Below are 72,089 nucleotides of genomic sequence, written 5' to 3' on the forward strand. Positions count from 1 at the left end.
ACATTTGGTTATTATAGTGATTCAGATTGTAACACAATGTTGACTGCTGTATCCCTATTTTTAGACATGTTTACCTAGTATGTCTATTTGTTTTGTTCACATATCTTTGTCAATATAATGGAATTGTATGCGACTGTCATACAAGTGAGAGGATTCACTAGCTATAAACCAGGTTTAATCAACCATTATCTTCATAATCTTTCAAGGCAGTTGTTATCCGTTCGTAAAATGTGTATTGAGCTTTTGATTTTGCAATACAAATTAGGGACTTTCCGTTTTGAATTTTCCACAGAGTTTAGTGCCTTTGTGCTGTTATTTTTGTTGATACAATGATTATTAATTCTATATATTTATTATTCACCGAGGCCAACGGTCGTGTCTATATATCATATCTCTGATTGTATCAACTGATATCCTCTCGTTTTTTTTATACTTCATATATCATCTGATTTGACAGTTGCTTACTTTTATAAGTTAAAATGTTCATTACCATTTATTAAATGAATCAATATAAAAAAAAACATGACGTCATTGACTTTGCTTCGTATAAACTATAGTTAGGCAAACGTTAGGTGTTCAAAAGCTTTATTAATCTTTTGTTTATACCTTTGCCAGTCTTTAAAGTAGATACAAAGATACAAAATATAATATTTGTTTTAAAAAGAACTCGATTTTTCGATCCTCTTCCAATGCTTATAGAATCAACTAAGTGTGGTATTGTTTTTTAATTTCTGTATAGGCCACAGAGTAAGCTGCAACTGAAAAATATTTGTCCTTTAGTTTACGGATAGATGTGTCATATTCGCACACATACCACATCCTTTAAATTTTATATGCATATCCATTTATCATTTTGAACAATAAAATACATTAATTTGATTTACATAGTTTACTTCAAAAGAGTACTTCTGAGTTCTTTAAGTAAATTTGAACCCATAAAACCGGCGGGCCCGGTGTTAAATACACAATGTCAGTGCTGAACCTCAAACAGTTGAATGTCTTTTAAAACACCCGAAGATCGTACTGGGTTTGGCAATGCCAACTTTTCAGAAATGATTATTATGTAAAAAAAAGAAATACGAATAATTATTGCGTAATGGATATTCCTGGGGAAATTAGGTTTAACTGATACGTATTTGGTATGCATATATAATACGTATATATTTATCAGTGAACGCTTGTCAGGTCTTCACAATAGGTACTTTGTGAGAAATTGCCATGAATTATATACATTTAAAGAAAGAAATATATATTGGTTACATCAAATACAGGAACATTTTCAAAATAATTTAAGGTTTATACATTCAGAATTAAAGTCCTTTGTTGTATTTATCAGAATATAATTTTATTCTTGAAAAGTTTCATGCATACGTATGAACCTTCACTATTTAAAAATTGGCACTGAAGCGTTAACAACTTCGTGGTATACATTTATCTTTTATTATTACCTTTAGAAATCTGTCTACAGAACAATTTCCAATCATTCTAGGAACAAATTGTGTTAGAATTTATGAAAAAAGAATAAATATCAGATAGGTTTAGCTCTCATGAACAATTGTTATTTGAAATATTGTTCCATAAGGACATATTTCATGTGGAACAGTATGGTTTCGAACTCTAAAATAAATGAAACATAGTCAGTTACCGTGTTTTGGTTGAGAAAAATGAGGTTCATGTGTTCATGAATAGGAGTTTCGTAAATAAGAATTGAAAACTTTGAAAACAAACTCGTCAAAAATTGGTAGTTTTTGGAGACCTTTCATGAAAAGATTTACAAGGATTTTGTATCGTTCTGATTGAAACCAATAAATTAATTGAATATTTTTACCAGAAAATGCGTTAAAATATTATCTAAAAAGATCAATTACACGCGTTTAAAAATATATTAACGAACAAAAAAAGTAAAATCACAAAAAAAAAAAAATCCGAGAAAAATCCAAAAGTAAAGTCCCTAAACAAAATGACAAAATCAAAACCTCAAACACATCATACAAATGGATAACATCGGTCATATTCCTGACTTGGTACAAGCATTTTCTTATGTAGGAAACTGCACAAAGACGAATTTCATCTTTTACTTAAAATATGTTATTGATAGATGAGCATTTTAAGGTTCTTTAAGTCACTCTGCAGTCATTATCAATTGTTATACAGAATGGCAGTGCTAAATTTCAAACTATTTAATGCATATTTAACACTCATATTTCGCTTTTGCTTTTTAGACATTTCAAATAAGTGAATACACAGTCGGACTAGGCTTGAGAATTCAGTTAGTTTGTCCTTAAATTAGTATTATCATTAGTTTAATTTCTATTTTCTTTGATAAATTTCTGAATCTATTAAGCGATGAGTCTAAAACCCCTTCAATGTTGACCCATGGATATTTGTTAGCTAACATATTCCAAATACACATGTAGAATGGGTCATGGTGTAAATCGTTTGATGGTACATTTTTAGTCACGAATTGTAACGGTCTTAATTATTTATAATAAATATTTACAAACAAATTAAAGTAACAATTACCTTGTATATCCAATAGGTAGATTCAATATGTTATTATAGTCTCACCCAATTACATATATTTACACAATAAAATATTTTTAAACAGGTATATAAAACATACATGATAATAAAAAAACTAAAGATTAACATTGTATGCGCCAATCTTAAATTTTTTTTAGAGACTGTGCTAGCAATTAAAAAAAAATCGACAATGTACCTATAATATATAATATATAATTATTTACTTAAGAATATCATTAAAATACAGGATGATCAGTTGTATAAAAACTATTTCTTCAGATAAAAATGGTAAAGCAAGTTTTAGTAACACTTTCATAAACTATCATTATTTGAATAAGAAAATGAACTTTACTAGTATTTGATAAAACGTTAAAATTCATATTGAAATAAGCAGCTTCATGAATCAATGAAGGTAATAGTAGTTTTTCATGATCATTTTAGCACAGTAGGTGATAAGCTTATATCAAATCCTCACAAAAGTTTTAAATCTGAGAAAATTAATAACTATGTCAAATCAAAAATAACTGATTATAGTCAATCTTCATTTTACACTGTTACAAATGATGAGGTCTAAAAACCTAGACTAAACTAAATCAAACGGAGTTTGACCAAGCATTTTTAAAATTATTAAGGTCGATTGCTCACATAATAAACCTAAGTTTATGTACAGGAATATTTCCTAATATATTAAAATCTGCGAAAGTTGCTCCCATATTTTCCTCTCCTAACCAAAGTTCCTCTAAAAATGGGAAATCCCCAGGAAGCGATGGATTTACTGTTGATTTTTACAAATTCTTTTGGAGAGATCTTGGACCATTTGTTTATCGATCATTATTCTATGGATATGAATCTGGACTTTTTTCAGATTTTCAATATCAAAGTGTCATAACTTGTATACCAAAAGAAGGAAAAGATAGGCGATATATTGGTAATTGGCGACCTATCAGCCTATTAAATACAGACATTAAGATAGCTTCTGCAGCTATAGCAAACAGAGTTAAGTCTGTATTACCATTTATTATAAGTGACACTCAAAAGGGATTTATCAAGGGGAGATTCATTGGAGAGAATACTAGATTATTGTATGATTTGATGCATTATCTTGAAGATCACAACATGAGCGCCTTACTTTTATTAGTTGATTTTGAAAAGGCATTTGACTCTGTTGACTGGGTATTTTTACAAAAAGCATTAAAAAGTTTTAATTTTGGTCCTTCGATGTGCAAATGGTTTGAGACTCTCTACAAAAGTGTTAAGAGTTGTGTAATCAACAATGGCAATTTGTCAAATTTTTTCAATCTTGAGAGAGGTTGCAGACAAGGTGACCCGCTCTCCCCTTATTTGTTTGTTATTGGTGTAGAGTTATTATCGTTAAAACTAAAGTCAAACCCCAAAATTCACGGTATCCTCATTAATAAAAAACAAACACTTTTAAGTCAGAATGCAGATGATACTTTTCTAACTTTAGATGGTAGTGAGACATCACTACAAGAAAGCCTCAATTGTTTTGATTCTTTTTATATGTTATCTGGATTGAAAATGAACAAATCAAAGACAAGAGCTGTTTGGATTGGTAACAAAAAATATTCTGATCAAATATTGTGTCCTAATTACAATCTTATGTGGTCACACACAAACTTTAGACTTTTAGGAATAGATTTTTCGCTTGATTTAAAAAGTATTCTTGATATTAATTTTAGAAAAAAGATCAAAGAGGTTTCAGCTATACTAAAAAGCTGGCAACATAGAAAATTATCATTACTAGGTAAAATTACTGTAATTAAGACTCTGGCATTACCAAGACTGATTCATTTGTTGACTGCCCTGCCAAATTTACCTCACTCACAATTAAATGAGCTGAGTGCTATGTTTTTTAATTTCATTTGGAATGGTAAGACTGATAGAGTAAAGCGTAGTACTCTTATTGCAGATTTTTCACAGGGAGGATTAAATATGGTGCATCTGCAGTCTTTCTGTACATATCTTAAATCATCTTGGGTAAAGAGATTTTTATCAAATTCAGAAGGTTCTTGGCAGAATTTATTACTAGCAGAACTAAAACAGTTAGGTGGTGACAGAGTCTTTACATTACAAAAGGATAAGATTAAAGAAATTTCTAATTGTGTAAAAAATCCATTTTGGAAAGACATATTTGAATGTCTACACATGGCAAAGCCTTATACAAAGTTATGTGTTCCAGAAATTTTGTCATTGGATATTTTAAACTTTATACCACTATCTGAATACCCTGTTTATATGAAATGGAAATTATATGGTATACAGTTTATAAGGGACATTGTAGATAGTCAAAGTAAATCACTACTAACATTCCAACAAGTAAGACAAAAACTTAATTTGGAAAAAATTTTGAGATACTATAGTTTATTATCTAACATTCCAAAATATATAAAAAAATACATCAAAGACTATTGTGATTTGAAGTTAGACAATTTTGTTCCTTTTGATGCATTTTCTAAAAGGATCTTGGAAAATAAGAAGTTAAAATTTGTATACAGAGATCTTGTAGATAAAGTATGCATACTCCCATATGAGAAATTTTTAAAATGGGAGGATGTAACAAATTCTGAAATCTCAGAATGGTCTAAGTATTTTTCTCTTTTGAAAAGATGTTGTAGGGATACATATTTAAAGAACTTTCAATATAAAATAATACATAGAATTATACCTACCAATACATTTTTATATAGAATTAAGCAAAAGGAAACAAGTCTATGTACCTTCTGTAATGAGGAAGAGGAAACAATAGAACATTTATTTTATGATTGTAATGTTACATACAATTTGTGGTTGTCATTTTTACAGAAAATTAAATTATTTGATGAGCATTTCAGCATTAGCAAGATGGAAGTTTTATTAGGATTTATTACCAAGAGTTTGTTTATAAATTTGTTAATAATTATAGCTAAAAACTACATCTTTAGATGTAAGTTAAGAAATATAGCTCCTAGTTTTATAGGACTTAAATTCAGAATAAAACAATACCAATCAAATGAATTTTATATTGCAAACAAAAATAATAGAGCAGCATCTTTTGAAAGATTCTGGTCCCCACTACATACAATTTTGTCATGATTTATTATCATTTATACTTTAAATTATTCTATAGTGAGCAGTGGTATTTTGAATTTTTACTTTATATATAGACATGCATGCATACTAATGGTAAGATTGCAGAGACTGTGTGTAAGTAGTGAGAGAAAGTGTGAGTGTGAGCATCTATATTCTTCTTTTCTTTAATAATTATATTCTTGTATTATGAATATAAATTAAAAAAAACCAAATGGATAGTCTTGTATATAACTTTCAATGTTTACCTCAAGAACCATAGTCAGGTGGTGATTGTAGGGGTATTGTAAAATCCTGACTATTGAAAAACAAATAAAAGATAAAAAAAAAAAAAGTTCCTCTAAAACATTTGTTTTAATAATTCTTCTATACTATGTACCTATTTGAACAAATATTCACTATCATTTTATCCGTCTGGTACAAATTCTGATATATTTCATCAAGAGGAAAAAGTATTACAGAACAATTCTTCTTTTTGTGGCTTATATAATGTTTCGAAATTTTAATTTTACAGCAGGGTGTTATTGTGACGAAATAAAAGTTCAATTATTGTTTGGAACTAATATTATGTTTGAAAGAAAAACATATGGATTCCTATTGTGAACGTTAATTCGTTCTGCCAAACAGGTGCTAAGCATGCTAAAGGACGAACAGTAAACTAAGGATTTTTTCCCCAGACATAGATTACCTTAGCCGTATATGGCACAACTTTTCGAATTTTGGATTCTCAATGCTCTTTAACTTTGTACTTGTTTGGCTTTATAACTATTTTGATATAAGCGTCACCGATGAGTCTTATGTAGACGAAACGCGCGTCTATCGTACTAAATTATAATCCTGGTACCTTTGATAAATTTCTACATATTTGTCCTTTGGTTTTCGTAGAGATGTGTCTTATTGGCCTGCAAACCGCATCTCTTTCATTTTTATTTATACAAATCCATTTGTAATCAATGAAATATCTTTCAACTTCATTGCGGTGAATTTTATAATTAACTCCAAATTAATCATAAATATATAATTTTTGAGTTCAAACAGCGCAGCCAGTAAACCAGTGTAAAATACACAATGTCCATGCGTATAGCTTCATACGATTGTTTTTTTAAACAGCCAAATGTCGCTTTAGTTTTTGACAGTGTAATATTTTTTTCAGAAATGATCATTATGCAGAAGACGTTTTATAAATAATTATTGCGTAATGGATAGTCCTGCTCAAATTATTTTTAACGGCTATTTAAATAATAGTTACTTTGTTCAATACCTAATATTCTATAGTTCAAATAGCTAATGTACATTTAAACAACGGGATTGGACAAAAGGCAAGGCCTTTTAAAATACGTTCCGATACACAATGGATTGAATAGTCTTATAGTATATATAATATATTTCTGATAAATTGTAGAGCATTCATTATTGTAGTGAGTCAGGGGAAGCAACTTAACCCTTTCTCCAAATATTTTATTGTGTATGCATATATATTAAATAGTTATCAGTGAATCCTTGCCAGTTCACTAAAAACGTTTCTTATTATGGAATTTCAATTAATTCAATTCATGTACAAAATCATAGAATGGTTACATTATATAAAGAAAAGTTATATGGTCAATAATCATATATGAATTCATCATTTAAGTTCCGTTGTTTTATTTTTCAGAACCCATATTTATCCTTTAAAAGTTTTATGTATGTATAAACCTTTACTATTTAAAATAGGCACAGTGGTGTAAGGATAAAGACAACAACTTCTGAGGGTCGAGGTGGTGCCTAGACCCTGCTGAAATAACTGTCTCGTTCATACATAAAACTTGTTATAAGCGATATGGGCTTTGTTCATTATTGAAGGCCGTACGATGACCTATAGTTTCGGTGTCACTTTGGTCTCTTGTGGAGAGTTGTCTCCTTGGCAATAATACCATATCTTCTTTTTTAAATTTCGTTTCAATATTCATCAATTAAGTATGATACTAGTACTAAAAATGTGAAGATGACGATTGTAAAAATAGGAATTAAATGTGTACTTGAAGGGACATAAATAAAGGCAACAGTAGTATACCGCTGTTCAAAACTCGTGAGCTACGATTAAATTACGATTCTTTTTGTTTTTAGTATTATTTTTTTTTTTAAATCGGAATTTTGAAATAATAAGCAGAGAGTGTTCGGCCTTTTTTTCTTCTTCTTCAAGATAAGTTCAAATACATTGATATTGTATTAACCTCATATAAATTCGTATTAACCTATATTCATGTGACCTTTCATTAAACTCGTAAGCTGAATGTGATAATGCATATACGGGCGATATCTTTTTGCGCCAAAAAGTAAGTTATTTGCGCCACAACTTAATTGCGCCAATAGTTCTTTAGCGCCACCTTATTTTCAAAACTATAGGTATCATCTGCGCCAATAAAATAATCCTCTAATTGCACCAATTTAATTTATTTTTATATAACAACTGAAAGATTGACTAGGTACCATCAGCAAAAAATTCCTCTGACATTGTACACAGAAAATAGCCTTGCATCCTTGTAAAATAATCCCGCTTTGTGGATCGTTACTAATACAAAGTCATCATCTTTATTTATTCTGAAATTCTGCTTGATCTTAAGGTTAAGCCGGACGCAGGTTTCTTCTCTCTTTATACATAGACTGACGCACATAATTATTGTAAATCTTTCTTTTCTAAATTTTCTTCTTCAATTTTGAAGATCTCTGAATTTATTATTTTTGAAGGTCGCTCTGAAAACATATTGGTTGCTTTTCTTATTCTCGCAGATCAAAATTTGACGTTCTAATTTCTGGAGACTGATAATGAAATAATTATATTTCTTATTCTCGCAGATCAAAATTTGACGTTCTAATTTCTGGAGACTGATAATGAAATAATTATATTTCTTTTTACAAATGAAAATGTGGTATTGTATACTTCCAAAATCTGCTGTAAAAATGTTCATAAAGCGAAAATGTATTTTATACTGGTGATAGTTGACTTGTATTTGTATTATAATTTTAAGAAAAAATGTTTTAAAGTCTCTCAAAACACTTTATATAGTGGCTGTTGTTGTTATCTTGTGTTTTAAAAAGCTGTATATTTTAAAAGTAACAAGTGGTGAGACTTTCATAAAGTATTTGTCTTGTCTTGTCTTGTCTTGATATAGGCAAAACATGTATAGGTATGATATAGGTAAAACATATTAACAGGTAAATGTGGCGCAATTTCATTTCATTTATTGGCGCAATTTATACCATTAAAATAAAAGAGAGTGGCGCAATTTATACCTTTTCAAAACTGCAATTGGCGCAAATTGATTCTGCCCGCATATACTAGGTGTGTTCAGCTATTAATAGGAATATAATGTAATTCGTATACAGGTTAACACAACGCTTTCCATGTTTTATAACCTTAAACATCAAATGATAGAGACCTAAAAAGTTTAATAGCACGTTATAGCTATCTAACTTATTAATAGGTATGTTAATATCGGGTAATATGACTGTTGGGGGTTTATGATAAATAAGAAGGGGCATAGACAAAAATACACACTAAAAGCTAATACATATTATCGAGTTCATGCATTGTAAATAAGTTATTTTGACTTTTTCAATTATATCTTCATGTATAATCGGTCACGTAGTCATTAGCTGTTGGTAATTTTAAACCGTATTTTTTTTTGTCGTATCAATTGTTAATAAAAGATATTTAGATAAAACATTAAGTTATAGTTAATTACCATTCAAAACAAACAGACGAAATGTTAGTCGGAATAAGTTTCATGACATTATAACATTCAAAATATCAATATAAGTTTTGATACGTTTTTACACGGTTTGACAGAATTTATGTAAATTGTGCGACTAACAGAAACCGAAAATGAATTGAATAAATTCCTCATCAAAATTATTAAATGGACAAAATGCAATGACAACATACTTATTTTCAACGTAGTCATATATAGAAATATTCAGAATATTTAGTATGTACCAGAACTCCCAGAAATTATAATTATATACGAGAAGTCATAGTAATAATCATTGCGTAAACGATAGTTCTGTACTAAGTATTTCAAAGGTAATTTAAAGATTTTTGTTCAAATCAAAATATTTTTTTGTTCAAATATCAAACGTACATGTAAACGGAGGGATTGGACAAAAGGTAAAAACCTATACAGTTCCTTCACCATGGATTGAAAAAGCTGATAGTATATAATATATTTCTGATCATTTATAGATCATTCATTATTGCATTGAGTTGAGGAGGCAACAACCCTCCACTTCTAGAAATATGTATTACGTATGCATATAGATTATATATAATTATCAGTGATCATTGACAATTCACTACAATAGTATGAGGTTAAAATAATCTCGTGATATACATTTATCTTTGAACTTTTATACATCAGTCTAGAGTACGATTTCTTGTAATTTTGTGGGACTTCATTTTCCTGGAAATTATTTTATAAAGAAAGAATTAATATCCTATAATTACATTGCATGTATGATGCATTATTTTGATTGGCTAACAGCTATCCCGCGTTCTGAAGTTAACCTTTTTTTAAGTATTGAATGACCTTTTTGTAAATTCATTTGAGTGTAAAAGCGTTGACCGAAGTACATTTTGTATGCACTTTTTTATATATATATTTGTCAGTTTTAAAGTACCTACAAGACACGAAACAGATTACCCGTTTTTAAAGGACAAATTATTATTAAAAAGAATCAACTACTGGTGTTAAAAATGATCGCTACATATTGCTTAATACCTTAATTGGTTACAGATGCAAGTTTTTGTATTACACATAGTGAACATAGCTCAATATGGCAAAACAATGAAATATGAATTCAAAAGTCATCCTGAACAAATCTACAACCATACATCTTATTTGTTTTGGTTAATAAACAGAAAGTTAAGGTAAAAACGTTAGGTTACATAAGATGCATGTTTTCATTATTTCACATATTATTTTGAAATGACAATATTATTTTACAAATTTGCTTTCTTCAATTTATAACAAAAATGATTAATGCAAGTTGAAAGATTATTTAAGTCGGAGAAAATCATAAATCTATGTTCGACCATTTTGTAAGAAACACTTCCGGTGAAATAAGTTTTTGAATGAAATTGAGGGCTTTTGTGTGTACTCTATTTAACAAAGAAAACTCATTAATCGTGTGCTCAGTTCCAGTTCATATAGGCATCGTCTGTTTTAGATTGAAATATTTTATTATAATTATTGTGTTATTATCCCTATTACTATACAGTCGGAAACCTGGTTAAAATAGAACAAAAGAATCGAAGCTCTTTGTTAGAGAAGGCGATAAATGTGTACTGTAATGTTTACTATAGTGACAAAAATTTTAAACGTTAAAAGAAACAAACAAAATTACAATTTTCTTCTCAATTACGAAGTTTTTTTTGAAAAAAAACACCATTTGCATAAGTTTTCAATGTATCTAGTACAAAGTTAAGCAGAACAATTTGATATCAAGTCGACGACATGGGTATCTTTCAAGTTGAATGAAAAAAATGCATAACCTCCGATTTAAAAAAAAAAAAACACTTACGGGAAACATATCAATCTATCAGTTCAGTAATTTTCGTGTCTGCCCTTCATTATGTGACTCAAGAAAACATTCAAAAAAATGAGTAACAATAGTATCGAAAGGAGAAAATCGAGTGCAACTTTTTATGTTAGGGCGTGTTTGAGTTTAATTTTTTATCTTGATATCGTTCAAATCAAGAATATTTCATACATCGTCTCGCTTTAGATTCTATCAATTTTATTTATCAAAGCTACAGGTTCACTTTATAACATAAAAAAAAATGCAGTACTAAAAGATGCAATATATGGGTCAAGTGAATTACCTATCTAATGAATCACAAAAACAGAGTAGGTGGGTTCGAATAGGTATTTTTTTTTTACTGAAAGTAATTGATGACAGTCTTTCAAGTTGGATGATGAAAATGCATATCTTCGAAAAATCATATTTTTTTGTGTGTGATAACAAGGGTTAAAAGTCTTCAACCACTAAAAAAATCTAGTCTGCCCTTCCACGAAATATTTAATTAAAATTTATTGAAATGTTTATGAATTTTCGAAAATTCCACATGACAACCGATCAGACAATAGTTTTAAGGTTCATCATAACAAACGGACAAATATGGCTGTATTTACATGCCAAAAATTACCCTTAGTACAGACTTACCTGTGAAGTTGGAAAAGTTTTGATGCCTGGCATCCACTAGATATAATAAAGTTAAATGCATTGTGTGTTTCAGAAAGATAAAATCTCTTTTTGATTGTGATGGGCATTTTTTTTCTTTCATGCAAAAGGTGTGAAGATTAACTAAGTTGTGGTACAACTATGAGATGCTCCCTCAGGTAAAAAAAACCGGTTTGTATTGTTTTGATTGTCCTTAATTAACATGGACAAGAGGTCTCTCCACAACTATAGGTGAATGAAAGAGTTTATCTGAGTCAGTGATTGGACAGTATAAAATTATGTCAGTTGTTTGTTTATTTTTACACCTTCTGCTGAAAGGAAAAAAATGCCCTTAAAAAACTTAGAAAGATTTTTATTTTTTTAAACACAAAATGCATTTAACTTATATATATCTAGTGGATGCTAAGCATTAAAACTTTCCAAACAGCACAGGTAAGTCTGTACACCGTGTAGTTTTTGAGTTGAAAATACGGCCATATTTGTCCATTTGTTATGATGAACCTTAAGTTAAATCAGTGCAGACAAGGTCATTAACTGATGTTTATTAGCTAGTTGATACATTTGTTTATTAAAATACAACTGACATATAATAATCGTAATGGTGCAATGTGGATAAATTTATCAGTTTCCAAGAGCAAAATTGGTAGCGCGTCATCCCTACAATGGCTTCCATTTCTACGATTGTGAAATTGAATTGGCGTTATGGGGAGATCATTTTGACGAAGTTGAATCCTGACTGTATAAAACTAAAATGTGTAAGATTAGGCAGATATTTGCGCTCGTTCCGTCTTGTTCAAAATGCATACCAACTAGTAATTTCACCCAAACTAGTAGAACTGATGACAATTTATACAATCACTAAATTATGCATTTTATCAATGGCATTTTTGAAAAAAACAATATCCGTCCAATAACTTTACTATTTTTGATAATGTTTAATTTTTCGGGTCAATTGGATTATGAGGATCACTAGTATATATGTTTAGTGTATACATCAATGTGTTGGTTGTTTCAATTGATTTGTTTTAATTTAATCATTCTTTGTTTTTGAATAACTTTTTACCCCTTAGGGTCTCTGCTCGATGTTGAAGCCCGTACGAAAAGCTGTTAATGTTACATATTTGTTCCTTGGTTTATGGATAGTTGTCTCACATGCATTCGTACCACATCTCTTTACTTTTATTTGCTTTAAATTGAATATTTTTTACTTCAAATTAATTATTAATAGAAAGTATGTTAGAGCTCTTCATATCACTGTGTGCAGTTTGTAAACAAGTAAACTAAGGTGAAATTCAAACAAATGAATTCATACCTAATACGCGGAGATTGCTCTTGGTTTTGAAAATGTCAAAGTGAACGGTTGGAAAATGAAGGTAAGTTTGCTAACTGTGCTATTTCGTTTTTCTACAATGAAATGCTCAGCTTCAAGTGGCCAAATGCGGAATCAAGACCCTTCTGAATAACAATCTTGCTAACTTAGGCTAAGTTATGTAATAAAACATCTTCTTGAATATCTAACCTAAGTAACCATAAAACTGAAAGCGTAAAGAAGAAGTGTTATGATGATTGTATATTTATATTGACCAATGTCTGATTATTTGGATAACATTTCCCAAATTGGTTACGTAGTTAATCGTTTATTGGTGTTAAACTTCAACCTTTTAACCGTGAATTGATTGTAACCCTTCTTTATAATTGAATATTCACGTAAAAATGTTTAGTAATATTTAATCCCTCTGTTTATCCAAAAGTTTAACACAATAGTTACAAGGTAAGTAAAGGGTTTAAGAAAAATAGGTGGGTGGATTAAAAGCAAACAGAAGAAATGTTAGTTATGTTCTTGTTCGTCTATCGTTGAAAGGAAATAACATATTTAGAGATCAAAACCAAACATTATTTAGGATATCGCCTAGAGAGTATGTATTATTTATTAATTTCTATAACGATGCACTAATGTTTATATTGATCTGCATGCTCTTAGCATATGTCTCATCATATCATTAAACAATAGAGAATTAAAAAAACAATATTTCTGTTCACCATAACCAGAATTATGGTAGAAGTAATAATAGGTAAAAGTTTATAGAATGATAAACCTACTTTGATAAAGCATAATTCATTGTTTTAAAAATGGTGGGTGGATCAGAATTGACCGGACCGGACTGTCCGAAGGCAATAGTTGAATAATACAAAATAGAGCTTCTTTGTGTGTTCGCGAAAGGTATAAACAAAATCGTAAAGGGAGCAATGGGTTCACTCCTACGATAACACTGAGAGTATATAGTGTATCCAGTTAAACGGCATTCTTTTCAAAATCAAATGCATCTTTAAAATGTTAGCAAATCATAAACAAAACATGCATTTAATATCTGAAAAGTAAAGAAAAATAGATTAAAATCCACATACATTTAACTGTTGCGTTGCTGAGAGTTACCACGCGTTTGCATGGAAATTGTTGCAGCATGCATTTTATTAATGCTTAAATCATTCCCGGAAACCATTAGCATAGTTGAATTTTTTGCAGAATGATAAAAAGTATATATGCTCTAAATTTAACGACAAAATTTACAATTATTGTATTTATTAAGGAGCATACCATCATCAAATTATCAACATGAATCATTCAGATTTGCCATACAGGTATGCTTCAATGTATAGGGAAACAATTGGAAAAGTTCAGTAGAAGGAAAAACTACTTGGTGATGATTTGTTTTCCCATTCATCTAAGGGTTAAATATTAAACGAAAAATTATGTGACACAAGTTTGCTATGATAGGAAACAAATATTAAACGGAATAGATATTAATTCGTTTGAAATCATCTTATAACTGTGGACTAGTCAGGCGTGCATTTAAAATTTACAGAACATGAAAATTCCAGTTTCAAACTCTAGGCAAGATAAACACACGTACCCCAACAAACAGCTTTTTACACTAGTAGTTATATATAGGATCAATGTCCATAACAACAAATAGAGGATTGTTGCGCCTGTCGCAAGTCAGGAGCCTCTTGCCTTTGTTAGGATTGTAAGGTTATTTTTAAGACCATAACAAACAAAATCAATGAGTAAACAAAGACTCACAAAACCAAAGGACATTTACATCAACAGTTATAAATAATAAATAAGAAACAACACGAACTCCACTAAAAAAATCGGGAGTGAAATCAGGTGCTCCGGAAGGGTAAGCATTTCCTGCATCATATATCATTGTATCACGTGATTTGTAAAACATGGACGTATATTTTTTCGCTCTCAACTTTCTTCGATATATATAAGTTTCTTGTGGATTTAACAAACTTGATATAAAGAACTTTCAAAGAATTGTGATGTATAATGTCTTAACGACAAAATCCAAGCGTAAAAAGGAAAGTAGCACTGGCAGTGAATCCAAAGATAACCCCTCTAGAGATTCTGTAAACAAAGCGAAACACTTCAAAACAGACGATCTTCAATCGGTGAGTGACATTTTAAACCAAACTAACTCAGTGTTATATGATTCAGGCGAGCTAGATAGTTCTGTTTTCGTTGATTCTTAGCAAGACACTGATAAAAAGAGTGATAAAAAACAGAAAGACATGGCATCTAAAAGTACCCAAAAAAATCCCGATCCTAATGTATCAAATAAACTTGATTCTATTATAAACTCTATAAAGGAATTAAAAACAAGCCAAGACAGTATGAAACGTATGTTCGAATCAAAATTAGATAAATTAAGAACGGATTTAATGGCAAATGTTGATAACAAAGTTAGAGCATTGAGAGACGAAATATCGATTGATATAAATCGTGAAACCAATAGAACAGATTAGTTATTAACCACAGTTCAGTCTATACAAACTCGACTAGATAGCCTTGAGCAAGACACATCATCAAAAAACAGTGTACCTTTATTATACCACTCACTTTACCAAACACAAAACCCTCTAGACAATCCCGATATCACAATTACAGCAAGCGGTTTGCCGTTTTCAGATGATGAAAATATAGTAGAGAAAGCCAATGACTTGATACTTGCCCTAGGTGAAGATGTTTCAGATAATGTAAATGTTACAGAAGCAGCTCGCATCCCGTCGAGGTTTAGTGATAGACCAGCTATTGTCAAGATAAGTTTCAGAAATTTAGATGAAAAAGTAAAAGTGCTGAGAAATAAAATGAAATTAAAACAAACAGACACGTATAAAAATGTCTATATTAAAAGCAGCAAATCGAGAATCGAGCGATTGATAGAAGTTAACGCAAGAGCCGTTTTACGAAATATCCCAGGCGGCCGCGCTCTGCGAGTTGACGCTTCAGGTCGTATAAAATCACGAAATAATCAACAACAAGTAGACGAACCGAACGATATTCTTCCAGGTGTACACGCATAGGAGTAAACCCGCCCCATCGAGTTTATCAAAGTTGGTCACTTAAACATAACTGGATGGAAACTACGAAACTGTGAATTAAGAAGAAACATTTTAAATTCTACTAAATGCGATTTAATTTGTATAAGTGAAACTCATTTAGCAGGACAGGACGAACTATCTGTATCAGGATACACATGGTTAGGTCACAACAGAATGAACATTCATCGAAACGCACCTAAAGCTTCTGGTGGAGTTGGAATCTTGATTAAGAATTGGATTTTTAAATACTTGAAGGTTTCGGAAATAGACAAGTCATTTGATGGAGCTTTTGGAATTAAATTTACAAACCTCTCTTCTGATACCAAATTTATCATCTTTGTTTGTTATCTACCACCCGAAAACTCATCTCGAGGAAGAGATGCACAAAGTTGTTTTGCTCACCTATTAACACAAATTTACACATACTCTGACTGTGATAATATCTTACTACTCGGGGATTTTAACTGGAGAATTGGTGCTTTATCAGAAACATTATGCTAAACAGACAATGTACCGAAACGAGATATTTTGGATAAAAGTATTAACCAGCATGGACATGAATTCGTTGAATTTTTAAATGAAGCAAAGTTCTGTGTTTTGAATGGACGATTTGCAATGAACGACAATTTCACTTCGATATCACGCAAAGGAAAAGCCGTTGTAGACTACATATGTGTACCACAAGATTCCTTCAATGACTTCCGAAATTTCAAAGTGCTAACAACTCAAGACATTGTTGACTATAACAATTTATAAGGGTTAATTGGCGATAAATCAAAGCTACCGGACCATTCAGTAATCACCTGCGAATTTAAAATTACGCATTGTTATCTTGTCAACAATACTGAATCATCAAACCAATCAAATACTCGCTCCAGACATAGACTAGACAGGATTCCGTTAGATTTTATGTCAAGCGATTTAATGCGACAAATTTTACTGAAGCTTATCGGTCAAATTGAGCATAGCAGAGAAACTCAAGAAAACGTTGACAAAATATGTGACGATTTAAGCAACTTAATTATCGCAGAGATGGATGAGAAAATTCCTAAAACAAGTTCTAATAAATCCAACAGACGTTATAAGCATACGAAACCCTACTGGAATGACACTCTTAAAGACTTATGGAATGATATGCGCATGCGTGAAAAGGATTTTCTTGCGTGTACAGGGAATCGACACAGAGAAACGGCTATTCGACAAGGATTTATACAAGCAAGGGATAAATTCGACAAAACTTTGAGAAAAACACAACGCGAATACAGACGATTAAAAGCTGTAGATATAGAAACAATGTCAACAAAAAATCCAAGTGAGTTCTGTGAGAAAATTAAAAAACTAGGTCCGACAAAAGATACCACAATACCGATGGAAAAAATCAACGAAAACGGAAATCCAGTCAGAACGGAATCCGATGTCCTTAAGAAATGGCGTTTAGATTTCCAGAATCTCTACAATGGAAGCAATAGTGACGAATTCAACAAAGAACATTATGATCAGGCTATAATACACAAACAGTTACTTGAACAAAACATGGAAGACCCATTATACTCGCAAAATGATCAGATAAATAACAACATAACTATAGAGGAAATAACAGAGATTGTTATGCACTCACGAAACCGTTCCGCATGTGGATATGACCAAATTCCTAACATTGTCTTGAAATTCCCTTTGATTATAGAAACTATACATCATCTGTTTCAGTTCATTTTCGACACAAGTATTATACCATCTATATGGAGGAAATCAATTATTTGTCCAATTCTGAAAGATTGTAACACTAATTCGAGAGACCCTATGAACTACAGAGGAATAAGCTTGTTGCCTTGTATAAGTAAACTTTACAGTGCACTTATTAATAGAAGAATCACGAATTATTTAGAAGATAATGACTTGCTAGCGGACGAACAAAACGGCTTTAGACGGAATCGTTCATGTGAAGACCATATTTTCATCCTCAATACTGCCATCCGAAATAATGAGAACTTATTCGTTGCTTTTATCGACCTGAAAAAAATGCTTTGATTTCATTGACAGGGAGATGATGCTGTACAAACTACTACGATATAACATTAATGGAAAGGTATACAACTCTATAAAAAAACTTTTACCAGAGTTCCGAATCATGTGTGAAATTAAACGGTAAACTTACCGACTGGTTCTGTTGCGAAACGGGTGTAAAACAAGGGGACAATTTATCGCCGACATTGTTTTCGATATTTGTTAATGACCTGGTGATGGAGTTAAACGATATGAATCTTGGAATTGGATTAAAAGACAGCAATCTCTCTATATTGCTTTACGCTGACGATATTGCGCTTTTGGCAAAAAATGAAAAGGACTTACAACAAGTGTTAGACAAACTTCAGGACTGGTGCAAAATAAAGGCAACAGTAGTATGCCGCTGTTCAAAACTCATAAATCCATGGACAAAAAACAAAATCGGGGTAACAAACCAAAACCGAGCGAAACGCATTAAATATAAGAGAACAAAGACACAACACCGAAACGCAACACACACAGAAACTGACCAATCATGAGACAAAACACCACGAGAATAACAAATATAACATGAAAACCAAATACATGAATTTGGGATAGACAAGTACCGTGCCACGTCTTATCTCAATATCTCAAAAATAAGAGAAAACACAAACGACTCAACGTTAAAATGCAACACACAGAGAAACGAACAATAATATAACAATGACCATCTTCCTGACTTGGTACAGGACACTTTTAAAGGGGAATAAAAGTGGTGGGTTAAGCCTGGTTTTATGGCATGCCAAACCTCGCACTTTAATGGCAAAGTTAAATATAATATTGAAATGACAGCATAATATTACAGGACTACAATACAAATAAATAGGAGAACATATTAGACAAAGAAAAACATGATTAATAGATAACAAAAAGCATCAGGTTTAAAATTCAATACGCCAAAAACGCGCCTTGTCCACACAAGACTCACCAGTGACGCCCAGATATGAAAGATCGAAAGTGAAAAAGTGAAAAGTTGTACAGCACTGAAGATCAAAACGATGGAGAGTTTTAATAAACACAAGTAAATCGAAATGTGTCTATTTTAGAAAATCTAGAGCTAAACCTACAAACTTTGAATTCAACGTTGGTCGAAATAAACTTGAAAATGTTAACGAATACAAGTATTTAGGAGTCGTGTTTTCTTATAATGGAAGCTTCTCAACGCATACTGAAGCATTATCAAAGGGATCAGGACGAGCATTGGGGAAAATAATATCCAGTATTCACCAGTTTAAAGAGTTCGGAGTTAAATCATACGGAAAACTGTTTTATGCCTGTGTAGTGCCTATATTAGACTATGGATCAGGAATTTGGGGATGCCGTAAGTTCCAAGCTTTGGAGAATATTCAAAATAGAGCAATACGTTATTTCTTAGGAGTACATCGCTTTGCACCCTTGTTGGCGATTTATGGTGATATCGGATGGCTACCTTGTCACTACCGACATAACATTAACATGGCACGTCTTTGGAATAGACTTATATCGTTCGACGATCAGCGGATTACAAAACTTGCTTTCGAATTTGATTATGAGCGATGCCGAAACAATTGGTGCTTTGATTTTAAATACATTCTTATTAAGCTTGATTTAGTCAGCCATTTTGAACGTAAGGAAATCATCGATATGCCGTTATTGGACTAACGATTACAAGACTTCTATCTATCTATGTGGAAAAGGGACATTATTAAAGTTCCCAAGCGTAGAACGTACATTAAACTGAAAACAATGGTTGAACAAGAATCATACATTAAACTGAATCTCAGCAAATCACAACGATCGTGCGTAGCACAATTTCGGTGTGGAATTCTACCACTAAGAATAGAGACTGGAAGGTACATTGGTGAACAAGGAGAGGAACGCATCTGTAAATTCTGTACCGAAAACAACATTGAAGATGAATCACATTTTGTTCTTGACTGTTCGCTTTATACTGAACTTAGAAATGAACATTTCAAAGACATTATTTCAGATGTCAACTACTTGCAAATGAGCAATGACGAAAAACTTTATCATATCTTGATCAACTTTCCACGAAAAACTGCTAAATATCTGGTGGACGCAATTAGGAAACGACGTCAAGTTGTATTCGGACAAGTTTAATTATTCATCAAAAACTTTAATTTATTGATGATTACTTCAAAAAGGTTACTTCATGGTCAATCTGAATATTTTCAGTTTCTTTATTATAAATATTAATTTATTATGCATTCAACTGGAAATTTACTAAATCGATCTTCTGACAACTTATTTTTCTTTTCTTTTATATAAATTTGAATTTTTCACTATTTTTCACTATTAATTAATTATTTTAAATTTAGCTTAATTTAATTTTCATTATTTTGTTTGAAATCCGTGATAAAGAATTACGTTTAATTTTTGAAAGTGACTTATAGACCCAATGGGTCGGGTGTATTTTATTGTGTATATAATATATTGTACTTTACTGAAATGTGATTACACATGTCACTGTAATAAAAAAAATACTTACTTACTTACTTACTTACTTATACGGCACCCGTTGTGTTATTTCTTTGGTCATTCCGGTAATGATAGAAGGTTATTATGACTTAGGAAGAATATCAGATATGATTTCTGACACACTTTTGTCATAATGGCCATTCAGCTCATGATTGCGACCGTACACTTTCTTGAGTGATGACCTTAATTTGATTGATTCATAGCCCTGTCTTAGCAACTTTTGAGAACTTGAGCAGTATTCCTCTTTCAACAAAAGTTTAGTTCATCTATATGTTTTGGGCTTCCATTTTCACTGGACTAGTACATTAGAGGCCAGTTGATAAAAAGTTTAACACGTAAATTCAATAAATGAACAATCTCACGTGCGCATTATATATTTTTCAGATTTATACTGACGGTTAAACATTAAACATGCATGGAAAAAAAACCGCAATTACAGGCCAAAAACAACGATCCAGGAGCTAATTATTAAAACCTGGATCCATGGGTGTATATTTACACTGTAACACATATGATATATTGTACTTTACTGAAATGTGATTACACATGTCACTGTAATAAAAAAAAATACTTACTTACTTACTTACTTACTTACTTATACGGCACCCGTTGTGTTATTTCTTTGGTCATTCCGGTAATGATAGAAGGTTATTATGACTAAGGAAGAATATCAGATATGATTTCTGACACACTTTTGTCATAATGGCCATTCAGCTCATGATTGCGACCGTACAATTTCTTGAGTGATGACCTTAATTTGATTGATTCATAGCCCTGTCTTAGCAACTTTTGGGAACTTGAGCAGTATTCCTCTTTCAACAAAAGTTTAGTTCATCTATATGTTTTGGGCTTCCATTTTCACTGGACTAGTACATTAGAGGCCAGTTGATAAAAAGTTTAACACGTAAATTCAATAAATGAACAATCTCACGTGCGCATTATATATTTTTCAGATTTATACTGACGGTTAAACATTAAACATGCATGGAAAAAAAAACGCAATTACAGGCCAAAAACAACGATCCAGGAGCTAATTATTAAAACCTGGATCCATGGGTGTATATTTACACTGTAACACACCAAGAGGTGACAAGGGCTAGCGCTATTACCTAGGTGTGGCGGGGATTAGATTTAAAAGTTTTAATAAAATATTTTATTAGAGATTTAAAGAATAGTAACTTTGTTCAATTCCAAATAGTTATAGTCTATAACTTATAGATCATATATCAAATCTACATTTAAACAACAAGAATTGAAAAAAGACAACGCCTATACAAATTCTTTCCCATACTAGATGGATTGAATAATCTGATGATCAACAGATAATTCATTATTGCAGTGAGTCCGAGGAAGCACCCCCTTTACTCACTTCTTGAAATGTTTTATTGGGTATGCATATATAATAAATACTCATATCTTATTCTTGCCAGTTCATTTCAATGGTTACTTTGTAGATAATTTCCATGAATTATGTCCATGTAAAGAAACATAGAATGGCTATATTAAATATCGGTCAGTTATGAGAATAATTTTCAGATACACTGAATACATTCGTTATTAAAGTTCCTGTGTTGCATTTCTCAGAATTCATGTTCGACTCTCGCATCTGAATGCGGGAGACCCATTGGTGTTATTGCGTTTTTTGTTTGCTCTTCTGTCGTTTTGTTGTTCCTTTGATACATTCGCCGTTTCCATTCTCAATTTTATTACTCATAAAAACTTTCATGTATTCCAATTGAACCTTCACAATTTCTTTATTTAAAATCGACACTGAGGTATAAAACAAATCTCGTGATTTACATTTTATTTGTTTACCTTTAAAAGTTAACTTGGTTTACAGTATCATTTACAATTATGATAGGAACAAATTAAATTTTGTAGGACTATATATTTTCCAGGAATACAAATCAAATAGGTTTAGTTCTCAATTACTTTTGTTATATCATGTTGTAACAAAGGCCTTGCTATTTGAATTATAAAACAAGTTATTCATTTCGTAGAAATTGTTGGACAACTGTCCTATCTAAACCAAATCATCAACAATTGTTACATTTGGAAACCTTTTATCAAAATTTTTATAAGGTTCGTGTCAGTATATTTTTCTGATTGAAATTAATAAATCGAAAGTGTGTAACCGCGGTTCTTATAAAAAAAAAACTATAACATCAGAAAATGTGTTTATCCTATTCTCACTACATATTTAAAAGAACAAATATCAAATTTCCATGATTTGAAAAAACTGAATGAATTTATAACGCCGTCTCACGTTAAATTCGAAATGCCCAGATAGCAAACATGTGTTGGGCCCACGTTGGCATTCTGTTGGCATCATTGTTGGGCCAACGTTGGAAAACTATGTTGGGCCACCGTCATTTTGCTCATCGGCCCTTCGTTGGCCCAACATTTTGGGTCTTTGTTGGGCCAACATCAGTATGCCAACAAAGTTAACTATTTGCCAACAATCTGCCAACAATGTTAACTGTTTGCCAACAGTCTACCGATGAAGTCTAGTTTTGAAATTATGTTGGGCCTTTGTTGGTCGTACTAAGGTTTGCAAACGTCTTGGGATTTTCCATATTATTTTTTAATAGTAATCAGTACATTATGGTCGATACTGTATTGTATATAGTTAAAACACTATTAACTGTCAATTGGAGAGAGGGAAAAGCCACTCGTGTCAAATGATGTGAAGAAATAAATAATTGTTTTTCAAATGAAACTATATTTAAATCTTATTTATTTTTTTGGGCTGGTTTTAAATATTTTTTGTTTGCGCAAAAAAATATTTAAACATTAAGATAAGTACATTTAGATGACTACACAGATTTGAAAATATTAGATAAAGAGAATGAAGAGCACTTCTTTTTGTTTGCACTTTGGAATAATATTAAATAAATAAATAAATATCTGTGGTATAAAATGGGGAGATAAGTACTTAATACGTTGGCATATTGTTGGCACAATGTTGGCTTATATTTCAATATTGTCATGAAATATATCCTAAGAATGAGCATTCAAATAAAGTTTGTTTAAAATTGGTTCAGTGGGTTCAGTCAGAAGAGCTCACACTGAACCAATGGACGACATAAGTCGAATATCATTGGACCAACTACTTAAAAAACAGTTGGTAAGAAAATGTTGGGCCAACATATTTGGCCAACCATACAAAAATGACTGTTGGTGCCAAGTTGTTGGGCCAACAGTGTCAAAATAACTGTTGGCTGAGTGTTGTTGGACCAACGTTGGTCTCTTGTTGTCCTGCCAACGCCAACTGTTTACCAACTGTGCCAACCAATCACCAATGTTGGCCCGACAAAGTATTGCTTTCTGGGTGCCAACAATAAAGTCAGACAAAATACAAATGTATTTCAAGCCATTCTTATGTAACTTATTGGGCGAAACATTTGGCAAAATGTGCCATTTTTGTATTATTTTAAATTAAAAAATTATATTCCATTGTTATGAAAACAAAAACCTAGAGAAAAAAACCAAGCCACGAACGTTCATTTATCGCACTAACAGTTATCTCCCTCCAAATATCTGTCAACCACTGGAACCTGTATTTATATATTAGTTCTTGGTTCATGTCGATATACACAGTTTTATTTATGTTTTGAAGTCGTTATTAAAATACGACAAAGGTTAAATACAATCGTTGAAAGTAAACTGAAGTTGAACCTAAGACATTGTTGCATTCCAGTTTACAGTTATTGATCATCAGCCCACGTGATACTATAATTTTGTTTAGACCACGTGGTATTTTGCTTTAGCAGGACATGTTTAGATGATTAATATATTAAATGTGAAGTAGGAAGTAATGACATGGTTTTTATTTTAAGATTTTATCTGTTTTTACCATTACATAGATTTGTGTTAGAAGCTAAAACGCGTCTTATAGCCGAACCTTATTAAACTTCTGATTTAACCAATGATTACGTAACACGCTGTGTGTATTAAGATAGTGTTAACCTCTGTGTTTAAAGGTATTGGATTAGTAAACACAAACAATACTTATAAGTGAGTATAAATAATGAAACTTATTATCATTCAATCGTTAAAATCAATGGTCTTGTCAATCATCGTATGTATCGTATTTCAGTATATAAGTTACTTTCTATTTGATTATTGTATTTCACAAAACACACTCATGTTTACATATACAGTGCATGATTTTAAATTGAAAAGAATAAACAAACATGTGCGAACTTTTCACTTGAATTATTAAGAACAAATAAGAAAATATACATGCGTGTGTTTGAATCTATCTATAATCAATGTGAATAGTGTATTACATTTAATGAAAATTAAATACGTTATGGTCAAACCGTTTTCATGAATGAATGTTTATCTTGCAGACAACATTTTGTTAAATCTGGTATTAACTGGTCGGCTGTCATTAAAAGAGATTAAGGTAAACCGTAATACATTTTACTATGTTGAATATCTCATTAAACACTGATTAAATGATAAATTTTATAATCTGTATAATTTCTAAAAAATAAACCTGTAAATTTATTTTATTTAAATACTACATAGTTCCGGAGAACTTTTCGTGAAAATCTACAAAATATCCAAAGGAAGGGGGTAACTGTCAACACACATTAATTTTGTACCCGTTTCATAAACAAACAACAGTTATCACTCAGTCTTCATTTTATAGATTTATCGGATTTATCCTTATTTACGTTATTTACGTTATTTACGTTATAGTTCTACAAATGTTCTACGAACTTAAATTCTCCCTCGCTCTGCTCGTCATAATTTGAAGTATTTAATCTCCAAATTCAATAGGCTATAAACAAGACAAACGCTCAGAAATAGGATTAGTCGCTGGCAATACATATTTTCTCTTGCGATTTATATTTTATTGCTTTATTGTACAGATTTTTTCGATTCAAAAACATATAAATACATGACATAAAACATTGTTCGTCTTTCTCATCGTTTTCTTTTCCTCGGCTAATACCTCCAACGTCTGTACGTACAATCTCAAGAGCGTATGTGATAAACGTAGCCGCATCGTATATATACCAATGTGACCAACTTCAATTCGACGTAACTCCGAGCACCTTTATACTAATAATGCCAACTTTATATAGTACCATTAAACTCCACCGGTAGAAACCGCCAAAACATTCCTCGTGCCTTATGCACCTGACATCAAACTTTATAAATAGTACATACTGTTGCAGAACCAGTATCAGAACTAGTTATACTAGTTCTCATCTATAAATACTTACTACAAGAAGCCAATGTGAAAACCCCAATTTCAAACGAAATAAAATATATTTAAGTTTGAACCAACTCCAAAAAAAAACATAACAGAATAGAGTATTTGAACCGATATCTTACATTTGTCTTAGCGATCCAAAATTATGTCATGAGGGAGGATCTTAACTGCAATCCGTAAATGTTTGTCGATGATTTGACATTTTCCATGCCCAAAGTGCATTTTGTAATAAATTTATGTTTTTTATGCCTCACCTACGATAGTAGAGGGGCATTATGTTTTCTGGTCTGTGCATCCGTTCGTCTTTGCATCTGTTCGTCTGTGCGTCGGTTCGTCCGTGCGTCCGTTCGTCCCGCTTCAGGTTAAAGTTTTTGATCAAGGTAGATTTTGATGAAGTTGAAGTCCAATCAACTTGAAACTTAGTACACATGTTCCTAATGAAATGATCGTTCTAATTTGAATGTGACGGTGTCAAATTAAGGTTTTGACCCCAATTTCACGGTCTACTGTACATGGAAAATGATAGTGCGAGTACTATGGACACATTCTTGTTTGTAATTCATTTGTACTTTTGTAAAAATAATTACTTATTAGAAATAAAATTGACCAACGGTAAGAGTGCATTATTTTTATTTGTCTTTTTAACTGAGATTTATGATGCATGTCTATATACATAGTATGTGAAGCGTAGTAGTACTAGTTTATAAGTTGATGTTCTGATATATGTATTTGATAAAATGCATTTAGTTTGGGTATCTTTTATACTTCATTTATGAAAATCTATAGAGCAGAGAACTTTTTTTAAAATTGAAAATGAAATGGCGGATCTAGGTGGGGTTTGTATGTAACGACGTTGACTTTTGGTGATGGTGGGCAACTATTTCTTTATTCAAAATTAAGATAAATTTTCTACAATTTATTTATTTATTGTGAGAATCATAATCATCCAGCACTCTTGTGAGAAAGGTCATTGACTTATTATCTTATCCGCCCCTTAAATGGAATTGTTTGTAACAATTAAAAATGTAAATTCAAATATGTTTCTCTTCAAACAAGAGTAAAACTACCTCAGAACTTATCTATGATGTATAGTTCAGAAACAGCAAAATTGAAGCCAACATACAGTGCTCTTCTTCAAAATACTTAAGTTAATGGCGTCCTTCTAACAATGATGTACAGTAGTTGTCGTTTGTTTATGTAATTTAAACGTGTTTTTCGTTTCTCGTTTTTTATATAGATTAGACCGTTGGTTTTCCCGTTTGAATGGTTTTACACTAGTAATTTTGGGCCCTTTATAGCTTGTTGTTCGGTGTGAACCAAGGCTCCGTGTTGAAGGCCGCACATTGACCTATAATAGTTAACATTTTTGAAATGTTATTTAAATGGAGAGTTGTCTCCTTGGCACCCATACCACATGTTCCTGTATCTAATCATCAGATTTCCGTCGCTTTTTTTTGCAAATAGTTACCCAGTTTTTCTGTTGCTTTCTTTCATATTATGATGAAATAAAATTATAAAGTCTAAACTCTAATAATCATGATAATTATGGTAGCCATTTACGGATTTAATACAAAAGTTATTTGTTTACTCTTCTCTGTCATTTGGTCTTTGGTGTAGAGTTGTTTTATTGCCAATCATTCCACTTTTTTTATATTTTTAATAGTAAATATTTAAGAGATCTTTCAATATTAGAGGGAAGACTTAAATTCTTGTTTATTCTATTAACATGATTATGATAAAACATAATGCCAAAATGAAATTTATAACCCTAGACATGCTATACACCGGATTTAAAGAGCAGAAAAACACAGCACAAGGCTATCAATATAAAAAACAAGTTTGAAGATGTGGAGTGATTGCCAATGAGACATCTATTCACAAGTGACCAAAATGACACAGAAATTAACAACTATAATAGATCACTATACAGCCTTCAACAATTAGCAAGTTCATACCACATAGTCAGCTATAAACAGGATAAAAGGCCCCGAAATGACAAATATAAAACAATTCAAACGAGAAAACTAAAGGCCTAAGTTATGTACAAGAAAAAGAACACACAAAAATAACAGGTAGGAAAGCAATAAACGACAATCACTGAGTTACAGGATCTTGACATGGGTCATTGCGGCGAGAACATCCCGAACTTTTAAGCGGTCTTCAGCTGGTCCCTAAACAGTAGTGTACACACGTTCAGCGAAATGGGCACCACAACAAACTTCTAAACCATAAAAATGAACTAAAATTAGAAAAACAACACAACACAAGCGTATCAAAGGGTTGAGGTTTCTGACTTTAGAAAAGCGCAAAAAATGCGGTAGGGTTAATTATATTCTGTCAGATCTCAACCCTCTCCTATATATATCTAGCCTCTGTATAAATAAGATACACACCACAATACGCACGGTTAAGCGGATACACAAACACACCACATTACGAATAGTTGAACGGATAAACAAACACTCCACAATACGAACATGTCAGCTCCATCCCCAAATTTGTCTGATCGAAAGATTATGTCTACATCATCATCATATAAAAATCAAGCACAATCCTAGTCATTTTCTATATCTGTTTATTTCAGTAAATGGGAACTATGTTACAGAGTGACGAAATTGTGATAACACCATTTGAACATCAAGTCGGGGGACATAAAGTTGTTCTACAAATTTCAAAAAACCTAATTTGTAAACCTAGAGAGGACTCCGAGGTTGAATTCTACCGACGACTACCTGATCATTTAAAAGAATGTGTTCCACATTTCAAAGGTAACATTCCTATATATTTTTTGGATGGTCAAAATGTCTTCTTTTTTCATCCGATGTCCAGTGGCAAACATTTCATCCATATTTAGTACGTGAACAAATGAGCAAAATGAGTTGATCATAAGGAAGGGTCTAGAATATATACTGCCATGCACTGGAAAATAAGAGAGTGTTGGATAAGAAACGAAATTTTACCTTACAAAAGTTACTACGGACCATGCAGATTAAGAGATGATACAAATAATTCTGAATGGTTTTATCTTTGTTGTTCAAATCAACATTATATATCTTCAAACAGTAAACAGAATCTTAGTATAAAACATGTACAAACCACCCTCAAAAACACAGCCTCTGTATAAATTCATCAATTCGCATTCATTCTGAAAAATATAAAAGAAGTGAAATAGTATACTCTTGTAAACGATCATGTACATGTAGTATAACAACTTATATTCACCATTTTGTTCACTTATATAACCAGATAACACGGTATCTCTTTTTTAACAACACAGAAAGCGACATCAGATCTGCAGACAACCTGTACATCAATGAAAACTTGACCACGAATGACATAAGATGTTGACGGGTGTATATATATAATGTGGTCATTCCTTTGGCTTCACCCGTCCGTGCACGCGAAATAAGTATTAAAACAACTCTTACCAACTAACCTTCATTCACAGTCTGAATTTCAACCATTCATATTAGTACTGCAACCAGAGGTCATTTTTTAAAACTTTAATGGTCCGGAAGAACACACACCTAAATTATATATGGATGGAAAGAGGAAAACGTGTACAATAAGAAAAGTTGGGTCGTAAAAATCCAGAGTGGTCACAATTTTGTGAAATTGAGGTCAAAAGTCATAGCTAAAAATATCAATTTTTCAACTACAAGGACAAAAAGGAGAAATATTCTGATATGTATTCAATAGAATGCTACAAAAACAATTCGATCATAAGCATATGCTATAAACGATGTTAAAACGACAAATTTGACTACTTATATAAAGAGGTGCCATTTCAAAATGGTGTTAATTTGGAACCTTCTGATTTTTTTCCATTTAAGACATAGCAAAAAAAGAAGTGGCCTTGACCTTTTCACATCCATAAACTTTCATATTGTGTATAGTGTTTCACTAAAGTATATTACAGAATTATTTTCTAAACTATAAAACACCAGTTTATCAAATTATTTCAATATTTTTTGAAAAAAACAAAATTCAAGCGCTGAAACAGTGTTTTTTAATTTTGCATCTTAAAGGTTGTGTATTTTGTAAAAATTAGTATCTACTTATAGATAAATACATATTGTGTATTTGCAAAGTCAAAACAGAGCAGTTATAACACAAAATATACTATAGTCTCCCGAGTTTATAAAAAAAAATGAGTGTAAAACAAAATCAGTTTGGTGCATGAACATTTTTTAGTGGGATAATCCTGGTAAAAAAAGTTAACTCATTAATTTGTTAAGGGAAGACAAGGATGAAAAATCGTACAATGCAATGCCAATTTTCTAATGTTGTAATTCAAAATCAGTCATATGATCCTTATATAACTTTTAAAAGAGACACAATAGCTCAAGTATTCATTGAATAGGGACATGAACAAATCTCTTAGTCTTCATATACGTATTCAGTACGCGTATAAGCATTACAAGACACTTCCCTTTTCTTATAAGAACAAGTTCGGCGCAGGACATGCAGATTTTGTTCAAAGCAAACACAGTTTTTGAGTACAAATGCTATCTGGAGCGTAAATACCGTCATGAGTCTGTCAAACTCGTCAGATATAGTCTAACTTTTGCATAGGAAACACAAAAGCAATGTGAGTATAAAGTTTCGATCAATATTCGTGACCCATATTCCCATATGCATATGCATGATATATCTGCACTGCCAATCCCAAATGTAATCGGGCGAATGTTGCTACAGAAACGATCGATTTTGTAATAGCCATACATTTTCGATTTTTTGTTATCTTTAGGGACATATACGGTTCAGAAGCGCCTTTGTGTTATTTTTCATCAATTAACTAACAAATGAACTTTTGAGCATAGGCTCCGTGTTGAAAACCGAACCGTGACCTATAATGGTTTACTTTTATAAATTGTGACTTGGATGGTGTGTTGTATCATTGGCACTCATACCACATCTTCCTTTATATATAAAGAAGCTATGCGGGCATCATTTCTATAGAAATACCAAAACGAGGACATAGATCATAAAAGCACTGGTGGCAGGATGAAGTAGTTGTTCTTCTTTTAATGTATCCTTGATATTTTCAGACACATCTTGGTGTAATTATGAAAGACTTAACATAGACTTTGGTTTTCCTGCAGCAGATATGGCATCCCCTTTATTGAGTTCAGAGCTAAACTCTATATTTCATATCCCTTGGCCCTACCGAGTCTGAATTGTAAGGTGTCACAATATCTAGTTAGTTCTGGAGTTTGGCAAGATGCAATCTTGGGTAAAAGTGATGGGTATATGTACTAGGTCGTGCTACATGAGAAAGGCTTTTTTTTTTATGGAAAAACAAATCACATTACTCACAATCAGTGTTATTCATGAACTGACAGCAAGTTCAAATTCTATTTTTTCAGTAACTGTTTTACTTAATTGCACGGGTGTTGACTTCAATGAGTAATTGAATATGCATGGATAATTGATTACTCACATTAATAAGCACAACTTTAAAGACTTTCAACACGTTTAGAGGACTCAGTTTTGTGTAGTTTTCTGGTGTTTTTTAAAGGTTTTTCTTTTACCAAAAAACATCCAAACTACAAGGAAGAAACTCAGCGTGAGATCGTATAAAAGTGTCAGGTTGTGAGGATACATGTCGATCAGTTTGATCACATTTATGGATTTCTGTTGTTTCTAATTTAAAGTTCCCAAAGGGTGACTGGGGAAACAAAATATGGTCACTTGGTCTTCTCCCGACCGGCAGTAAAACGAAGTGGGACGTCCGTTTGGCTGTGCGGGATGTATCAAGTTCGCAGTCACGTCCAGTCAGAATGGGGACGTTAAATCCGATGGCTCGTGTAAAGGGAGTGCCACGTTCTTTGCACGTTAAAAACCCTTTCAACAACTCTTTGAGGGGTCCGTAGGTGGCCTGTTGCAATGGAAAATTATGTCCCAATCCAATATACCATCATTTTCTAGTGGCAATCTAAATTTTCCCGACCATCATCCCGAATGACCTCTATTATGACAAAACCTACCTATTGTTTTTATTGTTAACTTGTTCTCGTCCTGAAGATGCATGAAATATTTGCCACTGGACGTTTAGCAACCAACAATCAATTAATCAATCTAATTTAAAGACGCACCAATTTTGCCTCCTGGTGCAAGTATCATAACATCAATGATGATTCGCCCAAGGAAAGCAGAATATCAAGAGAAGTTGGTTTTAGCATCACCTTGTCACACACCAAATCTCTGCGAAACTTCAATAGTACTTTTCCCCTGACCACTTGCATGCATATTAATTGCTCTGAGGTTAAACATTGACATACAATGTATTTTCACACAATATCAACTATATTGTTTTTCCGGAAAAAAACTCTTATCCGCAGGATTTGGTTAACTTTTATGAAAAGTCAAAATTTTATTGACAAAAATATATCTTATTTACAGAAAATACACGCAAGAACTACTATATATATATTTAAATCACTCAAAAATAAATTTACTTCTCCTACAAAATCTACATAATCACACCGAAATTATCAAATTGATTGTGAAGGAAAAAATAAATGATGGAGCTGATTGACGGATAGGAAATTTCCGTATTTAAAAAAGGTACAAATGATGTTTTTATCTTTGAGTTTTTGACAAAATTGATTTGAATTTGCCCAACAAAATTTGCATGCAGTATTGCAATAATATGTTTTGTCCTCTTAAACGTCAAATTCTGTTTTTGAATCATATGTTTTATCGTTTTCAAAGAAAAAAGCGTTAAATTTCTATCTAAAAAACAGCCAACTTTAAGTTTGAAAGTTTTACTTGGAGATGGTATTATATTTATGTCTTCATCATTCAGATGATCCTTGATGATATGTACATAGAAAATATTTACGAAAATAGCGGGAAATTTAACCAAAAAATATATTTTTGAATTTGAAGGTAACTACCCAAAACCGTAAATTGAGGGGTACCCCCATTAAAGGGATAAAATACAAAAATGTGACCATAGAAACTTTTTACGACCCGACGGAAATTAAAATATAGATATGATTCTATCATTTAAAACAATTTTCAGCCGTGTGTTATTCCGGACCATTAAACTCGTTAACTAAGCGTCTTTTTCGATGTCAGTTGCAGTACTATATCTGAGGACTAACTTTACAGAAGCGATACCTATTTCGATAATCGATATTTGTATCGCTTCTTTGATATTCATGTTCTGTATTTTACCAGGGATGTTCAAGAGTCATTTGGTCCATTTTTCAAAACAACTGTAAGGAGCATGCACAAGAAATATGAGGAGTATCTCTTAAACAACGGCCATAACAGTAATATAAAATTTGTTTTAAGTGTTTAAATTTTATATGGCCGAAATATCAATTTACTCTCCTCAGATTGGCAAACATTAGGATTTTGAACAATTTAAAAGAAAACTGCATTCATGATATTTGGAAGTAGAACAGACTGGGTGATCTGCTGATAAAAACAATCTGACCCCATACATTTAAGCTAGGTACGCGATTCGATTATAAGGGGCCTCTTCTTTTTTTGTATGTTTGTCTTGTGTTATCTTATATTTCTGTCATACTTGCAGGTGAAATTCAGGTGCAATATGTCGAAAATGACTCGGGTTTCCAGCTGCGTACAAAACTGCCAATAAATTTGCAACAAGATTTCAAGAATGAATCTGACATGCGAATGGACAATCATTGTATTAACGCTAATTCAAAGTTGTGTTCTTGTGATGTTATACCGTTAGACCATTCATCAAATAATAGTATGAAGCGAGCGTCAGAGGCAAATACTAAAAGGTAAGTTTGCAGAACTTTGACAACAAGAACGAATACAAGTGTCGTTGTCTCTATATAAATGATATAAAAAAGGAAGATTGTAGATAACACAACTGTGGTCACCATGTGTCCGGGTTGAAGTGGATTAAGTCAAGTAAGTCGATGACACAACTATGAAACATAGTCCAAATGAAGCGAATTCAATCAATTGTAGGTCACCGTACGACTTTCAACAATGAGTATAACCCAAACATCATAGTCGGCTATAAAAGGGCCCGAAAGACAAATGTAAAACAATTACACCAAGAAAACTAACGGCTTGATTACCGGTATATACAGAATAATGAAATGAAAACATATATTAAAAACAACAACAAGCGACAAACTCTTAATTACAGGCTCCTGATAGGGGACAGGCATATGCAAAATGCGGCAGGATTAAAACTAGTCTTAAGGTACTGGAATAATGTTGTAACATAATCACAAAAATCGATTGAGAAGGGTGGTACTCATTAAGTGGATACAAGATAGTAATACATTTCAGAAAAAAACACTGAGTGGACGTGGCATTGTACTTATACATCCCAAAAACAAAAAGACACTGTATTATTCGTAGCTAAAGAAATATATCAATTTTCTTTTATGTTTGGAATGGTTGTGTTGTATACATGTCCGACTATCGTGAATCTTTCGTTATTACTTCATTTTCATGGTTCTTTGCTTTGGTTAATAACGGTAAGTTTTCGTGATTAGCTAAATGTTTATCTTACTTTGATATCGTTTTTATGGTTTCCTGATTAATAATGTTCTGTTTTAGGGATTAGCTTTGTTTATCTTATTTTTGTGTCATTATCATTGTTCTTGGTTTATAATGTTAGTTTTTCAGAACAGTCAATTTAAGTGTAGAAATATGGCAACCTAGATTTCCCCATTCGTTAATAGATATAAAAATAAGGAAATGTGGTATGATTGCCTAAGAGACAGTATTAATCAATCAGCGTCCAAAAAGTGCATTTAATTAAGTATAATAATTAAGTCATCGTACTGCCTTTAACAATAAGCAAAACCCACACCTGTAGTCGGCTATAAAATTACTTGATTCTAAAAACCAAATCTGAAACGGGAAGTTTGTTTTGATATGCGTGATGTATAATTACACTGACAAGTACGGTCGGAAGAGGAACGTTTACTCAGATGCCCCTACGCGTGGCATGCAAGTCAAATAACTTTAAAAAATATTTCAGAAATCAGTGGATGGCTTATTGCATGGCAACGTTTCAATTCTATTCTAAACACCATTTACCCTCATATTTTTAAACTTAGTTCTTACCAATCTGTTTGCCACTGGTCGTTAGGGAAACAGCCGATCAACACCAAATTGGCTTGCCATGCCTTGAAAGTTGATCGTACCCGATGGAGCGTACACCATAATCGTGTATCATGAGTACATTTACCTGCTCCGCCTACCATTGAAGGGTTGTAAACCCGGCATTAGGTTTACTATAGTACGCCCCTTTATATCAGGTTTACTATAGTACGTCCCTTTATATCAGGTTAACTATAGTACGTCCCTTTATATCAGGTTTACTATAGTACGCCCCTTTATATCAGGTTTACTATAGTACGTCCCTTTATATCAGGTTTATAGTACGTCCCTTTATATCAGGTTTACTATAGTACGCCCCTTTATATCAGGTTTACTATAGTACGTCCCTTTATATCAGGTTAACTATAGTACGTCCCTTTATATCAGGTTTACTATAGTACGCCCCTTTATATCAGGTTTACTATAGTACGTCCCTTAATATCAGGTTTACTATAGTACGCCCCTTTATATCAGGTTTACTATAGTACGTCCCTTTATATCATATCAGGTTTACTATAGTACGTCCCTTTATATCAGGTTTACTTTAGTACGTCCCTTTATATCAGGTGTACTATAGTACGTCCCTTTATATCAGGTTTACTATAGTACGTCCCTTTATATCAGGTTTACTATAGTACGTCCCTTTATATCAGGTTTACTATAGTACGTCCCTTTATATCAGGTTTACTATAGTACGCCCCTTTATATCAGGTTTACTATAGTACGTCCCTTTATATCATATCAGGTTTACTATAGTACGTCCCTTTATATCAGGTTTACTATAGTACGCCCCTTTATATCAGGTTTACTATAGTACGCCCCTTTATATCAGGTTTACTATAGTACGCCCCTTTATATCAGGTTTACTATAGTACGCCCCTTTATATCAGGTTTACTATAGTACGTCCCTTTATATCAGGTGTACTATAGTACGCCCCTTAATATCAGGTTTACTATAGTACGTCCCTTTATATCAGGTTTACTATAGTACGTCCCTTTATATCAGGTTTACTATAGTACGTCCCTTTATATCAGGTTTACTTTAGTACGTCCCTTTATATCAGGTGTACTATAGTACGTCCCTTTATATCAGGTTTACTATAGTACGTCCCTTTATATCAGGTTTACTATAGTACGTCCCTTTATATCAGGTTTACTATAGTACGTCCCTTTATATCAGGTTTACTATAGTACGTCCCTTTATATCAGGTTTACTATAGTACGTCCCTTTATATCAGGTTTATAGTACGTCCCTTTATATCAGGTTTACTATAGTACGTCCCTTTATATCAGGTTTACTATAGTACGTCCCTTTATATCAGGTTTATAGTACGTCCCTTTATATCAGGTTTACTATAATAGTACGTCCCTTTATCATATACTTGTATAAAATATTACTAAAATTTTACAGTTCAATAACATTTGAAATTATCAAAAGGCTATAAAAGGATTACTAGGTTTATTGACCAAAATTCCTAAGAATTTCCATTGCGGGCTGATAAAGGTACCTTTATTGACTGCATCCGGAATGTTATCACATGCCTTTCCGTTAATTTCCGTGACGTTTATCACACGCAACTTCGTGCATTTCCGGAAATTTGTTTGAAAACGACGACAGAAAGTGGAAAACGGCAAGTGATAAGACTTTTCATTAAATGGTTGAAAGTGCAAAGACAAAAAAAATTAAATTTAATAGTTCTTGTCTGTATTTCTTAGATGCTGAAGTATATGATTAAAAGATAATTACATGTCATTGTTCATATCAGACCCTTTATCGGCCCTCGTTCATGATATTAGCCCTCGAGCCTGCGGCTCTTGGGCTGATATCATAACCTTGGGCCGATAAAGGGTCTGATATGAAAAATGCCATGTAATAATCTATACTTATATCAGGTTTACTATAGTACGTCCCTTTATATCAGGTTTACTATAGTACGTCCCTTTATATCAGGTTTACTATAGTACGTCCCTTTATATAAGGTTTATAGTACGTCCCTTTATATCAGGTTTACTATAGTACGTCCCTTTATATCAGGTTTATAGTACGTCCCTTTATATCAGGTTTACTATAGTACGTCCCTAAATATCAGGTTTACTATAGTACGTCCCTTTATATCAGGTTTACTATAGTACGTCCCTTTATATCAGGTTTACTATAGTACGTCCCTTTATATCAGGTTTATAGTACGTCCCTTTATATCAGGTTTACTATAGTACGTCCCTTTATATCAGGTTTACTATAGTACGTCCCTTTATATCAGGTTTACTATAGTACGTCCCTTTATATAAGGTTTATAGTACGTCCCTTTATATCAGGTTTACTATAGTACGTCCCTTTATATCAGGTTTATAGTACGTCCCTTTATATCAGGTTTACTATAGTACGTCCCTAAATATCAGGTTTACTATAGTACGTCCCTTTATATCAGGTTTACTATAGTACGTCCCTTTATATCAGGTTTACTATAGTACGTCCCTTTATATCAGGTTTATAGTACGTCCCTTTATATCAGGTTTACTATAGTACGTCCCTTTATATCAGGTTTACTATAGTACGTCCCTTTATATCAGGTTTACTATAGTACGTCCCTTTATATCAGGTCAAAGTGTTTGGATAAAGCATTTGACTAGGATTTGAGGTCGCACAATCTTGAAACACAGTATCTTTTTATCGTCCGTCAGTCCGTCCGTTTGCTCGTCCGTCCGTCTGTCCTACTGTTTGATCGTCCGTCCATCTATCCCGCTTTAGGTTAAAGTTTTTGATAAAGGTAGTTTTTGATGAAGTTGAAGTCTAATCAACTTGAAACTTAGTACGCATTTTACAAGTCTATGATATGATCTTTCAAATTACGATGCCACATTAGATTTTTTCACTGAACATAGAACATGATAGTGCGAGTAAAGGCATCCGTGTACTATTGACACATTTCGTTATATATTATAAATCGTATTTCCATTAAACTTATAATCAATATAACGGGAACAATGTTATATCAGTGTGTAAGTAAATTTGAAATCAAAGTACCAGGTGTCACTCGAAATGCTTAATTGATTAAAAATTTACCAAACAAGACACAAAATAGTTTATTAATTCGCACGTTAGGTACATTGTGTACACATATAAAAAACTATAGACGTATATGTATATGAAACATAGAGGTGCATGCATATAAAATATTAAGGTACATGCATAATAAACATAAACAGGTCAGGACCACTACCTTATATGGAAAGGAATAAATTAGCATACTTATGTTCTCGCACATGTAATTGTTTATTTACATGTGACGCAATTTATTTTTACCTAGATTTTTTACCAATCCACTAAATGAGTCACAATGCATGATGGACTACTACGTGTTTACAATCAACCAAGAACACGTGTTATTTACTGAAATACAACACATTTTTCGTGCAATGCGGGATTCACAATTTCGCTTAGTTTTTCGTTTTGTGTATCCTCATTTATAGTTCGTGATATAAATTATTACTTCCATGCTCAGATTAACGAAGAGTTGTTTCTATGCAAAGAAAAAAGAGTTTGATTACCCGATATATAGCCTTTTAATATGTTGATGATGGCACAGAGATTTCATGTATTTGTCCACAGACAGCAACGAAACAACAGCGAAAAAACACAATTACCCATGAGACAAACTTACTAGTGTAAAGTAAGCCGTCGATAACAGGCGGTGCTGATATTCATGAGTACAGCAATGTTCGTATAGATAATTTAAGGCAAATGTGGGATCCTTGAATTTTTGTGTTCGTAAAAAAGGCGAAGAAATATTTACATACATGGCAGTGTTAACAAAATCTATAATTTTTTTTTTTAACATTTCAATATATGGGACTTCCAAACTGTTCCCTTTGTTTTAAAGGTAGTGAAGTCAGCAACTGTAGTTTCAGTTTGTTCGTTTTTTAACGGGCTCGGACATTTGCCAAACTGAATAAAATCATTACAGCTGATTCCGTATACCTGCAAAGTAAAATTGTGGTTGGCTTGCTTGCTTTGTTTGTATATTTGTTTATACAAGCTTTGAAAATAAGATCTTTGAACAATATATATATATATAGGCATAGTTTAATTTGTATATTTTATAATATACAAGCAAAGCAAGCAAGGTAACAAAAGTTTTGCTCTACATGCATTAGGAAATTAGCTGTAATGATTTTATCCCTATGTATGTGCGACAAGGTGGGAAATTTAATATGTTTTGTGAAAATTGCAGCGTTGGATCTATAATAAAAAAGAAGATATGGTATGACTGCCAATGAAACAGCTGTCCACAAGAGACCAAAATGACACAGAAATTAACATTTATATATCACCGTACGGCCTTCAACAATGAGCAAAGCCTATACCGCATGTCAGCTATAAGAGGCCCCGATATGATAATGTAAAACAATTCAAACGAGAAAACCAACGGCCTTAATTATATAAAAAAAAATGAACGAAAAACAAATCAAACGACAACCACTGAAATACAGGCTCCTATACAATATTTTTTTGGATAGGATATATTCCTTGTCCTTTTATATATTTAATTGGGCTTTTTTTTTCTTTTTTTTTTTTTGGATTGTTTTTGAAGTAATTTTTGGGTCATTAATTACTTTTCAGCATTGAAACTATGACTGCTTTCTTTACTAAATTATTTCTTTGTTGGAAAGATGTCTCATTTAGACCCCCTTTTTTGGACGATCAGTGCATTTGGATGGGGACATGTAGTTGGAACCCCCTCCCCTTTTGTCCAGGGTAAGGACCCCCCCCCCTTTTTTTAAATGTCTGGATCCCCCAAGGATTTTGGAATGACATTATACAGGTTTAAAAGAGCTCAAATGATTTTCTTACTGGACAGTGGTCACTTCATTGGATATTTGACTGTGTCATGTAGTGAAATTAATGCAGGTTCAATTCATAACAATTCACAAAACCGGTTCAACTACTTTTGCAAGGCGAAAAAGAAAGTCGAATCCTGAAGCCAATATACAACATTTTTTTAATCTGAGCATGCAAATTGAAGATTACGCTATATATTTTACATTAAATATATTTGCAGAATAAAAACTTTGGTAATGAGAGTCCCAGACAATATATTAGTTGACTGTTTTCCCACTAATTCCACGTGTTTTAAGTAGTAGTTTACTCGTAGTAGCCCACAATGCATTGTAGTTCATTGACTCGATTGGTCAGTTTTTCAAGGCCATATTGGCCTTGTGTTTTGGAATTTACTATGCAAACATATTCTGACGTCAGAAAATCTAGAGTTCTCGACCTGATAAAGGAACATGTATATATATATAAAAGATACGCACTTGCGTACATAAACATAAGGTCATTCAACTTGGCCCTTTATAGGATTTTTCAGATTTTAGTCGCCGAAACGAATCTTACACTGTAAAGTGAAAGATGTGAAGTGAAAGCCATGTGTTCTTGCTTATTGAAATTTAAAAAAAACTCCTTTTATGAGTATACTAAATTACTCAGCGATGTCGTTGGAATTAAATGTAGTATTAATGTGTTTTTTTCTTTGAATTTTATAGTACAAATGATACAAATGGTTGCAAAACATGTCATACCAGTGATTGGAGTAACCAGTGCCTTAAAAGAACCATGCAACAGTACGCATTGTGGTCAACCAGTTGTTCACAACGTATCCTTATATATGTAATTAAGACTACTTTCCATCAAAACATTACAAACTATCGCACAGAAATCATCCCTAAAAAGGGTTTAATCATGGCGGTCATGCTCATTGGAGATGATACCCAGATTACATTCTCAATGCAAACTTGTAACTCCAAGTGTACATGTAAGAAAGTGGCTTCCTCAAAAAATCATAAATGTGTTAAATATCTAAATTAAACGAAGCGGACATATTAAGCATGTCAAACAACACCTAATCATCGTTGAAGGGCAATAGCTCCTATAAAGAGCCGAGTTGCGATTTACACGGAATCGACTGGCGATTTCGGTTATTTTTCTTGTTTGTAGATTCTATTTTGCTGAATATTTTTTGTGTTTCACAATTTTTCACCTATATCGGCAATGTTGTCTTATTTGTAGTTCTTTTGTTTATTGATCATTTTTATTATGAAGATTTTTCATTAATAGTTTTAAGTGTATTAGTCAAAAACTCAAGCACAATTTAAATCGTCTTTAAGGGCACTAACTTAAACAACATGCTCTAAGATTGATTGCGGCTAAGTTTTGTTGCAATTGATCAAGTAGTTTCAGAGGAGAAATAAGAAGGTTTTTGTCAAAGAAGCGGGCGACTGTGACAGACGCCATGTGATGACAACAGCTCACATTAAAACTGTGGGCCATATGAGGTTAACGCGAAAGACAATCCTCAAAATATAGAATAAGATATAATGTATAAACGAACAAATGCGACATCTCAGCAAATTCACCAGAATCGTCGATCTTGCGGTAACCGCAATCGAGATCCCAAAACAGACCCATACAATGCAACGACGACAACCAAATAATGGATATTCTAATGCTATACTACTGCAACCTGTGGTTTATAGTAAACTTAACATTCACAATATTCTGTAATGCTAACAGAAAATCATATTTAAACATGTATAAAAAAATCCTTAACGCATGACTAGAGTTTATTGTGTTGGAGAACTTGCTTGCTGATTTTAACAATCCTTGTATATTAGATATGAAATTGGGCCGTAAACAGCGAGCGTTTGATTGTACAGAGGCCAAACGTCAGCTATTAGAAAGTAGATGTGCAAATTCAACATCTGCATCATTAGGATTTCGAATCTGTGGAATGCAGGTAAAACAATAGTTGTCTATTATTTATCATTTTTCCACTGAAGGTCATATGCAATAGCAGCAACCAATCAAGATGACATCTTAATTAAATAAGTTTAACATATAAGTATCGAAATCCAAGATTTAATTCAAAAAGAGGGGAGCTTTAAAACTGACAAAAACAAACGTTATCAACCTATGGAACATGTGAAAAACAACCGTCATATTCCCTAATTAGTACGGGCATATTTTGAAGAATATTGTGTTACAGCTGGCTTAACATCCCACTTGTATAACCAAAGATGTGGATTTAAATAAAAACATTAAAAAGTTCTCAACAAGATATGTGTCGTTCTCGTTTTTTTGCTTGAGAATGTTATAATATGATTCCTTTGATGTATGCATATTAACCTCTTTTGTTTTAACAGCTTTTCCAGAAACACACTGGCGAATACATATCACAGAATAAATACATAGGAAGAGCCTTAGACGACGAGGGTGCACAGTTAAATTTAAAACAATACTTTCACGATGGTATTACGGAGAGAAGGAAGGAAATGCTAAACATAGTGGAAAAACTTCAACATATACATACAGCAATGTCCGAACAGACTGTGTTCAGTTTTATGTCTGTGTCACTCCTCCTTATCTATGATAGTAGTGCAGATGGTAAGATAGATGCTCGACTTATTGATTTTGCCAATGCAGTAATAACTGATGAATCCTCTATAGATGAGCGACACAAGGAATGCAATGCAGACCTTTTGTTTGGTTTATCTAGTATAATTAGTATAATACAAGGTTTCTTATCATAGATCTATTTTACCTGCAGTGAATACTACAAGACAAACGTATGGGTTTCTGACAATGTTTTCTGTAAAGTTTGCTGATGAGGCTTGTTTCAGAATATAAAGGATATACATGTATCAATTTGATTACCCGACACCCTTCCCCCTTTTTGCCCTCCACAAAACTAACAATTAAATTTAAACAAATTCCACTGATAAATGTTTTTAATGTTCACGTGTTTTAAGTTTTCTAAATACATTAATAATACTTATATTGATATATTACGGCAATCCTCCCTTTAATCCATAATTTTATGAGCGAGATTTGTTTTATGATATTCAACTGTATGAGTGTGTATGTGGAAAAAAATGTGCACGAAATTACGTGTCTGATTATGCACTGGTAGTTGGTATATATTAGCTTTATGACCAATGACGTAAGTTTAAAAAAGAATGAAATACTCTGCCACTTTGATATTTTTATATATTTGTATTTACGTTTTATTTTTATCAACTAAATGAAAAACTAGTTATGATAGATTTTGCCATATGGTGTTCCGAATTATTATCAATGAAATACTGTCTCAAGAGTATAGCTATGCTATACAAGAGCTGTCATGATTCAATGGTTAGTTTTAAAATTGTAAAAAATAGGTAAATGTTATGTACTTATCATTTTCATTAAAATTATGTAGTCTTTGTATTATTTTTTTGATTTTACATTTTTGTTATTATACATGTATTTAATTGATATCTAGTTACTTAAAATTTGTATAGGACTTCTCACTTTAATGACATTTGACAATCTATTCAAAGATGGATCTCATTTTTTATTTGTTTTTGTATTTTCTAAATTAATTAGGATAAAAATGTAGTGTAGCAATTATTGATCTTTTGTACCTTAATAGCCAAAACAAAAATATAAATTTATAAGCATAAAATAGAACAAAACTCCTCAATGTATATTTCAACTATAATTGCATATGAATGCAAACTTTTCAAGGGATAACTCTTGTTTTCGACCGAGCATCATGAAAACAATTTGCGATCATAGTCCTGACGGTTTACACACTTTGGAGATGAAATTGCTTTAAAGTAACTGGACCATTCTAAGATTATCATTGTTAAGATAATTGATCCAATAATGATTATTTGGAGATGTATCTAACACATGTAGCTGAAAGAAATTTTATAAATGACACTTCTATAAATCGTAACTGGAAATAAACTCTTCAATATATACCAGAATTAAAATTGTGTTTACCGGACGCGCCTGATCCTTGACCATATAAAGTATAAAAGACCATATAAAGAACAGAGTTGAACAGCATAGAGGACGCAAATTCTGTTAAGTTGATCTTTTCCTGGTGTAGGAAGTCATTAGTAAACTAAAATTTTCTGTGTTTTGTTGTTTAAGATTTCAAGTTACTGTTGACTACTGATTTTAGTCGAGTTATGTCAAATTAGACTTGCAAATTGATAAAACAAAAAACATTCTTAACCAATATCTTTCGAGGACTAGTTGGAAATAGTTTTAAAGAAAGGGAAACTTTTAATTAATGAGAACATCTTTATTTCTTGTTATTTCTTGTCTTTGACACCATGTGTAACCTTAAATTGTAATAAATATCTACGTTAAAGTTCCCTCAATAAATTTAGGGATACAGTATTTACTTTGTATTTTATAACCAGTTTTATCATGATTATCTTTTTTTTTTTTTTTTTTTTTCTTATTGTTATAAAATTATATATTTGTTAATTTTTATTTTTTTTAATTTTCAGAATATTTATCTTGTATTATTGTGAAAGTTATACATGCAAAGCTGATATTTTAACATTGTTGTACACTGCAGATTAATTGTCAATTTTAAAATTTATGCATTTGTCATATATTATTTAAAATATCACTATTCCTTGAGAGTTGTCTCGCTTTTAACAGAAACGCAAGTAAACATTGATGCGTGTGTTATTAGAATTGCTGTGTTGAACGTCTTCCTTAAGTGTCTGTTAGTGGAATAAACAACATTATTGATCTTTGAAATGAAACGGAATACTATTGAATTTGAAATATCTCTTTTAAGAAAAGTTATCCGGAATCAGTAATGAAGGAAGAATATTTTTATAGTGTTAAGTAAGATTTTTTTTCTCGATCAGTGACGATACTGATTTGTTGTTATTATCAAAACCATTATTGGTCATTATTATAATTTAATATGTGTTTGTAAAAAAAGAATGCAATATAATAATGTTATACGACTTATATTTTTCTTATTCAAATGCCCAAATGTTTGTGATGTTTTTTTATATCTTAATAATGTTAACGAAATATTGTTTTACATACATTTAACGCATTCAGTTCTATATGAAAGTAAACTATGAGAGTTCTGTTATAATACCTTGCGTCCTTCTTTTTTGAAGTTCTGTCATTTTTGTTGATGATTCCTTCGATTTTCCGAAACTCTACACTTTACAGTCACATAATCTTATCTCACAGAAGTTTTCTCATTAATCTAGTGGTCCTTTACAAATTATGAAGACATTTTTTGTTGCACCAATATAAAGCTTCTGTAATAATAAAAAAGGTAAACACAAAAATATTGAGTTAAATTTAAAGACAACATCTTTTTATGTTTCTGCAATATTTATTTTTATTGATTACTTTAAACATATTACATTTGCAATGATAGCATAGGAGATTAGACACAAAATTACATTTATAACCTTTCCAAATGCCATCAGTAATTGTTGATATTACTTATCATACATTATTTTATATATTCTCTAATATTGTTTCATCTGAACATTTGTGGCCTGTAAGTTTAGGTGCACAATTTTTTTTTTTTAAAGTAGGGAGATGCCAAATAAGTAATTAGAAATTATACATTTTATACATAAAAAGATAACCATATGTTTTAGTTATGAAATGCATTGTTATTTTTATAAGATAGTGTTATTTTATTTTTATTAAGTCAAAAAGTGCAATTACATTGTAATGTTCAATATAAAGACCAATTATATTTTTGAAGCTGAAATGCAAAAATAAATGATTCATAATATAGTATTATCTTGTTATATTTTTTCTCATAGATATGAACTTGATATTCTTACACGTATATATGTATGCGCATTAAACAGAAACAGTTTTGTTCCTGATTATGCTGGAAGTTTTTGAGATCAAATAATTTCCCTTTCTCTAGTTTAAATATTGTTTTTTCCGGCGAACAGTTTGTATCGTTGCTCATGGGTAAGCGAACATATACATGTCTAGGTGCATGTACGTGGTGTTTATTGTTAAGCAGGATATCGATCACACCATATTGTAAAAACAAAGCAACATGGGACACATCAGTGACGCTCGATCAAACAAGTTTAAAGAACAAATAACCGGAAGTACGAATTTGAAGAACATCGAGAACCACAAGTTCCTCAAGAGTTTGCTAATACAGCTTATGTATTCTATTCGTCAGGTAGAAACTCATAAAGCTTTCGAAAAATTCAAAGTTAAAACAGTTAATTTTAAATGATAATTTATTATAAGGATTAAGGATTGCATATTTTGGTATTAATATTGATTTACTCGTAGGGTCCTTGCATCGGAGATAAACACATTTATTCAAAATCCAGCTGTTTGCATGATATGAGTTATGTTATTCTCATATACTTTATGATGATGTGATGATACACCCCTAACTGGAGGGTTTGTACTGATTTTCATATGGTGAAAGTTATCTTTCAATCAGTTAATTTGAGATCTGGAGCTGGTATGTCAGTAACTGCTAGTAGTCTGTTAATTTATGCATCATTGTCATTTTGCTTAGTTTCTTTTGTCACTTGTTCTGACATCGGATTTTGACTTCTTTGAATTTGAGTTAACTGTGTGTATTATTATGTGTTTCTTTATTCTACATTGGCTAGATATGTGGGGAGGGTTGAGATCCACAGAACATGTATAACCCCGCCTCATTTTTGCGCCTGTGCCAAGTTAGGGGCATCTGGTCTTTGTTAGTCTTGTGTGTTTTGAATTTTAGTTCATTTCTATACGTTTTTGAGTTTTAGAGCGACATCATCTCACTGAACTATTAAACTATTATTAATGCGCTAGGTGAGAACTACCTCCGGGTGCGGGATTTCCTCGATGCGTTGAAAAACCCATTTGTCGCCATCGGCTGTTGTCTGCTCGTTAATCTGGTTGTTCTCTCTTTGACACATTCCCCATTTCCTTTCTAAATTTTATTTATTATTCAGATAAAATTAAAGAGACTGCATTTCATCTAATCAACAATGATCAGTTATATTACATTATCATGTTTAGCAACACGACGGGTGCTTACACTTCCGGAGCACCTGAGATCACTCCTAGTTCTTTGTGGGGTTCGTGTTGTTTATTCTTTTGTTTTCTATGTTGTGTCATGCGTACTACTGTTTGTCTGTTTGTCTATTTCATTTTTAGCCATGGCGTTGTCAGTTTATTTTCGATTTATGAGTTTGACTGTCCCTTTAGGACTAAGTATCTTTCGTCCCTCTTTTAGAACCTATAAACATTAAATTTCATGTTTAAAGTGATAGTAAAAAGTCAAGAACACTGTAAAGATTTGGAATACATTAAGGATTTGAAAATAAAGGCGCCAGTAGTATAACTATGTTCAAAATCCATCTGAGAGAAAACAAATCCAGGTTGAAATCAAATTCGAGGAAAACACATCAGCTACAATATAAAGGAACAATAGGAAGTCCGAAGTGGAACACAAAAAAACACCAAAACACATAGAAACAAACTATTTGATAACAATTGCAATATTCCCGACTTGATACAAAAAGTTACACTAGAAAATTCATTTTAGAACAAATATCACAAAACACTTAGTTTTACAAGTATATTAAAAAAATACATCTTGAGAACAAGGATATATACTTAGAATTCAAATGTAATTATTTTGTATCAATGGTTCTGATTGGATGATATTTAGCGCGAAATTCCCAATCTCCTTGTCTGTAACTAAGGAAGCCGACATTTTAACTTGCTGAATGTATGGACATGTAATTTCTACAATAATAAGCCAAAAAACTCACATGTTGCACCTAACAATCTTCTCTTTATCAAATTTTATTACATTCTGAAGCGGCATAGAAGCCAGAAAACGCCCGGTGTTTAAGTTTAAACCGGAAGTATACATATGACGCCACCTAGTGTAGGGATAGAATATAACATCTTTTCGCGGAATTTTCTTTCATGAAGATTAGACACTGAAATAATGATTGAAATTTAATTATGAACATGTTTTGCATTACAATAGAGATACCTGTATTGTATTTGAAGCTTTGCGGACGTCCATCGGTATTTTTACGGTCGCAAATACCCGTTTACCTGTCTCCGCTACGCGTCGCCATGTAAACTAAATATGCGACAATAAAACTACCGATGAACGTCCCTAAAGCTTCACATACAATACAGTTATCTCTTAATTAATATAAATAAAATCAAAATGCAACAAAATCATTGAGTCTAGAGCAGTGCGCAGCATTCTAGTGGCAAATGAAATCCCTTTTTTCAATGACTGACATATTGGAATTTTACACAAAGAATCAATTAGAGTGAAAAAAAAGATAAATAAATTTGGTATTGAGAATTCACTTGGAAACTTAACATATAATCCGACGAAACTTACAACTTACTTCGTGTCGTTTGGTCTTTGGTTTTCTATGTTGTGTCATGTGTGCTGTTGTTTTTCTGTTTGTCTTTTTCATTTTTAGCCATGGCGTTGTCAGTTTGTTTTGGCTTTACGAGTTTGACTGTCCCTTTGGTATCTTTCGTCCCTCTTTTACAAGACAGGAAAGCAGTTTTATGTTCGTTTGAAATTTTAACCATAATGGAAAATTGGATCTCCCATCACTGTATTGGATACATAAACTACATAAGTGTCCTTACAAACAATGCTTTATTATAGGGCATTCTTAGCGCTCTAAGAAACCTCTTTCTGAATTATTACCATCAATTATATCAGCAATCAAAGCCGGGCTTCAAAGTTATTGCAAAGCTACATTTAGTGGGGGCGTGAATCAGATTTGGATAGTGTGAAAGATCTTTTAGAGAATATACAATCTTATACTCTTTCATCTTGCAAGAGTATTGAAACATCTGACTTTCTGCCTTTTACATAAGTATACCCTATTCCTAACTAAAAAGCGAATTGCAACAGTTGGTATGTTTTTTCCATAGGAAAGAATGGCCAACATAGATACAAGTATCATGTCTGAGGGAGGGATCAATCTTTTTCGTAAAAAATCACGCTGATTAAAAATCTTTGAAAAATACATCATCAAGATGTTTGATTTCCTTAATGACAACATATTTGATACGTTTGCAGATCGTGTTTTTTAAATCAGACAATCCAATGGGGACCAACTGTATTCCTTCTTGCAGAATTCCTTCTGCCTTTAAGTTATCAGGCTGACTTCATATAGGAATTTTTAGAAAGAATGACAAAAAGATAATAGTATGCTTTAACTTTTCTTTTATCTATATAGATGATGTTTCTCTCACTTATTATCAACACTTGGTGTCATATCGAACTTGAGATAAAGGTTAATACAGATACAATTAAGTCTGTCACATATATTGACTTACATCTATAAATTGACACTACGGGTCGGTTTAAAAGCAAACTTAACGATAACAGAATTAATATCATCTTTCCCTTTCTATGTAGCAACATTCCAGCAGCGCCTTCATACGGAATACACATCTACCAATTAACATTATATAACCGCTTGTATTTTCTATTACGATTTCCATATTATAGGGTTGCTACACACAAGGACGCAATTAAACAAAGAGTTTTAAATAGAAAAGATAAAATCCTCCTTTTGATTATTTTACGGACGCCGTCACGAGTTGTTTGAACGTAATAGAACATACGTTTCACAGATGATAGCGGATATGCTGCTAGTGTCGTCAATACAATCCGTCCCTTTTAACGAACGTGACCGACCGAATAAGACTTGTTACTGGGTGTGAACTAACTTGAGCAACGCCATGAGGCGCAGGATCTGCATACAATTACGGAGCACATAAGATCACCCCAGGTTTAGGTGGAGTTCAGCTTGTTCAGGTATTAGTTCTTATATGTTGTGTTGTGTGTACTATTGTTCGTCTGTTTGTCGTTTTCTTTTTTAGCCATGATGTTGACAATTTTATTTTTGATTTATTAGTTTGAATGTTCCTCTGGTATCTTTCGCCCCTATTTCAGTAAACCCATGAAATCATTTAAAAATTTTTCCTAATTCATAGTTGTTCGGAAACGACAAGAAGATATTTTTTCAAATTCTGTGCGCTAATGTATTTGCTATTCTAACAAACAAATTCCATTTTTTCCAAATTATAATAAAGAGCATTTATATAACTCGTGGTTTTAATTGTAATTATTGAGCTAAATGAATATTGTTTAATTATTCGACATTTTTTAAAATGATTTGAATAATCTTGAGTTTTAAACTTATAAAGATTAACTATCGATTTATTTTTGTTGAAATTTTGTAGGGTAATAAATAATTATCATAAAATACAATATATACGAACAATAGTCGCAATATATAATGCAGAGGCATAGATGTTCTATCAAGTTTAGAAAAAACCTTTAATATAATACTTCTTAGTTTTGAATGTAGCTTGAATGACAGTTACTGTAGTATGAAGCATTTACAATGACATAAAGGTCTGAGAAATAAACTACCTTCTTAAGCAGCCATCGAGCCTTGTAGCAGTAAAACGGCAAAGGTGTGGACTCAATCACACTTGATAGCTGGTAAAATAGACATTTTGAGAGTAAGTAAATTTTTATTAGTTTGTGATAAATATTGCATCTGGAAAGAGTTTACCGAAAATTACTTTTTTGTCAGTTCAAAACAGATAGATTTATTGACAGTCAAACCCACTCACGACAGTTGTTATTTTATGAATTAGTTTGATTAGGGTAGTACATTTTGTGAAATTTGTTCACTGTAGAAATTCATAATAAGCATAATTGTTAAAACTTATACGTCTTTTATGCATATTCGCCTTTTTTCGTGACATTAAAAGTTGATAGTTAGAGGAAAACAAGAATATTTGATGACGTCAATTTTGAATTTGACCATAAAAGAAATAGAATTAGACGAACCACACCTTAATTATACAAACACATAATCAAACTGTTTGAAAAAGGATAAATTGCGTCCGAATTACAGAATTGATAATTACATATTCAAATTCCGCAGTTAGTGTTTATCAAGTGGAAAAATCAAATCATTCAAACAATCACTTATTTGTAAAGAATCTACATGTAAGAATTTAAAATTCTCATTATAACATTAATATAAATAGGCTTTGCATAAAACCAGACAGATAGTTGCTGATAAAATGTTCAGCGACCAATCATATGAGTTACTCTTTTATATAATCTTACGACATCATTGTAGGAATTTCAAAGGTTTCCTTAAACTGTTTTTTTAAATTTTGTAAACAAACAAAAATAAAAGAGCATTATGAACTGAGTGTGTCAAAGAATGAAATATTAATCTATCTTTGATTTCAAATTAAATTTTTGTTTTGTATTCATCTCGTATTATATTTTGGTTTTGATTTTTGTATGTGTTGAGACATGTTTACTTAGAGATTGTATAAGTATTTTTTGTATTAGTATTTCCGTTGACTATTTCAATACATAACGAACATTGACTTCTGGTGTGATATACATTTAGTTCATTTAAATGCATACAAAAAGGCAGTAATTCGTATTGGCAAAAAATGTCACGACTAATCAAAAATCAAGTTTAGCATCAATCAAAACATGTCCAAGGATAACGAGTAATACAACAATAATTTCAAAATATTTAAATGCTGGTTTCATTATTTTGTTCGTGCGTATTTATTGTCGGGGATCTTTATGGTTGAAAGAACAATTTATAATATAATAAAGTAGTATTATGGGCTTGTATGCTGTGTTTTTTAAATGCGCAATGAACTACCTACACAAAAAAAACCTCATTGTTTCCGTTATCTTTTAAATGCAGAGTAACATAAATTGCATAAAATCTAACCTTAATTTGTAAAGCTGAACATGTCTTGAGGACAAATATATTAAATTGACCAAAATCTCAAAAAAATAATAATATGATAACATGTTCAGGAATACGCCAACATGTTGTTAGATAGTATACAAAACTATGATACTTGTTTGATATACTTTTAACAAACGTGTCTAGTGTGAAATAAATTTCCAAAATCATATCCCTATACCTTACAAAATGTTTCATTTGACCAAATATAAATTTTAATATCTTCTTAATTCATAGTTGTGTTGAAACGACAAGAAGATATCCTTTAAAATTATGTGCACTAATGTACTTGCTATTTAAACAAACAAATTCCAAGTTTTCCAAATTCTAATGAAGTGCATTTATATAACTCGTGGTTTCAAGTTTAATTATTGAGCTAAATAGATATTGTTTAATTATTCGACATTTTTAAAATGATTTGAATAATCTTCAGTTTTAAACTTATGGAGACTAACTATCGATTTATTTTTGTTGAAATTGTGTAGGGTTATAATTATCATAAAATACAATGTATACAAACAATAGTCGCAATATATAATGCAGAGGCATAGATGTTTTTATCAAGTGTAGAAAAACCTTTAATATGATACTTCTTAGCTTTAAATGTTGCTTGATTGATATTTAACGTAGTATGAAGCATTTATATTAACACAAAGGTCTGAGAAATTAACTTCCTTCTTAAGCAGATATCAAGCCTAGTAGCAGCTAAACGGCACATATGTGGACTAAATCACACTTGACTGCAGGTAAAATATAAATTTTTATAGTAAGTCAAATCTTAATATCTTGTGATTTTAGATTTTAAACATATTTTATTCATTAAGATATGAAAAGGATTGAGCAACAGGCACAGCCTATAAAATCTCTCTCCATATTACATGTTCAAGGTATAATTCAATTATAACAACTGTATTTAAAATAATGCAATATAGTGGATCATGCATGCTACTTATGAGCACACACGATTAACAGTGTCACTTACTAAATGCAAAGTATATTTAGGTATATATAGGCAATTACTCATCATATATATATTCAAGAACCTTGAAACATGCAAATATCCTTTATAAGTCATTAGAAATATATATATATATATATGACTTGAAGATTTTGTGATTAATATTGCATCTAGAAAGAGTTAATCGAAAATTGTTTTTAGTTTGTTACCCCGATTTTGCTACCCCGGTTTTGTTTTTTGTCCATGGATTTATGAGTTTTGAACAGCGGTATACTACTGTTGCCTTTATGTATTGTCTGCCAGATCAAAACAGATAGACGTGCACGTCACGTCAAACCAACTCAAATATGGCATTTTTAATTTTCTGAGATTTGTTAAAAAAATTATATTAGATATTATTGTTAAAACTAACACTTGTGTTAGGCATTTTTGCCTTTTTTCGTAACATCAAAGACAATTTTAATCAAAATTTGAAAGTTAGAGGAAAACAATAACATTTGACGACTTCAATTTTGAATTTGATCAAATAAGAACTAGAATCAGACGAACCACACATTTGTTATACAAGCACATAATCAAACTGTTCGAAAAAAAGATAAATTGTGTACGAATAAAATAATTGATAATTAAAAATTCCGCGGTAAGTGTTTTACTTGTGGCATACAATCTACCATTAATATTTTTTCTTATAAATCCGCAGAAGAACATAAATACATAAAGGCTATGTATAAAAGCACAAAAAGGGTTGCTTATAAAATATCCTGTAAACAATCATATTAGTTATTCTTTCTATAAGCTTAGGACAAAATTGTAGGAATTTCACAGGTTTTCCTTTAACTATATATTTTTGTACAACAGTATAATTTTGTAAACAAACAAAACAGTAGAAGAGCATTATGTACGAACTGAGTGTATTCAAAATTGAAATATTAATCTGTCCTTGATTTGAAAATAATTTTTATTTTGTATTCATCTCATGTTATATTTTGGGTTAGATTTTGTACATGTTGAGACTTGTTTGGTTATCGCTTGTATACGTATTTATTGTATTATTATTTCCTTTGAATATTCAAACATAATGAGCATTGCTTTCTGGAATGATACACATTGTGTTCATTTAAATGCATACACAAAGACAGTTATTCGTTTTGACAACGAATAACTGTCTTTTTGTATGCATTTAAATGAACACAATGTACATCATTCCAGAAAGCAATGCTCATTATGTTTGAATATTCACCAATTTAAAAACAATTTAATAAAAAATCAATCAAAACATTTCTAAGGATAACGAATAATACAAAAATAATTTCAAAACCTTTCCATTCTGGTTTCATTATTTTTTTGGTGTGTATTCATTGTCTTGGATCTTTAAGGTCTATATAACAATTTATAAAATAATAAAGTAGCATCATCGGCTGGTATGCTTTAAATGTGCAATGAAGCACCCACAAACATTGAAATTTGCACTAACATATATTGCATAAAATTTGTAAAGCTGAGTATGTTCTGCTGAAAAATATATTATAATGACAATCTCCAAAAATTAATAATGTGATAACATGTTCAGGAATACGTCAACATGACCAAATGGAATATAAGTAAACAACTATCGCTTTCAACAAATATCAAACCCGACATCGTACACCAACCTTCATCGCACCTCAGGTACATTATCACATTGTAATTTGTTTAACGCCGCCACGAAGTGACCACTATGGAGCCATAGGGGGTGAGTTAATTTCATAAGGGTTTCACGACGTCGCGTCTACTGTTTAAGGATGACGTCATCGCATAATGTTGTTGTGTTTCATTTTTTTTCACCAACACGCAACAGAAAAAGTCCAGCTCGTGATAAATTATTTATACGGTTAACCACTGACCCACTACGAATCTATAAAGGACGAGTAAAATCAACAGAAGATTCGGCTTCGGCCTCACTCCATATGGGTGTTAATTACCCCCTATATATTCGTAGGTGATCAGAAGCGAACCATTCAACTTTTAATATTAACAGTCCCCGAAATTACAAGTGCCTATAATTCATACGAAAAACTAAAGGCCTTGTCCTATAACAGTTCCTACTTTAAGAATTTAATGATAAATCGATCATGATACCGCATTGGAATAAGGATAACCTAAACAAATATTTTCCTTGGTCGCTCTGTCAAATTGAAGTTGCAACTTATAGTAGATCGGAGCAGGAATGGCATGACACTGGAGTAAATGGACATTATATGACAAATCCATGTGAACAATATTAAAATGTACTACATAATTTGTTTTCGTTTTGAGGTAATTTTGATTTTATACTTTTTTCATATGAAATATCATGACAAAAGACTACCAGTAATTAGGTCTTTCCACCTTTTCATTTTTTTTCTTCAGCCTAATTTTTTTTTTCTTGCGGTGTAAAACTGTTTCAAAAGATGTCGCTTTGGTTTTTTTTATATGATATCATACAGCCTATATGCTTTTGAAACTGACCCTGTTTAACCGAACACTTTTCTTTGTAAGAGTTATCTCCCCAAACACTGTTTTTTTCTTGTTATCAAATCCCCTCCGCAACCGTAAAAGAAAGCGACAAATCTATTTTTCCAAATTGCTCGGTATGTCCTCAGAATATTAGGTTTTATTTTGACCGAAGCTTTATAAAGACCCCATATGAGAGTTATTTCCCCTTTTGTATTGAAATAAGTGAAATAAATTTGTAACTGGAAAACCATAAGTGATAGAGGCCTAAGGTCTTTTGATTGGAGGTCCTTGGTCCAAAAAAAATGAACATGAGGCCAAGGTCAAAGGACAAGGGCATGTCAAATTTTTGATTTTGGCTTGGTATCTCTTATTTCCAGAAATCATACATGATATCGACAAAATATTTTCAGACAATTATTTGTCGCGACATGTTGTAACACATAAATTTGTCTGAAAAAGGTACATCACATTTTTGCGAGTTTTTCCCCTATTATATCTAATATTAGTTGTATGGTAATATAACTCAATAACAATATAAAGTAGAGACCTAGTGTCTTTTGATTTGAGGTCTTTGATTGATGACCCTGAAATTGAGCTCAAGGTCATAGGTAAATTTAACGTTCTAGATTTTAACTGTTGTTCTTTCCTCTTATGTATACATGATAAAGCCATGGGACTTTTGTAAAAGGTTGCAAGCAATGTGACCTTGAAAACGCTTATCGGAAGTGACCTTTGAAAACCGGAAGTAGCAAGTATTTGTACTAATTTAATGTAAAAGTATATAGAACCATTTATTTTGGGAATCCGTGTCAAGTAAACTATCAAAACATACCGGAAATAACATCGTTATACCAGAAGTAAAACATGATCTCCCTTATTTATATCTTTTTGTATACAAACCATATATTTTGGGTATCAGCCTTCAATAAGCTGTCATTTGACGCTAAAGTTGACATTAAAAACCAAATTTTAATATTTTCATATAAAAAAGATCCTCACTGATGGAAAGACCATCAATGGTTCCTTGAACGATTGGTTTTAAATTTTAATTGGAATTTTTGCACAGATTTAAATTAGTCAAACTAATTATTCGTCGTGTTTTTCTTAACAGTTATTAATGTACTTTAAATCTTTAGTCCAATATACATTATATTATCATAATGCTGTCATTATTGCAAATAAATAATTTCCATTCTATTCAGCAATTTATTTGCAGTACATAATGTGGAATTTTTTTTTTCGACTCAAATGTTGGAACGGAATATTAAAAAGCTTAGCACCTAGCTTTTCATTTATTTTAATTATAATTTTCTATACAAATATACATGTATAAAATCAGTTATAAAAGCACATACATGTTTCCTTTTGAACGGAGATATCACGTGAACTGTGAAAGCAGCTAAACAAATGTAATCTAAGTATGTCAATAGCAAAATGGTAGCAATTACGATTTTTCAATACATAATGCACAATGACTTTCTTTTAAGTGCATTGTGTTTGTGTCAAACATAATGTCAGTTATTCATATTTGAAAATAAAGAAGTTAAGATTTTTAAAGTTTGATTAAAATTGAAATCTATACATTTTGCAAAGTTTAATGTTTAGAGGAAAACGAATAAATACTATAATTAGTTCGAATCTTATATATTCGACAAAGGACAAGGTACGATAAGGCCTGTTTTGGCCCCCCTTGTTTCTCATGTTTCAAATTCTGTTTTGGGAAGCTACTTATTATGTAAAAGCATTCCCTAATGTTTGAAGTTTATTGAACTTTAAAACCATTAATTTTTGTAACTGGGTAGGTTAGGGGTTAACATTCTGTTATTATTAAAATATTGTAATTATTGTTCATTTTGCAATTGATTTTACAACAAATTGTTATTTTGTTGGTGTCTGCGCCAACATTTTTTTTATTCCAATGTCATGAGCACTGTTTTGCCATTTTTCTACATTTAAAAATGCCTGTACCAAGTCAAGAATATGACAGTTCTTGTCCATTTGTTTTTGATGCGTTTTGTTTTGCCATGTGATTATGGGCTTTCCGAATTAATTTTCCTCTTTCAGTTCAGTATTTTTGAGATTTTACTCTTCTCTGTTTAAATCGCTGTATTTTTTTCCGTGTCATGTAGACGCACGCTTTTAAATTTTAAGAAGCACTGGCCAAAAATCGTTATTTTTCCTTCTTTTCCTTCTTTCGGTGTTTTTATGCATTTTTACCCCCCTCTAACCTCACCCATTTTCTAAAACTAATAGTTTTGAAAGTCATTCAAACAAACTTCAAACTTATGTGAATATTTCAGTGTGATAAGTAGCTTTCCAAAGCAAACTTAGAAAATGAGAAAATAAGGGGCCAAAAACGGTTTGAAACCATTTACTTCAGATTTATTATTTTGTTAGTAGTGTCTCCTTTATCATGGATTTAGTTGTTATAAAGAATGAGTGATACAAGTGTTCAGCAACAATCGCATATCCTTTACTTCAGTGTTTTAAATGCAAAATTAATACCAAAAAGGTACCATTATCCCACAATGTACGATGAACCAATAAAATCTTTATTCCACAGCGCTAAAAATGAATAAAATTTAATTTGGTTGACAATTTACCGAGATATACATTACATTCCACATCTCCGAACATTAATTAAATACTACATCATAATGTTTTAAAATGTGTGTACTGTTAGGTTATTTTCAAAGACCATGGGACTACCTCTTTTTGAATGCATCATTTGACAATGTATAGGGCGATCTCAGGTGGTTATTTGTGTGTTAGTATTTATAATTTCATTCGTTTAAACGGGCAGTGCATTAGAGTGAAATTAATTTCTCCTGGGTGTTTCATCATATGTAGCATAGAGGGCGTAATGTTTTCCCGCTTCAAAATTATTTTCGCGGTATTTTATTGCCTATGTTATCATTCAGCACGACATCGTCAATCTGAGCAGTCGAATTTTCTTGGTAAATTTCAGCATCGGCGTTGTCGTGCGACTATCCACTTTACAAAGTCTTTGGTATTTATTGTAGCCTTTTATGGCGTTTATATGCAGAGTGTGTACATATATATACTTGGATATTTGGTACAAGTATTGGTTATACTTGGATATTTGGTACAAGTATTGATTATACTTGGATATTTGGTACAAGTATTGATTATACTTGTTTATTTGGTGCAAGTATTGGTTTTATGTCTACATTGATGGGTGGTTTATACCAGGAGAATTATAATTTCATTCGTTTAAACGGGCAGTGCATTAGAGTGAAATTAATTTCTCCTGGGTGTTTCATCATATGTAGCATAGAGGGCGTAATGTTTTCCCTTTATCATTCAGCACGACATCGTCAATCTGAGCAGTCTTGGTAAATTTTAATTCTGGATAAAGTTTATTAAGCTTTTTATTTGGAGAGTTTTTTGTGTCGATACTGATGTTTGAGTTATATATTATATATGTAGATATATATGTATGTATTGAGATTATTTATCATTAAATATAGAGCATCGGCGTTGTCGTGCGACTATCCACTTTACAAAGTCTTTGGTATTTATTATAGCCTTTTATGGCGTTTATATGCAGAGTGTGTACATATATATACTTGGATATTTGGTACAAGTATTGGTTATACTTGGATATTTGGTACAAGTATTGATTATACTTGGATATTTGGTACAAGTATTGATTATACTTGTTTATTTGGTGCAAGTATTGGTTTTATGTCTACATTGATGGGTGGTTTATACCAGGAGAACTAAGATTAAAACTTCAAAAAAAAATCAGTACGTGTATTTATCACAAACTCCTTATCGAATAATTAATGAAAAGTAGTAAAACAATTCTTTATAACTTATTTTTTTAGCATCAACCATTACTTTAAAGCACTTTTCATAGTTATTGCTTATACTTTTCCTTTGATAAGTTCCCATAGCAGTTCCATACTTTAGGATGTACGACAATTTGAGAACGATTCAACATTAAGAAATATTTGTATTTGTTTCATCATAGCTCATATGTTGTGTTGGAAGGCAAACACAAATTGTTTTCCCCTCTTTTAATTTAAAGGCACCAAAGTTTATGAACATATTTTTTTAAATGCATGTGCATAGAATTAGGATGAACACTAAAGTAAACTCCGTTTATATATTATATAAAAGCTATAAATATACAACAAATTTCGACTTAATCTTTAATTTCACTTTTTGCGAAGATTTACTATTTGACAATAGTTTTTTTATTTTTCTACTTCCAACATATATTACATTATCGAATCGCTGTTATAAATGATTGCAAATAAACCGTTTTAAAAATCCAAGGTGAAGTTTTACCTAATATGATGCAATGTAATTAATGTGTCACTAATAGCAATTTGTTTGAATTACATAATGTTAGATGAAAAAGTGTATTCAATTCAAATCTTGACAAGAGCTGGATGCCCTATCGACTCACGGTTTAGTTAATATTTTAAAACAACTGACTTTGTCCCAGTGAAGAATCATTATAATAATGATATTCATTCATGTAAAGGCAGTTTGATTTCTCAAACTACAACTTTTAAAGTGAATATAGGTGTCAGACCACCAATTAAAAATCCCTGTCTGTTCAACCAAATTTTTAAATTTTCACAGCTTTCTAAATATTTTACCTTAAGTTTAACTTCATAGAAACCAGGTATATCCTGAATTGTACATGTATCAGCATTCTACATGCCAATTTTAAGTAAACTAGTTAGTCTTGTATGATTTTTAAATTTTAGTTTCTTGTGTAATATTCGGAGTTTAGTATGACGTCCATTATCACTATACTATTATGCATATTTTAGGGGCCAGCTGAAGGACTCCTACGGGTGCGGGAATTCTCGCTACATTGAAGACCCATTGGTTGCCTTTGGCTGTTGTTTAATCTATGGTCGGGTGGTTGTCCCTTTGACATATTCACCATTTCCTTTCTCAATTTTAGTACATTAAAAGCACTATTTTGTGTCAGAGTAGGGCTACTTTTACATACGTTCTAAATTGGAGGGAGTAATTGGTGGTCTGACACCTAAAGAGCAAAAAAAGTTGATCAGAAATCTTTTGTTTTGTTTATTCTTGATCCTTAGTCAATTATAAGTTAAAAACATCCTTTCTGAGCATAATGCGACTCATATTACAAATTGCACAGCTCAATTTAAACTGACTGTAATGTAAGCCTTTGATAGAAAATACTTGAAAATCTCATTTTGGACTAGAGGAAAATAATCTTTCAATATCAAGATCAGTTTTTGTTGATTTATCTACTGCTTTAAAGACTTTCCACAATTTTTACAATGAGTTTAAGAAAAAATCCAAGGTATCGAAGAGTCAAGGAATATTGACCCCCCTTTTTTACACCTGGTGTCAGTAATGGAACTATTAACTGATCAAAAGTGCAGTCATGGTCATTTAACTGTTTTATTTACTATCAGTCAATAAAAGTTAAGGTACAAAACTTTCTTTTGGAATAATATATGAGATTTTTGTGAGTTTATGCAGTATTTATAGCAGGCTATGTTAACTGTCATATACATGGTATGCCGCAAGGTTATAAGTGGTAAAAATCAAATAATTTCATCAAATTTTCATGACGACAACTTTTTTGGGGTAGTAATCAACCCTTGTTTAAATGTTTAACACCACAGAAACAACTTACTGTGCATTTATAACAATTTATAACATTTTTTATATGAAAGCATATTGTCAAGGTAGGAAAAGCTAAAATAGCACACATTCAGGTTTAATGCTCTAAATTTGCAATTTATGACTTTTTGCTCCCAAAAAGATTAAAATGTGGCTACTTTTATTTCAAATGATCAGTTAAGACCAAAAAATCAATAATTTTCTGAAATTTGGGTTTCACTGCATTTCTCTTAAAGGTGTCAGACCACCAATTAAAAATCCCTATCTGTTCAACCAAATTTTTCAATTTTCACAGCTTTTTACCTTAAGTTTAACTTCATAGAAACCAGGTATATCCTGAATTGTACATGAATCAGCATTCTACATGCCAATTTTCATCATACCTTTAAAGCCTTCTAACAAATTAACTGACCATCAAACAGAGATACTAAAAAAAAAAAAACTGGTTTTCTGAAAATCTAAAATTAGTATACTATGGAGCGCATTAATCCTCAATTTTTAATGCAAACTCATAGACAAGTAAATTTTGGCTCAAAATGGTCTAGATATATGTCTCTTTCACCAAAAGTTTCATTTCTGCATATTTGGTGGTTAGTTTAAGTAAACTAGTTAGTCTTGTATGATTTTTAAATTTTAGTTTCTTGTTTATAATTCGGAGTTTAGTATGACGTCCATTTTCACTGTACTATTATGAAGGACTCCTACGGGTGCGGGAATTCTCGCTACATTGAAGACCCATTGGTTGCCTTTGGCTGTTGTTTGCTCTATGGTCGTGTTGTTGTCGCTTTGACATATTCACCATTTCCTTTCTCAATTTTAGTACATTAAAAGCACTATTTTGTGTCAGAGTAGGGCTACTTTTACATACGTTCTAAATTGGAGGGAGTAATTGGTGGTCTGACACCTATAACAGTCAGTTACCGGTAATCAAATGCGCCGATCATTACTTCGTCATTTCACTTGACCTATATATTTATCCCTCAAACGATGGATTCGTAAAGCTACTCAAGTTTCAAATAAAAGATAAAAGAGTCTGAATCGAGATGAGAACTATTCTCATTTTTGATTTAAAATTTTTATGATTAAACACGCCGGACAGAAAAAGATGAAAGAAAAAAAATTGTAATTACACTTTATTGAATCAGGTTTTGTTTGTCTTGTCTGTAATTATAATGATGAATGATTACTAGTATAATAATAAAAAAATTCGTAAAAACGTATGCATGATTCAACTTTATATATCTTATTGTACTTCTTAAACGGAATACTAGCTAAAAGGTTTGAGTAGGATGATAAATTTAGTTTTTTTTATCAACTTATGATAGCAAAGTGATAATATATATTTACTGATCTGTGCCTCCGTCCTTCATTCCGTTCTGTTCCAAATAAGAAAATTATATACACTATTAGAGTCTGAACCGGATTAAAGATTATATAAGCGTGTACCGTGTAAATTAAATTTGAGAATTAGCTTTTAGTGTATTAAAAAGTAGAACAACAAAAATACCGAACTTCAAAGACAATTCAAAATGAAAAGTCCGTAGTAAAATCGCAGTAAAAGCTCAAAGATCTCAAACGAATGGATTACACATGTAATATTCCTGACAAATGAAAAATCAGAGTATGTGTACTAAAAAGGAAAACACAAAAAAAAAAAACTATCCTAATCTGCTTATATTGTATAAGTGTAAACATATTTTCTACTCTTTACACAAGTATTCCACATTCCTAACTAAAAGACCAATTGAAAGAGTTGGTATTGCTTTGCTTCATGATAAAGAATGGCCAACGTAGATACGAGTATTTTGTTCTAGAGAGGGATAAATCCTACTTTGTAAAGGATCATTCTGATTCAAACAAAATCATCTCTGAAACTGATTTTATCAAGATGCTAGGTTCTATGATTGACAACATATTTATTACGTTTGGAGGACGTGTTTTTCAACAGACTGTCGGCATTCCAATGGGAACAAACTGTGCCCCTCTACTTGCCGACTTGTTATTTATTATTATGAGGCTGACTTCATGCAGGAACTTCTTAGGAAGAAAGATAAGAAAAAAGTAAAATCACAAAAATACTGAACTCAGAGGAAAATCAATTTGGAAAGTCCATAATCACATGGCAAAATCAAAAAACAAAACGCATCAAAAACGAATGGACAAGAACTGTCATATTCCTGACTTGGTACAGGCATTTTCAAATGTAGAAAATGGTGGATTAAACCTGGTTCTATAGCGCTAACCTTCTCACTTTAATAACAGTCTCATCAAATTCCGTTACATTTACATGATGCGTTAAATAAACAGTCACAATCAATAAAATAGTCAAAATATGGGAACATCAGTCATCATCGTATAACAATTTAACAGGACACAACAACATCTACTATCTACGAACACATGGATTGAAGAAGTTAGCAATATCATTTAACTCTACTTTCCGCTATATAGATGATGTTCTTTCACTAAATAATTCAAAATTTGGTGACAATGTGGCACGCATCTATCCCATCGAACTAGAGATAAAGGATACTACAGATACAGTTAAGTCGGCCTCATATCTTGACTACCATCTAGAAATTGACAATGAGGGTCGATTGAAAACAAAACTGTATGACAAAAGACATGATTTCAGCTTTCCAATTGTGAACTTTCAATTTCTAAGTAGCAACATTCCAGCAGCACTTGCATACGGGGTATATATCTCCCAATTGATACAATATTCCCGTGCTTGCATTTCCTATCATGATTTTCTTGATAGAGGGTTGCTGATCACAAAGAAGCTATTAAACCAAGAGTTTCAAATGGTGAAGTTGAAATCATCCCTTCGTAAATTTCACGTACGCCATCACGAGTTGGTTGACCGTTATGGAATAACCGTTTCACAAATGATATCGAATATGTTCCTTACGTCGTAACTACAATCCCCTTCCCTTTCATGAATATGACCTACAGAATTACACTATTTACCGGAGTTGTTATCACATAAGCGACACGACGGGTGCCACATGTGGAGCAGAATCTGCTTACCCTTCCGGAGCACCTGTGATCTAACTAGTTTTTGGTGGGGTTCATGTTGTTTATTGTTTATTTTTCTATATTGTGTCATGTGTGTTATTGTTTGTCTGTTTGTCTTTTTCATTTTTAGCCATGGCGTTGTCAGTTTATGTTAGATTTATGAGTTTGACTGTCGCTTTTTGTATCTTTTGTCCCTCTTTAATTAATTAATTTCAGGTTAAGTGGCGTAAACAAATTTGCATTTACATATTACAACATTTGTTTCTGGTGTTGAAGTGAAATAATCGATATTGCCGTGTAGGATAAATCACCATTTCCACGTTTAAAGAGAATTATTTCGGATGTCATGAAAAACGTGGTATTTTTGTTTTAATAGTATATCAAATTTTTCTCACTGGCACAGGAAACCACTTGAAATCCTTGATGGGTTTGAGCCTTTGATTTTGCTTTTTGCTTAGAAACACTTTCCGTTTGGAATTTTCTCCGAATTTCGGCTTTGTTGTTACTTTACAAAACTATCTTTTCATACTTTTAGTACACACAAGAAACAATTAAAATATATTCTTTATTCATTGTTGTGAGGAAACTATCCTTTAAAATGCTGTGCACTGATAAACTCGCTAATTAACAAAGAAATTAAAATTTTCAAAAATTCAAATAAATTACATTTTAAACTTATGGTGTCAAGTTAACTTTACTAAGAAAAAATAATATTTCCTTAATGTTTTAAATGCAAGAAAATGAATTGATCTATCTTGGGGTTTAAACTTAAAGAGATAAACTATTCAATTTGATTTTCTGAAAATTTTGTAGGATTATAAATTTAAAAAAAAAAAACAATCGTCGCAATGAGTTTAAACAAACCTTTAACAGTATACGTTTCACCTTCATACATAGCTTGAACGACAGTCGAGGTATGGTAAACCCCCTAAAATATTAAGAAGGACACAAAAGACTGAAAAAAAATTACTTACTTCTTGATCACATAGCGAGCCTATTAGCAGCAAAACGGCAACTTTGTGGACTATATTACACCAAACAGCAGGTAAACTAGACATTTTGAAAGCATGTTAATTCTAAATAGTTTGTGATAATTATTGCATCTGGCAAAAGTTTCCCTGTACTTCTTCTTTCTTGTGATACGTTTCCCGCCTGCTCTGTACTAGATCAATGTTAGATGAAGGAAGGCTTCTTCTTGCCTCAACAAACTAATCATACTTAAGATGTTTGGGTGAGCTGCCTTTACCAACTTCTTTAGCTTACTATGCCAACCTTCAAAATGGTTTGTTGTATGACCTTCTGTTACATAGTGATTCCACAGACTTTGGTTGTTCTCTACCCAGTAGCTGGTTACATAGTCGGTAAAGTTTAGTATTGATGTATTAGTATCTGAATCATCGAAGTCTTCGAGTACATTAAACCGAACATCTTCAATTGTATTGGGTGGTAAAAGTGGCAGTACTGCAGCTCTACAGACAAAGTTCAAAGTCATCTGGCTTTGCTTAATCTATTAGACCAATTAATACACTTATATATGATAATTAAGTACTTTTGATATTCTATAATAATAAATTCTTTGAGGCTGAAGTTTAAAGTGTGGGTAACTATTAATTTTCTATTCAAACAAGGTTTTTTCACACTTTCCAAAATTTTAAATGGTTTCTACTTTTTCGTTCATTTTTTTTTTATTTTCCCAATGCTTTACTCCCTTTTCTTTCAATTAGTTTTATTTTTTTAGAAATTCCATGGTCTTACAAAACTTAAAATTATTACTTAATGCATGTTTTCAAACAAAAAGGATCATCTTTAACATGTAAATAATATTTTTTATTTAATTTCCACAGGTAAATTTACCTTAAACCAAATAAGACACTAATTACTAAAACAACATATTTGCAATAAAAACATGTATTGTTCTTCCACTAATCCTCCTGTAGGAATAGCCAGAATAGTAAAATACAAAATGTAGGAATAGCCAGAAGACACCGAAAATTATATGTTCGTCTGATCAAAACAATAAGCCTTTTATTAATTTAAAGATAGACCCACTCAAATATGGCAGTTGTAATTTTTATAACTTAGTTTGATTAATCAATTTAAAAAAATTTGTTTCAAAATGAAAATTAAATAAAATAATTGTTAAAACTAAAATTTGTGGCATGCCTGTATAGTAACCAACTAACTGCGCGTTTTAACAATCTCAAATATTCATGTAACATGTAACATCATTTTTCGCTAAGGGTTTAAATGCTTGGAAAATCACATCATATACCATATTCTGAAAACTAAACTACAATTTTATTTATTGTGTACCGTTGCATATGCATCTAGTTGCTGAGGTGTTTTAATATACAGTCATTATACAGTGTAGCTATACAGTACAAGTTTCTGTATATTGTTTTTACCTTTGATAATTATTTTACCTTAGTAGCAATATACCAACATTACCTGCATATGGAATATACATTTTAAGACTCATTCGGTATGCAAGAGCTTGAAACACGGTGGGCTTGAAGTTTAGAGTATATGTACTGATGTTGTTTATCGTCTTAATAGCATGATTTAGTGTTCTTTCATTTTTTGTTGTAAATAATTACTTCTACTTTTTAGTCTTTTTTTTTGGGGGGGGGGGGGGGGCGACAAATTCATAAGGCGTGATTCTTATCTTTTTATTATTGTGCAATGGTAAACTTTTGTATTCTTGCCTTTGGTATTTGCTAAGGTACTTTGTATATATTCCATTTTTTATTTGTTAACCTGTTTGTTTGTCTTATATTGATTTAGAATTTAACACAAGTTTGACTACTGTTCCCCAAATTTTGACATGTTTACCTATTATGTTATTTTGTTTAGTTTACACATCGTAGTCAATATAATGGAATTTTATGCGACTGTCATACAAATGAGAAGTTAAGCTTGTTATAAAATCATGATTTATCCATCATTTTCTACATGTGAAAATGTATGTATCAAGTCAGGAATCTGATCGTTTTTATCCATGCGTTTGATGTGTTTGAGCTTTTGATTTGCCATATGACTACGGACTTTGTATTTGAAATTCGTGGGAGCTCAATATTTCTTATTTTTTTGGCAGAACTACAAATTTAAAATGGTTTGCCCCAGCCTTTATTAATTCTGTCGTTACGGTCTTTTTTTTAACATTAACCTTGCAGTGTTGCTATAAAGTACAAGTATCTGTATATTGTGTTTCCTTTATGAAATACTTATTTTCCTAAATAGATTATTTTTACAAGATAAATGTTGCAATAAAGTGCTTACCTTCTTTCTGCATTGTTTGTATGCAAGTTATTGTTTTACCACCAGGAATGCTTAAACAAACCTGATATTTGTCTGCATACTTGAATGGCTTAGTGAATACTGCAAATTATTACTTTTTTTTTTTATATAATTGGGATAATGGCACTGAATGAGTATCGCAATAAAATGAACTCACATTCGGATAACTGCAATATAGACGTGAATGCAACTTTTTTTTCGAAACCACAATAGTAAAACTCGCATTTTTATCCATTCAAAAAAAATTAATAATAAATGAACGCAATCATTTATGAATTTCAAGTATAATTTACTCATGTAAAAATTCTTTATAACATTAATTTCAATCATTATTTTTTTTGTTCGGTGTGCGAATAGCGCAACTTTAAATTTGACACATACCATATTCTCATGTATCATCATAAACGAGCCTGTTACATTCTAATACTACGAAATATTTTAAGACTTTGTAACAAAGCAATGTTTATTTTAATGACCCTAACCTAAGGGTCACATAATCACAATTTTTACAGCCCGCCTTGACAGGACCTTTCCCGATTAAAAATTTATCTGATCAAGATCCTACGAATCAACCTTTAATTGAAATGTTATTCCCTTTTTCAATCACATTCTTATCCGATAAGCATGGTTAAAAACGACCAAACATGTCCCTACAGCGTCCCGATTCAATCGAATATGATCTGTTAAGGATCAGACAGTGACTATTTCAGACCATTATGATAGTCAACTGACATTGAGTGAAGATACCAACCCAACAATATTAGATCAGTAAATTCGCGGATGCAAATTTTGTTTTTCTTTGATGGGGATTCGAAATCATGCTCCTGGGATAAAGTGGCCCTAAATCGCCTTGCACTTTGCCCGAAGCGCTGCACCACTCGAACACCTAGGATCTACAAAAATAAAGATTTCGTTGACTGGGTGTTACCTTCCTTCGTCGATTTTTATCTAGCGTCGTAACACAGTACATGATAGATGGAATATTTACAGATCAGCTTAATTATCTATAGTGAAGGATCTTACAAATTAACGTAAAATGCAGTCACGCAAATAATGATATCATAAATACGTCGGATCCAGCCACAACCCTACCACATATTGTATCCATCGGATCACCAGTGATTGTGATACAAGGTGGCAAACACATTATGTATATATAATTCATATAAATACCAGCTCATCTATGCAAGATCTGTTAATTTGCGAAAGCAAATATTTTTATGTTCTTTCCGGGCCTGGATTCGAACTTATGCTATCGAGATATCGTGGCACTATTAAAATCGCTTTGCACTATGCCTGACGCGCAAGGCCTCTCGACCACCTAGGCTCTGCTGAAATAAAGCTTTCGTTGACTGGGTGCTACGTTGTCTCGTCAGATTTTCACAGTACATGATAATTAAAGAGTACACCCGTATTACATATTATATATATTATATATATAGCCTTTTGTCATCATAGGTAATTTCATAGTATTGATAAACCTGAAAATCATAAACGACATCAGGCCCGTAGCCAGGAATTTCCTAGGGGGGGGGAGGTTCGTTGGACTCACAAATTCGACTTTAACAGCCACAATTCGAACAGAACATTGACTTTAACAGTGCTTATTTTTTTAAGGAGGGGGGGGGGGGGTCGTCCGAACCCCTCGATTCCCTCTGGCTAACAGACGAAATAAAATATGGACCATAATTTGCTATTGGGCTCGTTTCCTTTAACGATAGAAATGTGATAAAGTTGTGTATTACTGTAAGAAAAGTTGTATATGTCTTGCAAATTAAAAAAATTAAATAGAGGTATTGATTTTATTAATTTGTCTAGCTTATTCAATGACTCTTCTGTCTATAGCTTTATACCTCCATATTTTGATAATATAGAACAACCCATTATTTCGTATTCTTAAAAGAAAAACGAGCAGAAATTTGATTTTTTATTATACATCAATTACAACAGACGTCAATATAGAAAATAATGTTCCTTCCACCTGAGACTGCGAAACATCTAGTTTTAAATATGTTCTCTATGGTCGTGTTTTACAGGAGACATCAACATCGCCAAAGACCGTGAGGTCATAACATTTTTAAAGAAAGGACCGAAATACCGTCCTCCATCTATGATAGATTGGACACAGTGTCGTCGTGTCATCAAATACGCTCTGTCTGCCTACTGTAAAAATTTGGTTTAAATCTGAAAAAAACTGATAAAATTTTTTTAGAAATTATTTGAATAAAATTATGAATACTGTTAATATTCGAATATCTTATTTAGAAAACAATTCAGAAATAATAGGAACCATGATATTCTCAATTCTAGAATGAAAAATAAACTCAAGGTACTCGGAGAGCAATTTGTGTTCGTGCCTGCAGATAAGGCAGCCAATAATGTAGTGGTGGTGCGACGTATATACTACACGGAAGTTCTTCAAAACGAAAATATCAATTCCTCTACATTCCTGTCAGTGCGTTCCACAGAGAGTCAAATCGTTAACAAGCATACCACTGCCACTACCAAGCTTAAAGTATCTTCCGAACATTTGAAAGTCCCTATTATGTACTGGTTATCGAAATTACATAAAAAAAACATTCAAATTTCGATTCATCTCTGCTTTGAGTAAGTGTTCTACTAATAATCTATCAGTGCTTTAAAATACCTCCCTTACTTCTATCAAAGAACTGGTTATTAATTTTTGTAAAATAGCTTATGAAAATAATGGTATTAAATATTTTTGGAGTGTTAAAAATTCTTTAGAGGTTTGAGATAAAATACATGATTTTGTAATACTTATAATTCTGTTGTGTATCGTCGGATAGTAGATACTCCTATGTGCACTAACTTTGCCCCTTTAATAGCAGATTTATTTCTATATTACTATGACTCTCAGATTATGACCAAACTCAGTAAAGACCCATCATTGTAATATTTGGTTGACACATTCAAAAATACCTACTGTTATCTGAATGAAATTTTTTCGTTGAATAATCCAGAGTTCTTTAAATATTATTCTGAAATAACTACTAAATCTAACATAAAAAAAAAGCAGCAGTTGTCCTTTTCTAGATTAAGACATTTCAATTTCACACGGGAAACTTCATACTAAAATTTACGACAAAAGAGACAATTTATCATTTCCTAATGATAGTTTTCCTTTTACAGACGGCTCCATCATACGGTGTTTATATATCCCTACTCGTTTGGTTTGCCCGTGTGTGTTCTGATGTCATAGATTTTAACGGACGTAATCAATGCATCACTGGTAAATTGTTGTGTAAGGGATTTCGATACCATAAATTACTTAAAACTTTTACTAAATTTATTCATAGATAGTAAATTTGGATGTATACGTAGAAAACTTATAAAAATGATATTTCACATCCTAAATTTTATGGTAATATTGTACTTAAAGCGAAGAAATCACTATGTGATTCGTGTAAACTCATCGAACCTTTAAACAAACTTATAGGTAAGGTTTATCGTACCACTATAGTTATTAGATCTCTGAATATATAAAATTGAGAATGGAAATGGGGAATGTGTCAAAGAGATAACAACCCGACCAAATAAAAAAACGACAGCAGAAGGTCACCAACAGGTCTTCAATGTAGCGAGAAATTCCCGCACCCGGAGGCGTCCTTCAGCTGGCCCCTAAACAAATATATACTAGTTCAGTGATAATGAACGCCATACTAATTTCCAAATTGTACACAAGAAGTTTACATTGGCACTAATAACGATTCTGTCATTAGCAATTTAAAAAATAACTCAATTTTATCTTCTTTTGAGGCGGGATGTCCAGAGACACAGACATGTTAATCTTTATCTCTATAGAAGTCGCTCCTCACTATCCTACTACCCATCGATACATTTATATTTTGCATTGCACAAGTCATGTCTCCTCTGACTGTTCATGACGTTTAAATACTGAATCCCTGAGAAGTGTTTTAGTTGATTTTTAGTCTCTGATGCATGATTTTTTTATTATTAATTGTTTTTGGCTTTTAACTAGCTGTCAGTAACTGCAAGTACTCTCAAATCGTATTTTCTGGTTAATTCGACCTGATGATACTGTTTATAATGCTTTTTTAAGTTAAGTTCTTAAGTTTTTGAGTAAAGCCTGCCTATTGATATTTTATCGTGTGTTTTTCTATGTTGTAATGCGATACTGTTTCAGAAAAGGGAGAAGGTTTGGTACCATTTAAAATGTTTAGTCAAGATTCTGATATACAGTAGTTTTCGTTTGTTTATGTAATTTACACGTGTTTCTCGTTTTTTGCCCCACCTACGATAATAGAGGGGCATTCTGTTTTCTGGTCTGTACGTCTGTTTGTTCTTTTCGTTCATCTGTTCGTTCGTCCGTTCATCCCACTTCAGGTTAAAGTTTTTGGTCAAGATAGTTTTTGATGAAGTTGAATTCCAATAAACTTGAAACTTAGTACACATGTGCCCTATGGTATGATCTTTCTAACTTAAATGCCAATTTAGAAATTTGACCCCAATTTCAATATCCACTAAACATAGAACATGATTGTGCGAGTGGGGCATCCGTGTACTATGGACACATTCTGGTTTTATATAGATTACACCGTTGGTTTTCCCGTTTGAATGGTTTTACACTAGTAATTTTAGGGACCTTTATAGTTTGTTGCTCGGTGTGAGCCAAGGCTCTGTGTTGAAGGCCGTACATTGACCTATATTTGTTTACTATAAGTATTATTTGGATGGAGAGCTGTCTCATTCGTACTCACACCACATCTTCCTATATCTATGAAGATGAAATGATTACAGATCAGCTAAATCATCTATCGTAAAGGATCTTTTAAATTAATGTAAGATGCAGTTACAGAAATAATTATGTCATAAAATTAAATATACGACATAATAGTTATCTCTTTTATTTAAGGAGAAAAAAATGTATATACATATATATTAAAATATTATAATTTCCATAAGATATTGTATTTAAGATTT

General features: G+C 31.9%; 1 protein-coding gene across 4 annotated transcripts; it reads left to right on the plus strand.

The window, feature by feature from the left end:
* Positions 1 to 13,622: 13,622 nt before the first annotated feature.
* On the plus strand, positions 13,623 to 45,479 carry LOC134706716 (inositol hexakisphosphate kinase 1-like). Of its 4 annotated transcripts, XM_063565903.1 has the most exons (7): positions 24,485 to 24,756; positions 25,095 to 25,150; positions 28,554 to 28,737; positions 33,519 to 33,735; positions 40,625 to 40,734; positions 41,699 to 41,874; positions 42,281 to 45,479. In XM_063565903.1, exons 3-7 carry the CDS (start codon positions 28,557 to 28,559, stop codon positions 42,665 to 42,667), a joined length of 1,071 nt encoding a protein of 356 aa, XP_063421973.1. In that variant the 5' UTR covers positions 24,485 to 24,756; positions 25,095 to 25,150; positions 28,554 to 28,556; the 3' UTR covers positions 42,668 to 45,479. The 4 variants fall into 4 exon arrangements, with proteins under 4 accessions (XP_063421972.1, XP_063421975.1, XP_063421973.1 ...); XM_063565902.1 differs by lacking the exons at positions 24,485 to 24,756; positions 25,095 to 25,150 and adding an exon at positions 13,623 to 13,745; XM_063565905.1 differs by lacking the exon at positions 25,095 to 25,150 and having other exon boundaries at positions 24,472 to 24,553.
* Positions 45,480 to 72,089: the final 26,610 nt, after the last annotated feature.

This window comes from Mytilus trossulus, chromosome 2 (assembly GCF_036588685.1).
Source record: "Mytilus trossulus isolate FHL-02 chromosome 2, PNRI_Mtr1.1.1.hap1, whole genome shotgun sequence".
NCBI lineage: Eukaryota > Metazoa > Mollusca > Bivalvia > Mytilida > Mytilidae > Mytilus > Mytilus trossulus.

What these genes read in the sequence shown, in the direction of transcription:
- LOC134706716 (XM_063565902.1), top strand. Translation starts at nt 28,557, where the DNA reads ATGGGAACTATGTTACAGAGTGACGAAATTGTGATAACACCATTTGAA. An exon ending in ATGTGTTCCACATTTCAAAG is followed by an intron (nt 28,738 to 33,518) that starts GTAACATTCCTA and finishes TCATACTTGCAG; the next exon opens with GTGAAATTCAGGTGCAATAT. An exon ending in GTCAACCAGTTGTTCACAAC is followed by an intron (nt 40,735 to 41,698) that starts GTATCCTTATAT and finishes ACGCATGACTAG; the next exon opens with AGTTTATTGTGTTGGAGAAC.